The sequence below is a fragment of the Enhydra lutris genome, unplaced genomic scaffold (genome assembly GCF_002288905.1).
Source record: "Enhydra lutris kenyoni isolate GAN:26980312 unplaced genomic scaffold, ASM228890v2 scaffoldscaffold103, whole genome shotgun sequence".
Classification (NCBI taxonomy): Eukaryota; Metazoa; Chordata; class Mammalia; order Carnivora; family Mustelidae; genus Enhydra; species Enhydra lutris.
Window position 1 is genome coordinate 27,379 of NW_019154187.1, and position 72,089 is coordinate 99,467.

At 42.2% G+C, this 72,089-nt stretch overlaps 2 pseudogenes; one reads left to right on the plus strand and one right to left on the minus strand.

Annotated features, from left to right (window-relative positions):
• The first annotated feature begins 1,416 nt into the window (after nt 1–1,416).
• LOC111139379 lies at nt 1,417–13,242 on the plus strand (annotated as a pseudogene).
• Nucleotides 13,243–15,543: 2,301 nt separating this feature from the next.
• Nucleotides 15,544–36,791, minus strand: LOC111139364 (annotated as a pseudogene).
• Between the last annotated feature and the right edge of the window lie 35,298 nt (nt 36,792–72,089).

The window sequence follows — 72,089 nt, forward strand, 5'->3', positions numbered from 1 at the left end:
AGTTGAGCCTCTGGCTTCAACCCAGGTCATGGTTCCGGGGTTCCTGGATGGAGCCGCACCGGGCTCCCTGCTCAGCCGACAGTCTGCTTCTCCCTCTGTCCCTCCCCCCTGCCCCTGTGCTCTTGCTCGCTCACTCTCTCTCTTTAAAATAAAGCAGTAAGAGTGGACCCATTCTCTGGTGGCTTGTCAGAAAGGAGGGGCACCGGGGTAGGGGCCTGGCGGCTGCAGGGCAAGACTCAGTGCCTCCGGGAGATATGACCCCCCTTCCCTGGGAATCCCAAAGGCGAGGGCTTCCAGCTGGAGCCGTCCTGAGCCCATCCCTCGCCAGGGCCCAGTTTTGGCCTCAAGAAGGTGACCAAGGTGACCCAGGCCCAAAAAACTGAGGCTTCCCCTCCACAGGCTCCTGGGGAAAGAGCGCCAACCACTGGCTGTGCGGGTTCCTGCTCTTTGCTGTTCTCCGGGGCTTCTACAGGTAACCGGGGTGGGAGGGGGTGGGCTGGGAACCCTATGGCAGGTGGGGATTTATGATGGCGTATTTGACTGTAGTTCACGAAACCAGCTGGGGTTGGCCCACAGCAATGACCCCGGAGAAGGCATGACCAGCACCGTCACTCTCCTTTTGCAGAGAAGGAAGCTGAGGGGGCGTGGTGGGGTCCCAGCCTTGGGTCCCTCCACTCGGCGGGGCACAGGCTAACAGCGGGCACCCTGCTTGGCTCCCCGATGACTTATGGGCGTGTATAGGAGCCAGGGGTGTGGAAGGCCTCAACGACCGAGCTGGAGAGCCTGTTAGAAATGCCAGTTACATCAACGTATGGAACTCCCATCACTCTTGAAGTACATCTGTGGACAACACAGAAGACCTTTTTTTCTTAAAACTGCATTTTATTCGTGTAAAAGAAACAGTGAATTTTATGTTTTAAAACAAACTTAGTAACTGGCATCCCCTTAAAAAAACAGGATCTGGTGGATCCTTCTTCTGTTCACTGCCCTTACCCCTCAAGGTGACACTGTCCCCACCTTCGCCTTTGCGGTGGATGCTGAACGTTGGCACGTGGAGTTCAGACCATAAGCAGGCGCTTGTGTTTAGGTTCAGCTTTAGAGCTGGGCTTGCATCTCGTCTCAGGGCCGACAGTTCAGCCAGGCCATGATTTGGGAGCAGGGCTCCTGAGCTATGGGACAATCAACACCTTCGCTTGGGCCGGTGTTTACTGAGCCTAGTGCTCTGGGGGGTTGGGCGGCACCATGTCACTGTCAGTGGGACAGCTCCCCGAGCTGAACAGTGTCAGGTCTGGCAGGGTGAGTGCACAGAGCGAGTGGTCTCCTGGGGTGGGGAGACAGCCCTTGACCTGCCAGAGCTGGAGACTTGCTGGGGCTTCCTAGAGCGAGTCAGGCCTAAGCCACAAGGGCAGCCACTACATGTGGAACAGAGACGGGGCTTGTGACATTCCAGGTGGTCTCTGCCTGCTACGTGGGGGCTGCCAAGCTGCAGGTGGACCTCCTGAGCTGCAGTGCTGTCCTCCCGGAGGGTCTGGCCCCCACTTGGGGCTTGCCTGTGCGGTGCTGGGGTCATAGGGCTGAGCTGGCTCCATGGCCTGTCCCGCAGGTGAGCTGGGCCCCCCTGTAGCTTCGTGCAGCAGGAGAACTGCCCCTCAGAAAGCAGCCTGTCCCACAGTCTGATTCGGAGCGTGTGTCCTCACACTGAGCGAACCTGTTCTTCCTATAACATAAGGACCCCAGGGAGTGCCGAGAGACCTACGCCCAGGTCGTGCCTTCAAGAATTTGGAGCCCTGTGTCCCCATGCCCTGCAGCTTCCCTCTGTGACCAAGCTCTGAACCCTTCACCCCTCTGGCCTTGCTGCTGTTCACAATGAATGTGACAGCCAGGAGCCCAGAGCGGTGGCCTGATGGCTCTGGGTCCAGAGCCTGGGGCCGGGGGTCTTGGGTCTCACGTTGGGGTTCTGGGGTCTCATGTCGGTGTCTGGGGGCAAGGGGTCTGGGGTTGGGGCCCTGGGGTTGCGGTCTGGGGTCGGGGTTGGCTGTTAGGGGTCTGGTGTTGGGGGTAGGGGTCAAGGGTATGGCCTCTATTCTTGATCTAGATGCAGGGGTTCATTTGACTTAGTCATCCAGCTCCCTCTTCCTCTGCATTGTTCCGTGTTAACATCTCATTTTATCTTCTTTTCTCCTCATTTTGACATACCCTGGATTGCCTTTTTAATTTTTTTTAAGACTGGTAAAGGTTTTAGAACCCAAAAGATTCATCTGATTATTTTCTTCTTGATATAATTTTCTTTTAGAGCAGATTTTTCCCCCTTGGACTTTGCCTCTTCATGTGCTCCTTCATAAGTTTTCTGTAGGTGTAGAATTTTTACATTTTGTTAAATGTAAAAACGTAAAAATCCCATCCTGATGTGAATAAGCCCATACTTTTGGGCACTTTTCAAGAGCTCACAATAAGAGCTCTTTCTTCAAATGAAGACTTACATTTTAAAAGATGACCTCAATACGAAATGAGTGATTTAAAAATCTTTTGATGCCTTTTTTCTTTTTTTTTAATTCATGCAAACCAGGATAAATCCTAGGACAGAATTCTTCGATGGGAAAATTACCATCTAATTTGGCAACAGGAAGAAAGTCCCACACTGACAGAGCCTCAGACAGAGCCAGGTCTCCTTTCTGACACCCCAGGTGTCTGCCCCCAGGCTCCTGGGGTGGTTGTGACCTCTTCTGTCTGTTCTGTGCCCATTAGAGCCCCACCTTCCTCTGCAGTGCCTGCAGGAGAGCGGTGTCACCAGGAGACATAGTTCCTACAGGGGGTCCGGCCAGGGAGGGGGTGTGATGGGAATTCTGTTTTGCCTGCTTTGAGTTCGAGGAGACTGCGGACCTCCAGCAAGCGGTCTGCGTGGACAGAGAGGATGTGAGGTATATCCGCACCGGTGGGTGCCGCTGTCTGAGAGCTGATGAGGTCACGAGGTGGGCAAGGTCGCGGGGGATATAGTCCCCATGTTCTCCCCATGGGTCCTCCTCTGCTGCCATCATCAGCTCAGCCACCTCTGTGCAGTCACCCTTGTGTTGCTCATATGTTCTCTCCCTCCAGACCTGTGGGGCTCCAGCCTGGGTACCTGCCCCGAGGCGGTTCAGGTCCTGACCCTGCCCCCCCCAGGCGGCCATGTGGAGGGGCTGAGGTTAGGCCCTCACACCCTAACCCAAATCCCACCCACAGTGCAGGGGGAGGCCACTTCACAGGGACACACAGAAGCTTCTTGGAGGAGGAACCAGCTGTGCTTGGATGGGGGAAGCCAGGGCAGGGGAGGGGAGGGCAGGAGAGCGAGTCACGCCAAGACTGGGGTTCGAGCACTACATGGCACATCCCCGCTGTCCCCAGGTTTCCTCCCTGCTCTGTCGCTCAGCTGGCAAGCCATGGAGATTGTGACCTGCCCTTCAGCTTCTGCTCTCTATGTGACAGCGTTGTTAGAAAACAGAGGAGGCGGGGCTCTCAGTTCAGAGTGCCTGCAGACCACCAGGGGGGCTTGTTCACAAGAGAGGTTTCTACCCACACCCCTCCTCACTGCTCAGGGCTGTGCCAGGGTCTGGAGTCGCACCTAGGTGAATCTGATGCTGGGGTCCCCATCCATGCTATATGTTACTATGGTGATAAGATGGGGTTATAATGGCCCGGTTGCCTGGCAGAGGTGGGGTGGGGGTCAGCAGGGCTCTGCTTGGGCCCCACGTCTATTCCCTCAGGAGCCAGAGGCCGAAAGGCTCAGAGTATGTGTGTCCAAGTCTCAGCCTGTCTGTGCCCCAGCCCAGCGAAGACTCAACTTCTCGCTCTTGTTTGTCCCCAGCAATGTTTTCAGCCTGATTCCCGGATGGGGGCAGAGAAGAGCATCTCAAAGGCAATGGCAGAGTCTTTGGAGTCAGGGTGGTTCCTTCTAGAAAGATCTAGAACCAAAGTAGAAATACACATATGTATTAAACTTGAAGTAATTATAGCCAAAGAGATCCTCGGTTCCCAGGGTGACTCCGAGCTCCTCCCTCTACCGTGTTTTCTCAAAACTTGACAAAGGACAAGGCAGAGCTCTGACATCTGTTGGAGTGGATGCGGTCCCAGAGTTAACACACGACCCAGCAGGCTGCACGGGGATCCGGGAAGGACGGCATGCATGCTGGTTCCGGCCTCCCTTCAACTGCTTCAGTGGGGATGGGGCACCCTCTGACCCCACAAGGGCCCAGGCAAGGGAGGCCCTGCTGTCCTCTCAGAGCTAATTTCTTCTGGCTGGTCACCAGCAGGTGAGGTGAGCTCTCCCAGCCAACACCACTATTGAGCTGGCAGGGCTGGGCCCGAGAGCCAAGTCCAGACCCCAGCTCTCCTCCCTCTGTGTGGCTGGTTGGATGGACAGGTGACTCTTGGGGCCAAGCTGCTATGACTGCTCTCTGCAGCAGTGGCAAGGTCCCCCACCTGCAGGGCCAAGGGAGAACCCGCCACTGAGGTGATGATAGCTTTCTGTCCCTCCTCTCCACTCACTGAGACAGGCCTTCCTTGGCCTTCCAGATGGAGGATGGCTTCCCCACGCCTTCTCCGGGAGCCTGCCTCCCCGCCACCCTTCACAGGGGCTGGCTGGGGTCAGCAGGGATGGGGGCAGGGACGTACTCCTCCCCTTTGGCTGTGGTGACCCCCCTTGAGGAACTTTGTTAGCGGTTACTACTATTCATGAAGTAAGTGACTCAGAGGACACCTTTACTCTCTGCAGCCAGGATGACCACCCTGAGGTCCCACAGCCAAAGTTTGAGGCAAAGCCGTCCAGGTGAGGTGTGGGGAACTGGGCTCCCAAGATTGGGAGGACCTTGGGGGTGTTGCCAAGCTCCTGGGGATTCCAGGGCCTCCCCGGGCACCCCGGCTTCTGCCCTCTGGTCTCTGTACCTCCTCCCTGCAGGGAGGGGCTCTCCCCAGGCTGCTGTCCCCCTCTGGTGGTAAGGTCCCTTCAGTGGAGCTGTGCCCCAGCTCCCAGACATGGCTAGTGTGTCCAGGGTCCCTCTGTCCTGTGGCGGACTCCTGCTCTACTCGTCTGGCCACAGGGCCTAAGCTTTGCCTCACACGGGGAGCTTTCCTCCGCAGGGGACACACATGGGGGCCCCTGCAGGAGTCCTGTTTGTCTGGCTCGCCAGCGTTTCTCCCAGGACCTGGCCCTGGGCCCTGCACACTGTTTTCTTCCCTCAGCGAAAGTGACTGTCACATGGACACCTGCAGAGTCCCTGAGGTACCCAGGTAGGGGGGACACTTCTTTCCGTTGTTTTTGTGCCTCTTTCCAAGCAAGGGAACAGGTGCCTCTCTCCTCCCCTTCCTCATCCCTCTCCCCCTCCCAAGGCTGGTTCACAGGGAAGGAAGGGCAAGGGAGCCTTGGAAAGGAGGAGAATAAGGGTCAAAGAAAAACAGGGGAAGACGTTTGATGATGGGAGTCACGGGAGTCTCTTCTTGACCTCAGGCTTGTGGCCACCCCAGCTCAGGTGTGACACCTGTGGGGGACTCAACTCGGGAAAACTGGACGGTGTGGTCATCGGGGTCTGGGGGTCAATGGAGGCTGCCGGTGGGTGGGTGGGGGGTAAGGCGGTGAGGTAGATGCCAGCACAGTGTAGGGGTGGATGGGGTGGGGGTGGGCCAGCCCTCATCCTCCCAGTCCACAGAATAGAGCAGGACCCAGGACTTCAGTCACAATGAGGTGGACCCATGTGAGAACTGAGAGCGCACAGGGAGAGAAGAAGGAGATGTGGGGGTCTAGAACCTCAGCAGTCCTCACAGACCATGAGGGGTGACCCCTTCCTTTGCTGGGGATTTAGCCTCATCAGTGTATCACTGGGAAGCCTGCAGCATCATTATGGCTGGGTGGGCAGGCCCCATGGAGGTCTGGGAGTGAACAAGGGCAGAGGGAGGAGGGGAGGAATGGGGGAGGGAGCCAGGGAGGAAGGGAGGAGGAAGGGGGTAGGAGGAAGAAGGATAGATTGGAAAGAAGGGAGGCAGGCATAAAGGGGGGAGGGAAGGAGGGAGACAGGACTGTGGGAGGCAGGTGAGGGCCTATGTCTGGATGCCGGCTCCCGGCAGAGCTGGCCAGCTGGACGGGGAAGACGGCACCTTGCAGCTGTGGGCACAGACTAATGGGCTCCATGCAGTGTCTAGATGTGCCTGTCACTTGTCCCTGATGCACATCTCCTCCGAAGGCTGGCTTATTCCAAGGTCCTCAATCCCACGTAAGTGAGTGAGTCCCTGCCATGGCCCGGGCCTTGGTTCCCTGTCACCGACGCCTCGGGCTCGCCCTCCCCTGGCTCCTCTCTGGGGCTGCAGCCTCTCCTTGCCTTTTCTTCCCCTCCTCGCACCGTCTCATGGGGGCTGGGTTCATTGATCCTGGGTCTGGGGCCAGGGAAGGCACCTCTCATCTTGGTCCCAGGCACCATGCATGTCCTCTTATTTCTTCATGGGGACAGGGGACAGGGGTTCTGGGTGGGCTGGGCCCTGAGGTCTTTCCGAGCCTGCTGGTGTCACAGGGACCACAGTTCCAGGCCGGTCCCCACAACCAGGCCTCCGGAGCCAGCGCCCACGCCCCCTACTTGCTCTGCCCAAGACAGCGCGGCAGCCCGTTGCTGGGGCCTCAGACAGGAAAGTCACCCAGAGGCCTCCCTGGTCAGCCCTCACCATACAAGCAGGGAAACTGAGGATCAGAGAGGTGAAGGTACGTGCCCAAGGCCCCACAGCTGGGAAGGGGCAGGTTGGGATCCAGCCCAGGCCATGGTTCCTCCCCGCCAGGAGAGTTGAAGATGCACGCTGCCCTTCTGGAAGCAGCACCCTCCACTCCCGGACTCTCTGGAGCCACAAGCCCCATGAGGCCATGAGTACTTGACAAGTGACCGCTCTGGAGAGAGACAGGCTGTTGTCCGGGGAAACACGCTGGGTTTGAAGCACTCGGCACCCCCAGATTTAAAATTTCCTCCAGAATTAAACTCTGCCATCTGCTGGGAAAGGGGCTTAGTTCTCGCCTCACTGAGATGGAGTTCCTCCCCAGAAATGGGGCTGGCAGCCTCCCAGCAGGAGTGTCATGTGGGACCCGGCCCCTGGCTGGTGCACAGGAAACACTCCAAGTGAGGGCAGTGAGGGGTGGGAGTGTCACAGGTCAGGGCTGCAGGTTGGGGTCCTGTTGCTTCTCACTCTGCTGCTCCCACATGGTGAAGCTCTGGACAAACCCTTCCCTTCTGCCACGCACGTGTCCACACCCAGCTCTAACCTGTGTGGCTCTTTTCCCCCAGGAGGGTGGACATGCTGGTCATGACCCCCTGGTTTGCTCCCATCATCTGGGATGGGGTCTTCCACTCTACCGTGCTGGACGCGCAGTTCGGAAACACCACCATGGGGCTGACCGTGTTTGCCGTCAAAAAGTGAGTAAGGTCTGGGCAACTGTGCTGAAGAGGGACGCGTGCCCCGGGGAACCCATGAAGCCCTCCTGCGGGGCCAGGGGTACATGTCACTAGGTTCGCTCTTCTCCAGGATGAGGTGCTCTTGGGGGGCGGGGAGGCAGGGGTGGCTTGGGATGCAGGTGTACTCGGTGGGACTTGCGGGGGCCCCTAGGCACATCCCTGCTGGAATTAGCGGCCCCACACCATAGATTCACCTGCCTCAGAGATCAGGGCATGGGGCTTTGAGGGCTGGGCAGGGAGCCGAGACCCTCCAGGCCCTCCGCAGCTGCTCTGTCGCCCTGACCCGATCCCAGCTCGTGTCTCACGAAGCACACCTTCACCTTCACATGCTGCTGGTCAGGCGCCTTTGCCCTCTGATGCTGGCGGACCATCCTCGTTCCTTTGGCAGGTAGCCCGCTTTCCTGCCTGGGTGCCCTGCCTAGCTCGGGCTACTTCACAGAGGCCCACGTGACAAACAACACCGAGGCACGAGACTTCTAACGATCGGCCAAGATGCAGGAAATGTCCCAGGAATGTGTTATGTCCGGCCACTGACATCCCCCCCGAAGTTCTTTCCTCTCTCCCCCTCGTTCTCCCTAGTGCCATTGGCATATAACGGACACGTCACTTTGTGTACGTGTAGAGGGAACGACACGGTGATTTGATGGGCGTGGGTACAGCACGTTAGCTGCCATCACTGCTGCGTGTCTTGTTTCCAGAACGTACCCATCTTCCATCAAGAAGATTCTACAGTGCAGCCCCTCCACCACTTCCCAGTACTGCTGTCCTGCCTCTGGTTAGCCGCTCGTCTGTTCTCTGTTGTCGTAGGTCAGGTTTTCTGAGGTTCCACGTGCGGGTGAGATCATACCATGTTCCTCTGTCTCTGCCTGACCCACGTCATAGAGCCTAGTGGCCTCAGGTTTCAAGCGTGTTGCTGCAAACGGCAGGGCTGCTTTCTTTATCCTGGTGGAGTGACGCATGTCTCACACCTTGTGTGTCCAGTCAGCTGCTGATGGACGCTTCAGTCCATCAGCAGGCTCTCGTAAACAACGCTGCTGCACACATGGGAGAGATGTTGTCGCTTTGAGATATGGCTTTAATCTTCTGTCCCATGCTTGGGAGTGGGGTTACTGAAGTCCCCAATCAGTATGGTATCGCTGCTTATTTCTCTTCAAGTTTTGTGAGTATTTGCTTTATGGGTTTGGGCGTGCCGATGTTGGGTGCATAAGTGTTTACAGTTGTCATTTCTTCTTCAGGAATTGAGCACTTTATCATCATATAATAACATTCTTTGTCTTGTTTGATCATTTTTAGTTCAAATCCCACTTTGATGTCAGTATAGCTATCCCCCCGTTTGGGGGCCACTGTTTGCTTGAAACATCTTTTACTTTTTCATTGCTCTTGCTCTGTGTCTCTAAAGCTAGAGTGAGTCTCTCCCAGGCAGAATATCATTGGATCTTTTGGGAAAAAAAAGTGTATCCATTTACCACTCAGTGTCTCTCGATCGCAGAATCCTTTTACATTAAAAAACGTTTAAAGTAATTATCGAGAGGGAAGGACTTACTTTCGCTGGCTTGCTCACTGTTTTCTATCTGTGGACCTTTGTTGCTCACCTCTATTTAGCTTTGATGCCTTTATCATAATCTTTTGTGTGTCTGTGACCGGCTTTGCCACTGTGGTTGTCGGGTTACATAAAATATCTTCTCCCAATAACCAGTTGAAAACAACCTGTTGTCAATAGCCTCCATAAACTCTATTTTTCATCCTCTCTCCCTCGCATGTTCTGTGATTGATGCTACAATTTGTGCATTTTTAAATATTGTGCTTTCATGAACAAATTATTGTGGTTATGATTCGTTTTTATGTTTGTTTTTTAACTTTCGAGCTAGAGTTGCAAGTGACGTACGCACTGCCGTGACACTAGTGAGTCTGAATTTGACTGAAGCTTACCATTACCAGTGAGTTGTCTACATGCATCAGTGTGCTCATAGGAGGTCATTGGGAACCTGTTTCTTTCTGCTGGAAGAGTGGGATGCCCTGAGACATTTCTTGTAAGGCATGTCTGGGGCTGACGGACCCCCTCAGCTTTTGTTTGGGAAAGGCTTTATCTCTCTGTTTCTGAAAAGCGGCTTTGCTGGGGTAGGGTTCATTCAATATTTTTACTTTTGTTTTTGTTTTTTGGAGAAGGAGAGAGCATAGGAGTGGGAAGGAGGGGCAGAGGGAGAGAATCTTAAGCAGGCTCCTGACGAGGGGCTTGATCCCACAACCCTGAGATCACGACCTGAGTTGAATTCAAGAGTCAGACACTTAACCGACTGAGCCACCCAGGTGCCCCAGTATTCTGAATACATCCTCTCACTCTCCCCTGGCCTGCAACGTTTTGTTGAGAAATCTTCCCATAGTCTTAAGAGAGGGATTACTTTCTATGTGATGACTTGTTTTTCTCTTGCTACTTTGAAATTTTTCTCCTTGTCTTTGACTTTTTTAAGTTTATTCACTTTTTTAGTAATGGCTATACCTGATGTGGGGCTCAAACTCACGACCCCAAGATCAAGAGTCTCACGGTCTTCTGACTGAGCCAGCCAGGCGCCGTCCTTGTCTTTGACTTTTGGCAATTTAATTCTAAAGTATCTCTCTGTAATTCTTTTCAGGTTCAGATTATTTGGGGTCCTTTGAGCCTCAAGAATCTGGATGTCCCTGGTTCATTTGGGAAGTTTTCAGCCATTATTGCTTTAAATGTATTTTCTGTCCCTTTCTCATTCTTCTCCTTTTGGGATTCCCATATCGCATACACTATTTCTTTTCATGATTTCCCATAAATCCGTAAGCTCCACTTTTAACATTTTATTATGCTGGCATGACCGCTAATCTGCCCACCTGTCATCCTTCTGTCCATATATCAGTTCTTACTGCTTTTGATATACACGAAGGTAAATCTGGGACATCAGCAGTGATCATCAACTAGAATTCAAGATGCGTTTATGGCTTTCCTTCTTTCCAGGTAAAATGTATATACAAACTTTTGCTGAGTTTTGGCAAATGCACATAGTTGTGTAACCAGAATCCTTTTCTACTCATACGACATTCACCCCCCATAAAGTTCCTCGTGCCCCTTGCAAGACAATGTGTCCCCCTCCTTCCTCCCCCACATCAGTGTCTTGACTCTTTTCCCACTCTTTAAGATGATTTTTGCCTACTGGAATTGTAAAGTACATACTGTTTTGTGTTGTCTTTTCTCACTCAGAATCATCACTTGGGGATTTACTGTGATTTTGCATGAATCAGCAGCTCTGTTTTGTTGCTCAGCATTCCATCATGTGGGCGTACTGTAGTTGGGTAACACGTTTTCCTTTTGCCGGACACCCCGTTTCCAGGTTTTGGATATTAGGAGTAAATATGGATGGTTGGACTGATCTTTTGTGGATGTACATTATATTTTTCCTTGATTGAACGTCCAGGAGTGGAATTTCTCAGTCCTAGGTCAAAATCACGTATAGTTTTGTAAAACATTCCTGATAATTTCGCATATTGGTCGTAGAATTTTACATCCCCATCTGCCATCTAGGGAGGTTCTGACCACTCCACATGCGCCACAGAATTTTGTGATGTGAGTCACTTATAAACCTTTATACGTGGGTCTTTTTCTGACATATGAGTGGATCTCTGGAGGGGAGTCCTGGAAGTGAAATTGGGGGGAGAATGGACACATTTAAAGCTTTGGTATATTGGTGGCTCTCAGTCAGTAGGGCGTCCACCTCTCGATTTTGGCTTGGGTCATGATCTAGGGTTGTGGGATCAAGCCCCGTGTCGGGCTCTGTGCTCGGCGGGGAGTCTGCTCCTCCCCACCCCCAAGAACCCTTTCTCAATAAATAAATAAATAAATTTTAAAGTGCTGATATATTTTCTTGTATGCCCTCTGAAAGGATTATAAAATTTGGTATTTTCATTAGTGGCATACGAGAGTGCCTGCCTTCCCTTGCCCTCAACCACACACTGAAGTAGTCACTTTCTCATCTGTTACAAAGGTCTTTCCTGAACAACTTACTATGTGTGGGCTATAGGGATAAGGCAGTTACCCAAACAGGTGAAGGCCCTGTTTTCATGGAGCTGTAGTCTAGTGGGAAAATACAGAAGAACAAGTAAAACACAAATACAAAATATGTTCCATGGTCATTTGAACTCTAAAATAGGTAAGGCTGTGTCAGGGGATGGAGAGGGATTTGTTTTCACATTTCTTTGTGGATTTATTTGCTCCTTTTTATTGAGTTCTGATTTCCACCTAGAAAAATGTACAGGTCAAGTGCACAGCCCGCTGCGTTTTTCCGTTGGCTTACACCTGTGCTGCTGCCAGCAGGAGCAGCTATGGGGCACGGATGGTTCTGGGCACCAGTCAGAGGGTGGAAGGTGCCGTAGGGGTGAGCACTGCAGGACAGCCAGAGGGAACAGGAAGTGCCAGGGCTCAGAGAAGCACGTCTGGCATGTGTCAGGAGCATCAAAGAGACACCTGCCCTGATAGCAAGAGGGAGGTGAGTGGGGAAGAAGCTGAGGTCAGAGGCAGATCTTTTATGGTCTGGTAGACCACTGTAGGATCTTGATTCACATTTTCTTTTTTAAGGAGAAGAAACCATTGGTGGGTCATGAGTCGGGAGAGACTGGTCCTTAGATGTTACCCATCCTTTGAATTTGTGCCAAACTCATGGATTAAGAAAATACCTTACGGTTGAGGCTATATGCTCAATAGGAAGGGACCTCAATACTTCCTCTTACTCTATAGCTGATACACGATTCACATGGGTCTGTGGGGCTGCCCACCTTCACAAGCATTTTCCTCTTGGAAGACTGAAGCTCTGTGCCCATTACACACTCACTCCCTATGTCTCTGCTCCCAGCCTCTGGCACCAGCCTTCTGCTGCCTGTTTCTATGAATCTGCCCATTCTAGATGCCCGTGCAAGTGCTATCAGGCAGCACCTGACTGGTGCCATTGGCTGATTTCACTGAGCAGGGTGTCCTCAAGGTGCAGCTGTGGTATCATAAGCTGCTCTCATTCGTCTGTTCTTCAGCGGCTGTTTGAGTCTGTGTAATACCCACCGTTTCTATGGTGCTGTTGTTGGTCTTAGATATGTGGTCTTCCTGGAGCTGTTCCTGCAGACGGCAGAGAGGCACTTCATGGTGGGACACAGGGTCACCTACTATGTCTTCACCAACCAGCCAGCCGATGTGCCCAGCATGCCCCTCACAGAAGGGAGGCAGCTGGTGGTCCTCGAGGTCCGAAACTATGCGGGCTGGCAGGAGGTGTCCATGTACCGCATGGAGATGATCAGCAGCTTCTCGTAGCAGTGCTTCCTCTGCAAGGTGGACTACCTGGTGTGCGTGGATGTGAACATGAAGTTCAGCGACCAGATGGGCATGGAGATCCTGTCCCACCTCTTCAGCACCCTGCACCCTGGCTTCTTCAGGGTGTCCCACGAGTCCTTCACCTACAAGCGCCAGCCGCAGTCCCAGGCCTACATTCCCAGAGACGAGGGTGACTTTTACTATGCAGGAGGCTTTTTTGGGGGGTCGGTGTTTGAGGTTCTCCGGCTGACCTCAGCTTGTCACCAGGCAATGATGGTCAATCAGGCCAATGGGATTGAGGCTGTGTGGCATGACGAGAGCCATCTGAACAGGTATCTTCTCTACCACAAGTCCACCAAGGTGCTGTCTCTGGAGTTCTTGTGGGATGAATGGATGCTGCAGAGGCCGCCTTTCCTCTAGAAACTGCGCTATGCTATGTTGCCCAAAAATCACGCAGAAATCTGGCACTAAGGAGCCCAGGGCCCTGGGACATCTTCCGACAAGGCTGCAGCCTTAGCAGGGCTTCCCCTGAGGAAGGGACAGTCCAAAGATTTGGTGCTGTGGGTGAGTGCCTGGGCCTCAGAGCCCTCTTCTGGGAGAGGTTCCTGCCACTCATTCTCAGTATAAACTGGGCTTGTCCTTCCTGGTGCCTACAGGGTCACCCTTCCCAGGAGGGCTTCTTTGATGGTCTCTTCCTCCTACTAATGAAATGCACTGCTCCTCACTCTGCATCTCTAGGAGGCACATTGTGTCTTCTTTTGGCTGGAGCCCTGCCCTTCTGCTCCCATTTCCCATTGGTCTTGATCCTTACAATGTGAGCTCCTGAGGGCAGAGGCTAAGATTTCTTCTTTGTACAGGTCCATACCTACTACAGTGCCTGATGCCCAGAGACTCTCAAAACATGACCCCTAAAAACCTGTCGGACCCTGTTCCCAGATAATGGGAGAGGCCCAGCCTGAAAGTACTTTTCTGAGTTTGGTTTGTGTTTATTGGTAGCTTGTGGCTTTGGGTTGTCTTTTTCTTACGGATTTGTGGGAGTTTGTTATTGTTTTAGGTGTTAGTACTTTTCTCAGACACATGCTAAAAATCTCTTCTTCTGGTTTTTAATGTTGCTACTTCAACTCTTTTAACATAGGTAAATTCAGAGGCTGAGAGGGAGACTGCTGCTTCCTCTCCCCCAGCGCCTGGCCAATGCTGGTAACCACAGTTGCTTCCCCTGTGCTGGGTGAACCCCCGCCCCCACATCTGCCCCCATCTTTGAAGACCATCCTCCCTGTGTGTCCAACCTCCCTTCTGGGCAGGTGAGAGTTCACAGAACACAACACACAAGATCCTTCTGCTGCAGGAACTCTTTGCCTTTATTGCCCACAGTTCTTGGTCCCGCAGCTTCTGAGAATGAACAGGTAGATCAGATGAAGAGTGGTGGACAGCAAAGCAATGTTGATTGAGCAAGAGTGTCAACCTCCCAGAGAGGGTGGGGGGCCCTGAGAGGGTTGCCCCTGGAGTTTCTAACTCTAGGCGGTTTTATGAGCTCTTTTACAAAACTATCTTAAGCCATCAGGTCTTGCTGAGTCCTGCCAATCTGGGCTTTCGTCACGTTATCTGTCCCCTATTAGGTGAATGTCAATGTGTTGATGGTCTTTTTTTTGTGACATCTGGGGGCTTTTGTCTTAAGTGCCACTTACCTGTGATAGGGACAAATGCCTTGCGATTAATTGCCTTATTTTAGGATGTTTTGCCGAAGTCATTTCTGCAAAGGTATAAAGCAGAATATTAGGTCCTGTTAAAGCTGTAAAATAGGATGTTAGTGCTGCTTGATCTTAGCCATCCTGACTCCATATTTTCTTGTTGGGGACTCTGGCCTGACTACCTACCTGTCCAGCTCACTCCAAACACTTCCTTCAAAAATTGCTTGATGAAGAAAGTAGCTCTTGAGATTGAAAACAAACAATCGGAGCTTCCCCATTTCCTTCATTTTGGTTCAGTTTCTCTCTCCCTCTTCTTGTCCGCTGTTCTCATGGCTCAGAGTACGCTGCCCTGCACATCCCTTGGCCTCTGGTCCACACAGTTTGCACTTCTTGGTCTTCTGTGAAATGATGAGTCAGGACTAGCTCTCCCCAGGCCATGTCCAACCAGAGTCACCCACAGACAGGGCCCCAGGGTCTCCATGGCTGTCCCAGGGTGTCCCTGTTGCCTTTCTTACTTGAAGTGGAATGCCACTGGGGACTCAACACAGGAAACTGTGCCTGTGGTTGCTGCCTGGTATCCTCTCTTGTTATGTTGAGAATGTTTACCTCTAGTCTTGCTTAATGAAGACTACTTTTGTTTGTTTGTTTGTTTGTTTGTTTTTTCCCCATTAATCAGGAGTGGATTTTGAGTTGGGTCAAGTCTTTTTGTGGTCTACTGTGAGACTCATATAATTTCTCTCTTACTGTTACTGTAAGTAAGTTGTAAATGCAAAGTTCTTATTTCTGGGCTTCGTTTCCCTCACAGATCTGGAACTGACCCTATTTGGTGATGGTGCATTATTCTGCCATATTGGTTTCTTATTCCATCCGTAGTCACCAGGAAGACCCATCTATGGCGATGGTTTTGGGTATTCTCTGGAGACTTTGCTATCGTGGTCCAGATGGTCTGGGAGACTGAATTCAGAACCTTATTTTCTATGCTCTGGGATATCTGCATCATCTGAAGGTTTGTTTTTGCTCAAAAAGCCCATGGAACCTACTGTCATCGATGGGAGTAACACCTGGCAGGCTCTTCTTGTTCATTCTATGGTACCTGAATTCCTTCTAGAGTCACATTCAGGTTTTCTACTTCTTGAGTCAAGTTTGACCATTTACACTCTCTTGGAGAATTGTCTATCTTACATTGATTTTCAAATTTGCTGGCAAAAAGAACATGATTTAAGCTTTACAGTAACTTTCTATCTCTATAATATAAAATCTTACTATATTAATTCTAATGCAGTTTCTTTGTGCTTTCTTTCCACCTTCCTGATCTTTTTACTTGAGCTTCAAGTATTATCTGCTTTATTTTATTTGTTGAAAGAAGCCTCTAGCCTGTTGTTCATTTGTTTGTCCACACTGTTACTCCTTTCTAAATAGTCTGCTTTATTTCCTCTTTAACTCAGAATTATTTAAAAGAAATCTTAAAACTTCCAATAGTTGGTTGTGATTCCTGTTTCCATCTTTTAGTTGTGTGTTTCTGGATGTATAGTTTCACAGCAAGAATACAGCAAGTGCATAATTTTGACTCTGGGGAGTGTGTTGAACTTCTTTTATGGCTTACTGATGGATCATTCAAAACATTGTTATGGGCAGTTGCAAAGAATATAGGCAAAATGGTATGAACACTATGGGGAATGGCAATTTCTTGGAAAGTTCATATACACCTACCTTGAAAACCCTTGGTTGTACTCCCTGGTATTTGCTGAAGAAACCTGAAAACACATGTCCACACAAAGATTTGTACAGGAACAGTTCTACCAGCATTCTTGATAAAGCCCCAAACTGGAAACAATTTGGATGTCCACCAAGAGAAGGGCAGGTAAGCAAAGTGGAACATTCACTCAGTGGAGAACTCCTCAGGTCAGGGAAGAAATGGGCTATACATGCATGAGGAATTCTGATGAGTCTCCAGGACATCACGCTGAGCCAGAGACTAGACCCAGGAGCGCATAGGTGATTGGATTCCATGGGCCCTAGCCAAGCAGGGGCAATATCCCTCTGTGGTGACAGATCCCAGACAGGGGCTGCCACGGAGTGAGGTGGCGGTTACTCGTCTGGACAAGGGGCACCAGGGGACTTTATGGAGGGTATGGACTTTTTCATCCAGTTATAGGTAGGTGAGGGTGTATTGCAATTGGCGAACATATATCGTGTGTTTATTGATGTAGATGAGATGACAGTTAAGAGGACCAGGACTCTCCCTGTGTGTCAGTAACAGCATACTCAGTAGTTGGATTGGATTAGTGTCTGAGGACTGTTATAACCAAGCACCAGAGCCAAGTGGCTGAAAACAATGGAAATTTGCTCTCTCCAGTCCTGGAGGCTGGAAGTCTGGGATGCCTGTGTTGGCAGGACCTCCATCCTTCTGAGATTCAGGGTAAAATAAGCCACCCTGTGTCTCCCTGCATCCAGTGATGGCCGCCCACCCTCTGCCTTCCTTGGCTCGCAGCTTCTCTGCTCCCTCTCTGTGGCTGCCATCCTCTGTGCTTCTCTTCTCTGCTTGTGAGCCCATCAGTCATCTTGGGTTATGAGTGACTTTACTCCAGTATGACTTCACTATAATTTGTGTCTTGACTGTACCCACAAAGCCCCTATTCCACATCAACTTGGGTTCACAGGTACCAGGGGTTAGGACATCAACCTATATTTTGTGGGGGACATCATTCGACCTGTAACATGGGTTCAAGCAGCCTTTCTGTTCCAATGCTCCATGCCTACTGACTTTTTGTTTTAATAGGTTTTATTTCTTCAGAGCCGTCTGAAGCACACAGAAAAGCTGAGCACACAGTACACTTTCCCTGGGTGTACCCTTCCCTCCAGCATAACTTCCCCTAGTGCTGACCTCCTCTCTTTCGTGTGGGATATTTGCCATATTCAACATGTGAAACACTCTTGGTACACTCATGTTAAATAAAGTCTGTGCTTTACATGAGGGGTCCCTCTTTGTGTGGTACATCCATGGATTTGGGACCATAGGGAAAGACGTGCACCTGCCAGACAGCATCAGACAGAGGAATTTCACTGTCCCCCAGAATCCCCAGTGCTCTGCCTGTTCATCCCTTCTCCTGAGCCAGGGAGTTGTTGAGCACTGAGCTCTTCAAGTCTCCAGAGCTATGCGTTTTCCAGAAAACCACATAGTTGAGATCATATGGGAGGCAGCCTTTTTTTTTTTTTTTAAGGATTTTATTTATGTATCAGAGAGGGGAGGGGCAGCGGGAGAAAGAATCTCAAGCAGATGCCCCATGGTGTACAGAGCCCGTTGTGGAGATCCATCTCAGGACCCCAAGATCATGACCAGAGTGGAAATCAAGAGTCAGATGCTAAACCGACTGAGTCACCCAGGTGCTCCACACACCTGCTTTTCTTGATGGACCTTCTCCTATAATATTTTGGCTCCTTGTTAATGTTTTTCAAGCTGCCATGTAGTTATTTTTCTTTAAAAAGCATGTCACACAATCTATGCCTCTTTAACTTTTGCCAGGGCAATTGAAGCTCTTCACACTTGGGATCATCTGTACACTTTGCGCTTATTCTTGCATCCTAGATCCTGATTTCTCTTCACGTCAACTGTTGAGCTTTCTAGTCCGATCAAACTAATTATTCTGCTGTGACCATTTGTGTGCTCACCTGCACTCACCATGACTTTCTTTTCCCCTGCTTCCCTATTGGAAGCACTGGACACCATCTCTTCTGTTCCTGCTTTTTCTCATTGTGTATTCCTCGTGCAATGAGACTTGTGAGTCTTTGTTTCCAGGTCTGGGGTCACCCTTTGGTGGCATGTGGGTATTGTAGCATCTCGTCTGCTTGCCGCAGTAGCCTTCAGATGACCAGCAACCCTGTCCCACTGTGTCTGAGTCGTGTTGGTGTTCCAGTTTCCCGCATGAGCCACAGCTGGTGGGCTGCTGGTTTGTATTTTCCCTTCTTGCCTTACAGCTGGGGAAGGGGGGCTGCTGGGGACACAGCACAGACCAGCTGAGGCTGCGTGAGTGTGTCCCTACAGTATTGGAGAACTTTAGGGATGTGTCACCAGAGAATGTCAGTTGGACCAAAGCCAGGGGGAATGTAGTCATCAGCCTGGAGACAGGGAGGGGGTGAGGGCAGATGTAGGAACCTGAGAACGAGAAAGAGGAGCATCAGGCCCAGGACCCTGGGCTTCCAGAGGGTACTGCTCCCTGATGGAGCAAAGGGGACGTGACATTCTGGTAGGAAAGAATCTGGCTGAACTGAGTAGAGCTGGGTGTAAGGAATCAGAGTTCCGGGACTGAGCAAGGCAGGAGGGCAGGTGAGTCCTCCCTCCCTCAGGTGTGCCTCCCCTCCCTGAGACTCAGCTTCCTCACCTGTAGCAGGAGAATCCCTGGAGCTCCTACCACATTGCTCTGCAGACTGGAAGGAAGCCTCTGGAACAGTGCCCTGGAGAGAAGTGGGCTATGGTGGTTATCCTGCCTGCCCTCAGAATGTCCCTTCCTGTACCACCCCCAAGGGAACACCATGTTATGGGCCAACCTTCCTAGGAACAGCTGATTAGACACCTAGGGATACTCAGCCAGCATCCATAGGCCATGAAGGGGCCCTAGGACCTGGGAGATGGGGAACCCCACGTTGGGTGGGATCCCCGGGGGCTTCCAGGGGAAATGAGGGCTAGTGCTCTGCAGGCAGTGGACGTCATGGCCCTGCCCAGGCCTGGTTCTGCCCTGAAGGTGAGCAGGCAGAGCGGGGAACTGGGCTCTGGTGTTTGACCATGAACCAGGCTTGCTGCTCACAGACAGGGCCAGGGGCAGGGTTGAGCCCAGGGGCAGGCCGGGGGAGGGATCGAGCCCTGGGGAAGGGGCCACGCTGGGACCCTCCTGGAAGGTGCCGGTTTGGGAAAGCAGGCCTCTCCACCTGGTGGGGTCGTCCCAGACCAGAGGTTTCCTCTCCAGGCCCTGGTTTGTGCTCCCCTCGCTTCATCAGGCCCTGGGGAGTCGGGCCCACCTCAGCTGCCCCCGTCTGCCCCGGGAAGCTGAGGCGAAGGTTGTGGAGAGGCAGGTGCCCTGGAGGCACCAAAAGGATGCAAGGAGATCGCCAGGGACGCAGGGCCAAGGCTAAGCCTCTGCAGATGCTGGCCAGTGACTAGTGGTCCGTCTGGTCCCAAGGGGTACCGGTCTGGAAGTCAAGCAGGGAGCCTGAGGGCAGGTAGGGGCACCCCCCAGCCTCCCCCCATGATGGGAGGTTGGGAGCTTCCAGGGACCAGGTGGGCCAGGTGGGGCAGGCGCCCCTGGGGTCGTCGGTCTGGGTCCGGGTGCCTCGGAGGTCTGGGTCCTATGCAGGGCCCTCTGCACCCTCCGTGGCCTATCCCTGCACTAGGGTGTTCAGGCTGCGCTAGTGGCCAGGCGGCCAGGGCAGGGTGAGAGGCCAGCCAGGGGGCACGGTGGGGGCTGCCCCCCGCAGTGCTCTGACTTCCAGGACTGGGTGTGTCTCTGTCCTGGGCCAACAGGTGTTTGGGGGTGAGGGGGAGAATAGTGGAGAGCAGGGGCACCCCTGAGGTTAGGGGAGGAGGACGTGGCCCTGGAGCATGTCTGGGATTAGCTGTCATGATGTGTGGTTCTCAGGCTCTCTGTCCCCCCCCAATACTCTTGATTCTGACTCCTTCATGTTTACTGTAAGCCAGAGCTCTGCCCTGGCCCCTGACCCTCAGGAAAGCTGGGTGGTGAGTGGGCCTCTCATTTACCAGTGGAAAACTGGTTGAGGGAGCTCTGGGTCACGCTCTGGGATCACAAGGCTGGAAGGACTCCCCCAGTGGAGTCTGGGGTCCAGGTCCTTTCAGTGGTAGCTCCTGCCTCCTGTTTCCACCCTCAGCCTCCTTTATGGCCATTTGTCCCCTTTCTCCTTGAAAAATGCATTCACAGCATCGATAGAACAAACCACACATGAAGTGTGCAGCCTAGTAAGTCGAGACCCACATAGACTCCTGGGGTGGGGGTTCCAGTCAGGTGAGAACTCACGCATCTCCCCACCGAGGTCCCTCTTGCCCCAGGTAGTTACTGTGGAAAACAAAGCAAAATAAATACAGGAAAAAAAAATACCAAACTTCCTTACAACTTACAGCCCATTGACAAGTCCTTGGGACAGGCAGAGTGACCTTCCTCTGGGACCTGAGCTACCCCAGTGTTCAGATTCGCTAGAAGCAGAAGGCAGCCTTAGTTTGACATGAGCCTGACTCCCAGGATCCTGTGAAAGTCCCCCTGGAAACTCCCTTTAACTCCATGCCCCCGGCGATATGTGTTAGCAGTCATCCCCCAAGCATATGACCTGCTGATATATGTCTGAAACGTCACACAACTTGGGTTTTACTGGACCGGAGGAGGTGAGCTGTTCCTAACGGCAGATCATCTCTCCTGGTCCTGGAAACCTTGCTTCCAAATTCCTTAGAGACTTACCCTAGTCCTAAGGCACCCCCAATTTAAAACTATAGAATCAGTCGCTCCTCGTGACCCCAGTGCAGCTCTTTCTGTCCTTGGTTCCTATCCCTGAGCTTTAATAAAACTACCCTTTTTGAGCCTAGGACATTTCAAGAAGTCTTTCCAGACCGTTCACACCAGAACCCCATTTCACAGTGTATTGTGCTGTCTTGGTTGACCTCCTGCTATAGGAACCAGAGTTCTATCTGCTCTGGAACTCCTGAGGACCAAGGGCTCTGCCATTGGTCTCCAAAGCCCTGTGGTTCCTGCCACATCTGACCCATGACTGACCCCATGCAGAACTGAAGACTGAGTTCAGGTCTTTTGAAAAACCTGGCGAACAATCCCCATTCTCAGATTTCCTACATCCTTTATCTGTTCATTTCCCCATTCCACCATTATTTTTAAAGACTTGATAAGTACAAGAAGACCTGGGACTGAAAAGGACAGCTGCCACAGTGAGCCAGGTGAGAAGGTGACCTTGGAGACATGAATGGAGAGCCCCTCAGTGTGTGAAAATGGGGACAGGTGTGCCATGATAGGACCTGGCTTGGGGGAAGGCACCCCCACTATCAGCTGGGCATGTTAGGGGAGAGAGGGACTTGGAGGGCCTTGGAGAGGACAGTCAAGGCAGCAGGTGGTCAGCTGGGTGTGGGGTGACCAGGCTGCTTTATGGATGGCTCCTGCAAGGTCCTTGGCTCCTTTGTCCTCAGACCCTGCACCCAGGAGCACAGAGAGAGCCATGTCCCAGAGTTCTGGAAAATGGTGCGGCTCTGGATCAGGCTCTCCTCTCCTTGTGGGAGTCTCACAGGAGCAGACGGGTCGCTCAGGATTACAAGCCTAACCTCCACTCCGTCTGGACTGAGCCTGACTGTGAATAACCTAGGGTTACTCTTCCTGGAGTTCAGAGGCCAGTGTTCTATTGATGGGATTTACTGTTTCTTTTTAAAAATTATTTATTTGAGGGGGAAGGGCAGAAAGAGGGGATAGACAATCTTCAAGCAGACTCCTGTTGAGCCTATGACCTGAGCTGAAACCAAGTGTTGGACGCTTAACCTACTGAGTTATCCAGGAGCCCCATGATGACACTTATTCTTAATAGCTTTATTAGGGTGTCATTTGCATACCATAACTTGCACATCTTTTAATTGCACTGTTCAATTATTTCTAGGCAGTTTACAGAGCTGTGTTCTAGATCTTGGAACATTCCCAAGAATCCTCTGTGCCCACCTGCAGTCCCTCCCAGTTCCAACCCACCCCAGGCAACCACTTCCTGTCCTTGTAGCTTTCCCTTTTCCGGACTTTTCATATCAATGGAGTCTTAAAACACGTGATCTCTTGCACCTGCCTCCTTTCTCTGTGAGTGCATCTTTTCAAGGTTCAGCCATGTTGGAAAGAATTACCCTAGCTTATTTTTCTTGCTGAGTCATTCCACTATATGGGCATACCATGGTCTCCTTATCTGTGCTTCAACGGGTGGACATTTTGGCTGTTTCCACTGTGTGGTTTTGTGAACAACACTGCAGTGAACATTGCGTACAAGTGTTTGTGTGGGCATATGTTTTCATTTCTCTTTGGTGGACACCTAGCAGTGGGTGTCTGGATCCTATGGTAAATATATGTTCCACGTGTTCAGAAACTTCCCAACTCTCTTCCAGCCTGGCTTTGCCATTTGATGCCCCACCTGCAGCATAGGAGGGCTTCTGTTTCTCCACATCCTGACCAGCACTAGCTGTTCTAGCCATATTTGTAGATGGAAAGTGGTGTCTTCCCAAGATTTTGCTTGGCTTCCCCTAATGAGTAATGACACTGAGCACCTTTCCATGTGCTTATGACCCATGTGAATGTCTTTGGTGAAAGGTCAGTAAGAAATGCTTGCCTTTTCAGAATGCTTGCAGGATTTGTCTTCTTTTTTGAATTTTTTTTTTTAATTTTACCTTCTCTAATTTTGGTGTGTGTCCAGGTTCTTCTTTTTTTTTATTTATTTATTTGACAGAGAGAGAGAGAGAAAGATCACAAGTAGGCAGAGAGGCAGACAGAGAGAGGAGGAAGCAGGCTCACTGCTGAGCAGAGAGCCCAATGCAGGGCTCAATCCCAGGACCCTGAGATCATGACCTGAGCCGAAGGCAGAGGCTTAAGCCACTGAGCCACCCAGGTGCCCCTTCTTTTTTGAATTTTAAGAATTCCTTAATTTGGTATACCTTGTCCTCATAAGAGATATGATTTGCAAATATCTTTTCCTCATTTATCGCTTGTCTTTGAATGTTCATCATGAGGTTTCTGACTCAAAAGCTTTAATTCTGATGAACGCTACGTATTCTCTGTGCTTTAGGTGTCATGTGTAAGAAATCTCTGCTTGCCCCAATGCCAGAAAAGTAGTCCTGTGTTTTCTTCTAAATGCTTTCTGGGGGCACTTGGTTGGCTCATGAGGTTAAGTGTCTGCCTTCAGGTCAGGTCATGATCTCGGGGTCCTGTGATGGAGCCCCAGGTCAGGCTCCCTGCTCAGTGGGGAGTCTAATTCTCCCTCTCTCTCTGTCCCTCCTCCCACCTGTGCTCCCCCCGACCCAAATGAAGAAATAAAAAAGTAAAGAAATAGAAATTGTCATGCCATTGGGTGGTCTCATTGGTTTGCATTCTTGTCTCAGCCTTCTGTACCTGCTGCTTGTCTCATGATCCCCTCCATCATGGACAGGGAAGTAGGATTTTGGAAACTCCAAGTGTAGCCATTGAGTGGATGGTTCCCCCTTCAGTTGTGCCTGTGTTTGCCCGTGTGCTCTGGGGCCAGGCTGCTGGGTAAGTGCCTGTTTGTGATGGTTGTATCTTCAGTGCCGTCCTGTAGTGCCCATTTCAGCGTGGTCATTCAGACTGCAAGGAAAGGGGGTGCTCGGGGGAAAGAGGAACTAGGGAGACCTGCCGAACTCCGGGATCCATGGGGAATCCCAGGCCATGTGCTGGGAGTGAGCACCTGCCTGACCTCTCCCTGTGAGTGGGAGAGAAGCCAGTCGTGGATCAGGTGTCCAGATGCGGGCAGAAGGCTCCAGCCACCAGCCAGCAGGAGGCACCCTCGATGGGAGCTGATGTGCCTCCCAAGTGAGGGAAGTAGGCAGGCTGGGAGGAGCAAAGTGGAATGATCCGGGTACCTCTGCTGTTTTGCAGGAAAAGCAAAATTCTCCTCCCTTTGCACCATGACCTTCCTCCTGATAATGCTCCTCTTGGTCCTCTTTGGGTAAGAAACATGTCTGGACCTTACAAGCAGCAACAGCAGAGCTGTCCCCCACCCCAGTGCCCCTACAGTCATGACAGGCCTGATGAGCTGTCCCTCCACACCCACCCTCCTACTGAGCGCCCCCCCACCTTGTGAGTGAGCTGTCTTTCCCACTTTATAGATGGGGAGCCCTGTGCTGGGGAGTGGGGGAAGTCCAGCGGGGGAGCCGTGGTCTTAGCTTCCAAATAGAGAAGGTTCTAGAACTATGGAGTAAAGGCCCATGGCTGGAGGATGGGGACATGGCCAGGATTTGCTCCCTGGGACACCCTTGGCTGCACTCTCCACACACAGGGACCCACTCTCCCACTCTGGCCTCCGCGGGAGGTCACACGGCAGCGCCATCTGCAGTGATGGCCCTCCTGCTGCCCCCGTGGGTATGATGTGTCAACCCTGCTCTGGGGGTAATTACTCCTGGTCCTGCCCAGACCCCAGCAGAAGTGCCAGGAGCTCTGGGCTCCCCATGTGGGCCCCAGCTCCTACTTCTCATAAGGATGGGTGGACAGCCATTCCAGGTTACCCCTCCTGAGCAGTGGCTTTTGGTGGCTCTTTTCACAGCCTTGGCTTCCTGAGCCTCAGAAGCGTGATTCTAGGGATCAGATGAGCAGGGGCCAGGTAAGTGGGGTGAAGGCAGGGTCATAGCCCTGGGTACTGGCTGTGTGCTTGGGGGCAGGGGAGGTGCTGCACGGGCTCACACAGCACCTGGGCAATGTGTCACTGATCCGGGCCTCACCTCTTCCCCTCTGGACTGCCCAGACCAGCCAGTCTGCTTCCATGGCCTTGACAGGCTCACCTGGGTGGAAATGACACCACCTATTTGGTTATAGCCTGGACCTTTCTTCTGACCTCCCACCTTCTGGCTCTGGGCTCACCTGTATGTCCCACAGTGACCCCCAGCTCCTGGCCAGCTGCTACTCTCAAGTCCCTGATTTAGTGAAAGGCCTCACTTCCCCCCAGGCCCAGCATGACTCCTGGCAATCATCCCTGCATCCTCCCCCTCTCCCCACACTGCTGGGAACAAGTCTGCCCCCGCTGCATCTAGGTACCTCTCTGTTCCCACAGAGTACCTCTGTGTGCTCTCTGCATGCACAGAAACTGGCATGTTTCAAAGACCTGTAACAAACAATCCTAAAATTTATATGGAACCAGAAGAGACCCCAAATTGCTAAGGAAATGTTGAAAAAGAAACACAAAACAGGAGCCATCATGTTGCCTGATTTTAAGGATTACTGCAAAGCTGTGATCAACAACACAGCAATTGTACTGCCACAAAAACAGACGCATAGACCAGGAGAACAGAGTAGGGAGCCCAGATATGGACCAGCAACTCTATGGTCAACTAATCTTTCACAAAGCAGGAAAAAAATAATCCAGTGGGAAACAAGACAGTCTCTCCAATAAATGGAGCTGGGGAAATTGGACAGCTATGTGTAGAAGAATGAAACTCGACCATTCTCTTACACCATACACAAAGATAAACTCAAAATGAGTAAAAGACCTCAACATGAGGCAGAATCGATCAAAATCCTTGAGAAGAACATAGACAGTAACCTCTTCAACGTTGGCCACTTCTTTCAAGACATGTCTCCAAAGGCAAAGGAAACGGAAGCAAGAATGGGACTACATCAAGATCAAAAGATTCTACACAGCAAAGGAAAGGGTCAACAAAATAAAGAGGCAGCCCACAGAATGGGAGAAAATATTCACGAATGACACTACAGACAAAGGCTGATATCCAAGGTCTAGAATGAACACCTCAAACTCCACACCCAAAAAACAGATAATCACGCCAAAGAAATGGGCAGAAACCATGAACAGACACTTCTCCAAAGAAGACATAAATGGCTAACAGACACATGAAAAAATGCTCATCATCATTAGCCATCCGGGAGATTCAAATCAAAACTACATTGAAATACCACCTTACACCCATTAGAATGGCCATAATTAACAAGATAGTAAACACCATGTGTTGGAGAGGATTTGGAGAAAGGGGAACTGAACTCTCTTACACTGTTGGTGAGAATGCAAGTTAGTGCAGTCACTTTGGAAAACAGGGTGTGGATTTCTGAGGAAATTAAAAATAGAGCTACCCTGTGACCCTGCAATTGCACTACTGGGTATTTACCCCAAAGATACAGATGTAGTGAAAAGAAGGGCCATCTGTACCCCAATGTTCATAGCAGCAATGGCCACAGCCAACCAACTGGGGAAAGAGTCTAGATGCCCTTCAACACACGAATGGATAAAGAAAATGTGGTCCATATATACAATGTAGTATGATGCCTCCATTAGCAAGTATGGATACCCAACTTTTGTATCAATGTGGATGGGACTGGAGGAGATTATGCTGAATGAAACAAGTCTAACAGAGAAAGTCAATTATCATGTGATTTTACTTACTTGTGGAGCATAAAGAATAACACGGAGGACCTTGGGAATTGGAGAGAAGTGAGTTGGGGGAAATCGGAGGGGAAGACATATCATGAAAGCCTGTGGACTCTGAGAAACAAACTTAGGGTTTTTTAGGGGATGTGGATAAAGGGTTGGGTGAGTATTAAGGAGGGCACTCATTGCATGGAGCACTGAGTGTGGTGCATAAACAGTGAAACTTTGAACACTGAAAGTAAAACACAATAAAATAAAAATAAATACCTTTTATGTGAATGACTGCACATTTCAATGAAATAGTCAAGTTGGTGAGTATCATAAGGTGACCAATGGTATATTAAGAATAATGGGCTTTTGAACTCTGATGGTTACTAGGCATCTTATATTTCTAATTCTACTGAATCTGACAAGCTCTAAGTAGCAATGTTGATGTTGTCCAGACAAATAAGGATGGCTATTATTAGGATAGGAACAACTGGTGGCATGAAGAACAAAGAACAATCTCTTCCTGAAGGTCATCAAAATTTCACAGAACCACCACAGTTCTAGAAATATCTGGCTACTGTAGGTGGAAACTCAATCTCACAAGACCCTAGTTAAGATGGGCACTGGCTTTAATTCAGGAATGCTCTACTTTTAAGGGCGCTAAGTTAATTTGTTTCAATATGATTCAGTTTTTGTGTTTTATGTTTCTATGTTACAGGTATACATATTTGTGTGTGTTTGTGTGTGTGTGTGTTATTTTTATGGATATATATGTTAATTTTTCCTAGGATAATTACATTATATTGCTTTTTAGCTGATCAATAGTAGGATTGGTTATTGATGCAAAGAAATTTTTTTAACCTACTTTTTCCAAGCATACACACTGAGGACAATTTGCAACAAATGGAAAATGAACCCCATTATGCACATCAGTGTTATTGAAGGGAGTTTTAAAAGCATGCTATGCTTGCTACACCAATTGTCCATTGTAGCTAAAGTCTTGCCATTTGTCACCACTTAACATATTTTTAAAGTTTTATTTTAATTCCAGTTAGAGAATATACAGCACAATGTTAGTTGTAGGTATAGAATGTGGTGATTTAACACTTCCATACAACACCCAGTACTCATCACAAGTGTACTCGTTAGTCCCCATCCCTTAGGTAACCCATTCCCACCACCCTCCCTTAGGTGATCATCTGCTCCTTCTTTAGAGTTATGGGTGAGTTTATTGGTTTGTCTCTCTTTCTTTTTTCCCCCTTTGCTCCTTTCTTTTCTGAATTCACATATAAGTGAAAACTTGATATTTTTCTTTCTCTGACTATTTTGCTTGGTGTAATACTCTCTAACTTCATTCACGTCACTGCAAATCACAAGAAATCATTCTGTTTTGATGGCTTAGTAATATTTTATATATATACCTATATATCTGCTGTCTAATATGTATCACATATCTATATTTCTATACTTATCTATAGATGTAACATGAATTATATATACATATCTATAGATATAACATGAATTATGTATCTATAGCTATCTATATCTATCTGTAGATCTATAGATCTCTCTATATCTATATAGATATAGAGAGATCTATAGATCTATATATATATAGGGCCATATATATGTGTCTATATACATCTATAGATCTATAGATCTAACTATATCTATCCTTATCTATCTATATCTATCTATCTATCTATCTTTATCTATCTATCTATATATCTATCTATATATATCTATAGATTTTGTTTATATATATGTAGAAATATATACACATGTATAGATATAATATATATATCTATCTATAAATATGTGTAGGTTTTATAATGGTATATATACCATATCTTCTTTAATCATTCATCTGTCAATGGACAACTGGACTCCTTCCATACATTTGGTACTGTGGTCTAATTTACTCTATTACTTAGGTACCCAAACTATTGAGAATATAAGTGGCTTTTAGACTTCAACTTACATTTAATCAATTATTTGTAACAAAAAACAAAGACTGAAAAAAGGAAAATTACCACAAAAATAGCGTGATTGGTTATATAATTAATTATATATTATATAATATAATTATAAATAATATAAAATAATATAATTATTTTGTCAAATATGTATTATTTATTTTTCTGGATTAATGTAGTCTTCATCTTAAATCCTGGAATGTCATTGTTCTAAAAGAGGATACAAGGTGAAAGTAATGGACTTCTAAGTAGCAGGACTAGTGAGAACTTTGTTACCTTCTTTTTTACAGAGCAGATGCTCTGAATTACTCTTCTCAGTGTCCCCATCTCCTTGTTTTTGGGCTGTAAATGATCGGATTGAACTCTGGGGTCAGACTGCAAGGACCTTGTCCTCTGTGGGAGATCAAAAGGATCTCGGGCTTATGTAAGTGTGAACAAAGGGTGCATAGTAGAAAGTCACCACAGAGAGATGGGTGTTTCAGGCTTCCTTCTTCCCTTCTAAAGACTGGATGTGGCAGATGACATGGAGGACCAGGCCATAGGAACATGCAATGCCAGTGAAAGGAAACACAAAGAAGAAAGTGATGCTCACAAACACTGTGTATTCATAGACCCGGATGCCCATGCAGGCCAGAGTCAACATGGCTGGAATATCACAAAAGAAATGGTTGATGGCTTTGGATCTATAATAAGGGATAGAAGTCATAGGCAGTGTGGGCACGGGAGTTGATTGAGCTCATGATCCAAGATCCTCTTATGATCACCACTCTCTTTTGCTCATACAAATAGCATAGTGGAGAAGAAAACAAATAGCTGCATAATGATCATAGGCCACAGAGGTCAATAATAATTCTTATGCATCAGATAAATTAATAAACTCTGAATTGCACACCCAATGAAAGAAATAGACTCGTTTCCAGAGAGATAATCAGAAACTATCTTGGAGACAATACCAGAGATGGAGTTTAGGTCCATGACGGAGCAGACTAAGCAAAAAATACGTGGGTGTGTGGAGATGGGTGTCCAGGAGGATGAGGATGATCATGGACAGGTTACCAAACAGAGCCATTAGGAAAAGGAGAAAACTGAGAATGAAGAAAACTAGCCCAATTCCTGATGGTGGGAATAACCCCAATAAGAAGAAATTCGTTGGTGTCTGTCCTTTTTTTCCATGGGACGTTAATTTTGTTTTCCCTAAAGGGAGACACTTATTAAGTACAGAAAAACAACCTCTTATTAACTCATTTAATTCCACTGTGATTTATTCAGGACACATGGCAGCTCTTAAAAAAATAACATATTTTGAAACAAATTTTCTCTTAGTTAAAATCTTGATGACCTATAAATGTCTATTCCCAAAATATTTCATGGAAATGTATAAATTTGTAAGGATAGCATATTTCTGTAACTTTATTAAGATAGGCATATTTCATTTTCCTGCGTAAGTTTAGTTATTATCAACATCAGGCTTTGTACTTGCTAAGTATGCATTGTAAGGCAATGTAAATGCATAAATTATAGACCCATACTTGAATATGTTTTATGGCACTTAGGCAGTGATTTTTTTTCTTTCATAATTAAGCCTTAAAATTTCTAAAACTAGAGTAGTCTTTCAGGTCACGCTATAGAACTTTTGGTTTATTCATTTGTTTGTTTTGAACCCAAGACTTAGTATCTGCTTCTTTCCCCCCAAGAAATCAACAGGGAATAGTTATTGACAAGTATAAATTATATGAAGGAGATTTTGTCCTCCTCACTCAATATTCAAATGCTTTAAAGAAACTCTGTTCCTGATAATTTTCTCTAAAATTTTATTGCAGCTCCTTGACTCTGCTTATTTTCTCTGAAAAGATCTGTATTGTTCTGCTTCTCAATAATTATAGAACCATATGCATGATTTTATGCTACCTTTTTTAGTTGTTTGACCTCCTGCTTTTGTGTACTTCAATCTCTCCGTTTTTTTATACCCTTGCATTTAGATCCTATGTGTATCACCCTCTCATAAAACTCAACTAACAGCATAACAAAGAAGTAAAACTGCATAAGATTCAATAAAGTGGGAAATAGAGGAGAGAGTGGAATCAGAGATGGAAAGGTTAAGAACACTTTGGGTGAAGACATTCTAAGGAACAGACATATAAAAGGAGTAGGAGAAATGCCATTTTGAGAGTATTCTAAGTTTGGAAGGAGTGGAGGGAATCTTCTCCAGAAGGAATACCATCAGTGAATAAAGCCCAGCATGTTACACCTACAAAGGATTGTACTGCTTCAGCCTCTCATACTTTTCGAGGACCAAAGCCATCAGAATATTGAGGATGTCTTTATAGGAAAGATAGACACAAACACATACATGCACACTGAATTAAGAATGATTTCCATAAATGCCTGATGATGTGTATTTAGGGGGGTCATGTATTGCACGGAGCACTGGGAGCGGTGCATAAATAATGAATCTTGGGACATTGAAAAAATTAAATTAAATTTTAAAAAAAAGACAAATACATGAAACTCTCACAAAAAAAAAAAAAAAAAACTCATGCCTTCACAGAAACATGAGAATTTATTAAATCCAAAGTAAAAATGTCATGTGTTCTATAAAATGAAGGGCCAAATAACAATAAAAAAATCTGGAAAATAAATGATAATAGTTAATATAATAAATTTAATCAAAGTTTCAAAAGATAAATTGATGAAAATCGATCAGAAAGCAAAATTTGCAACACGAAATTTGACACTTAGGACAGATAAAAGAATGAGAGGAATAATAAAAGATGACCCAACATATACTTATGGGCATTTCTGTAAATGTGTATGACATCAATTTCTTTTGGACAGATTATTTATTTATTTTTAAGTTAATCTCATAAAAAGAACTTTTTCTACACCAGTATATGAATGACAATATTGAATGATGATGTAAAGACCACAGAAAAATAAAATAAATAATCTATTAAAGGGTATTTTCTTGAAAATAGTGAATACTGTCTTGAAAACAATTTCTTGATAATCCTCAAAATGATGTAGGCTGATATCCTAAACTCTCCTTGATAGAAATTATGGTTATATGAGAAGCAATCTATGCAGTCATACATACAAAATCTCATGTTTCAAATACTGTTGTATATTTTATATGTGGACACTAAATTTTAGGAGATGGAAAAAAGTTCTAAATGCATATCCTCAGCCATAATGTGGTATGTAACTATGCTGACAGAATGGGGAGGGGAGGGGAAAACGTTGATGATGTAGGAAGGAGATGATTCTTCATCTGCAGTGGCCTGAGTTATAAATCATGGCATGGTATTTCGGATTTAGGAATCAAGCATTAGAGATGAGTGTATTATTTAAAAAAAAAAACTGAGGAAGGGGGCACCTGGGTGGCTCAGTGTGTTAAAGCCTCTGCCTTTGGCTCAGGTCAGGAGCTTAGGGTCCTGGGATCAAGCTCCGCATCGGGTTCTCTGCTCAGCAGGGAGCCTGCTTCCTCCCTCTCTCTGCCTGCCTCTCTGCCTACTTGTGATCTCTGTCAAATAAATAAAAAAAAAACTTTAAAAAAAACTGAGGAAGTACTGGTAAAAATTGTAAATGGCTTTGAAGTATCTGCCTCAGGTGTCAAGAGGCATAGGTTATGGGACCACCATTTTATCCTATGGTCTGTTGATGCAATGTACATGCATTCTTGAAATAATATACTAAAGTTATAAAAAAGTTATTTCACTTAGTAATTTACATGTACTCAAATTATTGCAGATGTGCATCTCCTAATCTACTAGGAAATACCTACATCAGGGTTCTGGGTCTATGTGAAGCAGTTGATTTTCAATTATTGGGTGGTCACTGTCAACTTGCAGAGAAAACACTGGGAAAGCTGGTTGTGTTTATAGTTAAAGGGGTACTGCATCACAGAAGCCACTTTAGATATTGAATATCTGGTTCCAAACTCTAATGTGAAGAATTATATTTTCATGTAAAAATAATTAGATTATTTCACCATTATTTTAATTTTACCCAATGGCATTATGAAAGCCAGTCTATTTACTTTGCAAAAGATTGGCATCTGCTTCAATCATTTAAACTTCACTCGAACTTTTGGATCTGGCATCAGCATTACTGTCAATAGGGAGTGGAGTAAAAGGGAAAGAGATGGTTTCTTAGTCAGTTGGAGAACGAAGGCTTGAACCTGAAGAAGGTCCATACATGGCAGAGAGGATAGGACTATACACTTCTATTGATCATCTCCCCAGGGTGGAACCTACCATTTGTGAGATTGGTGCCAGGAATTTATTTTATTTATTCCTGACCAAAGTCTCTTGAGTTTGATACAACCATCAATACGACTACAGAGAGTTGCTGATGATAAATCAAGTTTCAGAAATTTAAAGGAATTCATTGGGTTTCCTGTCTTAACACAGATGGAAAATAGATGCAGATATTTACATATTAAATTTGTATTTTAAAAGAATCCTATCTTAACACTAAATATTTTAGGCAACAATTATGAAATAAAAATGGTCATTTTTAACTGCTCAAAAATAGAAAATAAAAGAAAAGTATTAAACCTATTAATTAAAAATGTACCAGAGATGAAACAGAGTCAAGAATTTATACAAGTTATTTATGCCTCAATAAATTAGTTTAGTTCTTCTATATTGTCATTTCAAGATATTTCTTGTTTCCTATCTATTTCAGTCTTAATCTTATTTTCTCTTGTTCCCTGCAATAATACAACTTTAATCAATAGTGTAGAGAATACACACATCACTTCCAGATCCTCTCAATGAACTCTGATCCATGTCCTGCCCTAATACCAAAGTTGCCCTATGTGGTTTACTTACAAAGATCAACCTCCTCTTTATTTTATCCCCTGTAAATTGCTTTGTAAATGTATATTTCTCATAATGAGAAAAGTCCTCTAAATAATGTAACATACATAATTTGCATATTACCATTTTGAATTTAGCTTAATATCATTTAATAAGCATTATCAATTTTACAGATATTCTTTTTCCTAGGTTTCCAATGTTCCTATTCAATTGCAAATAAGACTTGAAAAACCTCTCACTTTATTGATTCACATATTTACAGAATAAAGTGATTTTTCAAATATAGGATCATTATCATAAAGATTAAGTGTGGATTCCATGTGATGAGAAGTAATTTAGTTAAAACTATATATGATCCATTGGCAAATCTAGAAATGTGTTCTTTAGATACCAGACAATGTAGAATTTTCTTCTGAAGCAAACGAATCTCAAAAAAATATCATTCAGATCACTAAATAAGTCTGGTCACAATCAATTTTGTATAATTATTGCATAGTAGCAACAAGAATGCACATTTAACAAAGAAATTTCTATCATTTTCCCTAAAATTTTATAAGAAATTTCAGACTAACCTTTAATAAGCATCTGAATGTAAAAAACAAAAATCACGAATTTTCATATAAATTTGGGTTGCTTCTTCTCTTTTCAAGAACTCTGTCATACTTTCATGTGAACTTTCCCAAAATAAACTTCTCTACCCACCTATAGGGGAAGAGTTCTCTAAAAGACCTATCAGACCTTTTTCCACTGGACTGCCATGAACCTACTGGCTGCTCAAAGCATATCTTGGTTCTTTGAAAAATGTGTTCATACTTGTATCTGCATGCCCATAGATAATAATTATTTTGCACTGCTATCCATTATCTCGATTTTATGGTATTATGAAATGACTTCCCTAGAATATATCAGGTTGCCAAGTGGACAATCCTCTGGAGTCCAGCCAAGCATGGTTCCCTATAGTATCTCTACAATGAATCATACATGAACTTTTTCATGCCTTCTAATGTTTCCACAACAGTTTCTATTAAAAAGGACAAACAGTACAGAGTTCAGAATGCTTTCATGACTTAGGAATTAAGGCTCATTTAAAATTGTTAACCAATGTGTATTTTGTATTTGTTTAGATGGTTATAAAGCTTGTGATCCTAAGGATTTTATTGTACACAGAGATCTAAAATGTATAGTATTCGTATGTGCCTATATCTGTGTGTTTCTGCATATATATCTTCATGAAACATCACATCAGAGAATCAGTACTGATAAACAGGTAATTAGGTAGAGAGATATATGGAGAGATATCTGATTTATCAGTTTATACTTTGTCTTTAGATTCAGACAGAAGAGAAGTTTATTTTGTTTTACTGTAAAACATGCTGCAGATTTTTGGAGCCAATGTTAGATCTAAAGCTAGCTGTCACTAGAAATGTAAACTTGGATTAATGAATTCAACTCATTGAGCCTTTCACTCATCAGGAGAGCAGATCAGAATCATGAGATATCCTCTCACACTTCTTGGAATGGTTGTTATCAATAATTGAACAAAATGATGTCTGTTGAAGAGAATGCAGAGAAAAAACACTTGAGCACTATTGATGGGAATATAAATGAGTACAGTCATTATGGAAAATAGTATAGAAGTTTTTCAAACAGTTAAAACTAAAACTATCATAAGTTCCAACAATCCCACTTCTGGATACCTGCGCAAAGGAAATAAAATGATATGAAATCAAATTTGAAGCTATAATTTACTTTTGTAATCATTATTGCAGTGTGACTCACAACAGATAAAATGTGGAAATTAATTTTACATATTCATTGACAAATGAATGGAAAAATGAAATAAAAGTAACATGGATGAACCTGGAGGACATTGAGAGAAGTGAAATAAGCCAGACATAGATAGACAAACACTTTATAATTACAATTGTAAGTGAAATCTAATAGTCAATCTTTAGAAGAGTGGAATGGCAATTGTCAGTGACTAAAGGCAGGGACAATTGGGAATTTGTGGGTCAAATACTAAGTTTCCAGTATACATGTTGAGTAAGTTATAGTTACAGCAATTTATATATAGTTAACAACATGGTATATTGGAAATTTCCTGTTACTGGAGATCTCCCCGGTTGGTAGTATTCTTACACACACACACACATACCACATACAGAAGCTAAGTGAATTGGTGGATATGCACTTTGTAGTGATTGTTGGAAAGTGTAATTCTTAAATGAAATGGTGTACCTTATATATATAAAATTTTCGTCAATTATACCTAAATAAATCTGGAGAAAAAGCAAAAAAATTATGACAAGACTAAATGGGTTAGTTTATACTGGATGTGTCAAATCTGAGTGGCATGAGTGACCCATGCACAGTAGCTGTGATTTTTTGCCATCTTCACCATTTTTATCCATACACTTGTCATCCTTGGATTTCTCAGGGACTTTGTTCCCAAAAAGTTTCAATACACTCATTGGTTTTAACTGAGTATCCAACTTTGCTCTATTAATATTGCTGTCACTATTACTGCACTGGAAAATTAGTGACAGGCAAAGAAATATAATGAAATTATATTTCATTTTCTTGTTTTTACTTATTTTTTAAATTAACTTTCTTTTTAAAAAAAAGATTGTATTTGTTTCACAGAAAGCACAAGCAAAGGGAGCAGGAGAGGGGTAAGCAGGCACCACACCAACCAGGGAACCAGATGTAGGGCTCACTATCAGGACCCTGGGATCATGAGCTGAGCCTAAGGCAGAAGATTCACCAAATTAGCCACCCAGGGGCCCCAAAGACATTTTTTAAAAATACTATAGCTAAATACAGAAAGTAGTACAACTAGGTAAATTTTCTGTTAAGAAATAATCCTATCACTTTGGGTCCACCCATCTCCTTCATATATAGGCATGTCCATAGATTGACAAAGAAAGTTTATATTTTAGAACAAAGATGTAAAGTATGCAAAAAAAAAACATTAATAATGATTCAAAATTTAAAAACAAAAGAGAACCACAGCAGAGAAAGGTGTTTAAGGTCTCCTGGACCTGTTGGAATGGGGTAAGAGAGTGATTTAGGATGGGATCTGTGGGGAAGGAGAAGGAAGCAAATTTGTCGCTTAAAAAAAAAGGAAAAAAAAAAGAAAAAAAAGACATCCTTGAAATCAATCCCTGATTGTAGACAAGTTCTCCAAAACCAGTATCTGGTACCCCTGCAATAAACTTGGAGAAAAGTTCTTGGATTATCTCAACAATTGTGCCCTTTTCCTTACTACCTCCACCAGGGGGCTTCTGGACTGCACTCGGCTGGGCCTCCTGTGTGGGGATTGTGCAGGCTGACCAGGCTGACCTGACTCTCCCCCCTTTTGGGGCTGGGCCTCCTGTGGGTCGCCTCAGCAGCCCCTCTTTCTGCACAGCCCACTCCATGCCCAGCACCAACGCCAGCTCCCACAGGCCAGGCCCACCTCTGAAGCAGATGGAGCAGCGCCCCTGGAGGTCAGGTCCACACCGCGCTCTCCTGGACCACCTGCCACCTGCTCCCAGAGGCAGTGCCCATCTCTGTGGAGGCTGGAGCGGTGCCCCTGGAGGTCCGGTCCTCAGAGGCTCTGGCCTCGCCAATGGCTTCCCCCCGCTTTTCCACAATCTCCCTCCTCTGCCTGAAGGAGAAGCTGCTCCCCTGGAAAGACTTCTGGAAAGAAAAGCACTTCTTCCAATTTCTAAGGGTCTTACTGCTGAGTGAGCATGCATCCATTCCACAGCCTTCTGGGGAGACTTTGAGGAGGTGGCTCAGGTGGCCTCCCCATCAGCGGCACAGCCTAGCCCGTCTTGCTGGCCTCACCCTGGGGCATCACAATGCCTTCTTGTGATGTCACCACCATTCCCTGGTGAATCACCCAGGCATTCACAAATTGGCCTCATTCAGGTGGCCAGTCACCAGGTACCTCAGCTGGCCAATGACCAAGGGCTTTTTCAGTGACCCTTCTGAAATCATCGAATGGAAAACAGGTTAACTTTCTTTCAGGATGAAAAATTCATCTTTGGGATGTATTTATAGTGAAGTTCATGGTGAGGCTGAAAGACTCAACCAGTATAAAGCTAAATGTGTCACTCAGCGTCACCATTTCCTGAAATGCTATTGCCAGTATTAATGAAGACATGGACCATTAAACCCCATGAACTGTCACATTTCATGGGTAAGTTCATAATATGACATTCAAGTAAACACTACTTTCCACTCCTCCACTAAAGCTTAAATACAAATGTAGAAATGGTAGCTGTTATGTTTGCTATGTCTTCCCAAAATAAACTTAAACCAAGAAAGGATGATGCTGTGTCCCAAGTCATTACCTTTTGCCAAAACGATATTCAGCTCTCATAGACGGGGGAGAACAAAATCCAGCCTGTCAGCAGGTTCACTGTCTTCATTCTAGCTTCCAACTGAAAGAAGTGGGAGGAGGACTTAAGTTTGTCTCCTCCTTCAAATACAAGTAAATATTTATCAGATCATTCAGAACACGCAATAAATGAATCAGAGATCTGAGAAAACAAATGCTGCAGGTCTACAAGTAGAAAAGGGCCCACCATTCGGAAGGGAGGTGGTGTTCAGATTTGAATCTGGTGTTCTATAGCTTAGGGGTGGGAGCCTGCCTGAGGAAGCTATCACAAAGTCTTATTAGCAGCAGATCAGAAAATGGTAACATTTAGAAGTCTGCTACTTTGGGGGTGTACCTGGCTTAAAAATGCTCAGGGAAGCCAGGTGGAATCCTGAGTGTGACAAGATTGGTCTCAGGATCCCTGGTGTGACATGAAAATGGGTGGTGCCTGAGTCTGACAGAGTTCCCAGACTTCAGAAAGTTAAAAAAACAAAACAAACAAAGGAAAAACTGCCTTACAACCGAGCTTTAAGAGCAGGAAACCTGCCTGAGAACAGAGTGTCTAGATGTCTAGATGCCAGTTTTCTGCTCTGTGTTGACAAACTGCTTGCTACTGTATGGTTGTAGGATTGTTTTCCAGGGATAGGGAGGCAAAAGGCAGAAGCATAGGAGATCTGCTATGAGAGGAACCACACATTTTCATGCTGAACATTTGGACATCGGTGGTGAGAGTGGACAAACCTGATGTGTTCCCGGATGTAGGGGAAAAATCAGTCTTTCTCTGTTGAGGATTATATCTATTGTGGGTCTTTCCTATATATGGTCTTTATGATGTTGAGTTATATTCCCTCTCTTTCTACATGGTAGAGAGTTTTTTCTAAGAAGATGCAGTATTTTGTGAAATGCTTTTTCTGCATCTATGGAGAATGTCATATGGTTCTTGTCCTTTGTTTTTTATTTTATTTTTTGTCCTTTTTTTAATGCAGTCTATCCCATTGATTGACTTGCTGAGGTTGAGTCACTTTTCAGCACAGGAATAAATCCCTCATGGTCATATTGAATAATCCTTTAAATGTACCATTGGATCCTGTTGGCTAGTATCTTGGTGAGACTATATGCATCCTTGTTCATCAGAGATACTGGTCTGTAATTCTCCTTTTTAGGGGGCGTCCTTCTGTGGTTTTGGCCTCAAGGCAATGCTGATCTCATAGAAGGAGTTTGCTGTTTTCCTTTTTTCTATTTTTTTTATACTTTCAGAAATATGGGCATTAATTCTTATTTTATTACTTGGCAGAATTCCACTGGGAAGCCATTTGTCTCTGGATACTTTTTGGGAAATTTTTGGTAACTAATTCAGTTTTTTTCCCCTTTTTTGCTGGTTTTCGGTCTGTTTAGGTTTTCTTTTTCTTCCTCATTGAATTTTGGTAGATTATGTTTCAAGGACTGTATCCATTTCTTTCAGCTTGCCCAGCTTTTTGGCATGTAATTGCTCATAATATTTCCATATGATTGTTTGCATTTATTGGGTGTTCACTGTGTTTTCTCCTCTCTTGTTTATGCTTTTATTTATTTGGGTCCTTCCTCTTTTATTTTTGGTAAACCTGATTAGAGGTTTAACAATCTTATTAATTCTTTCAAAGAACCAGTTCCTAGTTAACATTTCTCTGTTCTTTTCTTTAATTTCTGTTTCTTTGCTTTCTGCTCTAATCTTTTTTTTTTAGATTTTATTTATTTATTTGACAGAGATCACAAGTAGGCAGAGAGGCAGGCAGAGACAGAGGAAGGGAGGCAGACTCCCTGCTGAGCAGAGAGCCCGATGTAGGACTCAATCCCAGGACCCTGGGATCTTGACCTGAGCTAAAGGAAGAGGCTTTAATCCACTGAGCCATCCAGGTGCCCCTCTGCTCTAATCTTTATTATTTCTTATCTCCCACTGGATTTAGGGTTTATGTCCTTTTTATCTCCAGTATCTTTAGGTATAAGATTAGGTTGTGCATTTGATACTTTTCTTGTCTCTTGAGGGGGGTGCCTGTATTGCTATGTACTTACCTCTTAGAACTGCTATTGCTGCTTCCCAGTGGTTCACAACTGTTGTGTATTCAGTTTCATTTGCTTCCATGAATTTTTAAAGTTCTTCTTTAATTTTCTGGTTGACCCAGTCATTCTGAAATAGGATTCCTTTTAACCTCTATGCATTTGTGGTCCTTCTATGTTTTCATATGTTAGATTCCAAGTTTCATAGCATTGTGGTCTGAAAATATGTATGGCATGATCTCAATCTTTTTCAAAAAGTTGAGGTCTGATTTATGATCCAGTATGTAATCCGTTTTGGAAAACTTTCCATGTGCGCAGAAGAAGAATGCGATTTCTGAATGCTTTAGGATGAAATGCTCTGACTATATCTGTTAAGTCCAGCTGGTCCAGTGTGTCAAAGCCCTTGTTTCCTTGGTTACCTTCTGCTTAGACAATTTGTCCATTGCTATGATTAGGGCGTTAAAGCCCACTACTATTATTGCAGTATTTTCAATGAAATCCTTTAAGTTTATTCTTAATTTATGCATTTGACTACTCCTATGTTATGGGCATAAATATTTATATTTGTTAGATCTTCCTGTTATATAGACCCCTTTATAATGATATACTGTCCTTCTTCATCTCTTATTGTAATCTTTGGCCTAAAATCTATTTTCTCTGGTAAAAGGATGGTTACTCTGACTTTCTTTTGATGTCCATTAGTATGATAAATCATTCTCTACACCTTCACCTGAAATCTGGAGGTGTCTTTCTGTCTGAAATGAAACTTCTGTAGGCAGTATACTGATGAGTCCTTTTATATTTTTTAATCAATTATGTTATCCTTTGTCTTTTGATTAGAGCATTTTATACATTTACATTTAGAAAATTATTAAAATATAAATTTAGTGCCATTTTATTACATGTAAGGTTGCTGTACCTGTGGATTATATCTGTTCCTTTATGGCTTTTGTTACATTTGGGATCTCTTTTTGCTCTATGTGTCCCTTTAATATTACTTACAGGGCTGGGTTAGTGTTCATGAATTCCTTTATTTATTTATTTATTTATTTGCTCTGAATGACAGCCTAGCTTGATATAGTACTCTTCGCTACATATTTTTCCAACTTAGCACATTGAATATGCCAGGCTTTTCTGGCCTGCCAGGTCTCTGTGGACAGGCTTGTTGCCAGCCTTATGTGCCTACATGTGTAGGTAAGTACATCTTGTCTCAGAGTGATTTTAGGATGTTCTCTTTATCTTTGAAATTTCACTTTGAATTTTCACTCTAGTATGTCATGGTGTTGACTTATTTCTGTTGATTTGTGGGGGAGTTCTTTGTGCCTCTTGTACCTGAATACCTCTTTCCTTTTTTGGTTTAGGTAAGTTCTCAACTATAGTTTGTTCATCTAAACCTTATGCTTCTTTGATAATCTTCTTCTGAGACTCCTACAATACAGATACTCTTTCAGTAATGGAATGCTGAATTCCCTAAGTCTACCTTCATTATCTAAGAGCTGTCTATCTCTCCTCTGATCAGCTTCATTATTTTCCATAACCTTGTCTTCTATATCACTAAATTCCTCTTCTATTTCATTCATCCTCACTTATATGGTCTCCACTTGGGACTGAACCTCAGTGATAACATTTTCAATTTCAGCATGTCTACATTGTAGTCCTTGTATGTCTATAGTGGTGGATTTTCTAGTGCCATCTATGTATTTGTTTTTCAAACATAGCTAGTATCTTCATAATCTTTGCTTTAAATTCTAGTTCAGACTTCTTAGTTGTAACTGTATGATTAAATCTGTGGCTATGAGAACCACTTCCTTACTCTTGTGATAAATTTCTCCATCTCATCATTTTTTTTTTCAAGATGAGAAAAGAAAAAAGAAGAAGAAAATTCAAGAAAAACAACAACCAAAACAAGAAACTACATCTTTGTGTCATCATCTGCTTGTTTAGAGAAACTAGATCCCAGCATGTTAAAAAAATAAGAATTAAAATATGATAAAAGCAAAAAAAATACATAAAACATATATAAAAATTAAAATTCCAAAAAATTGTTCTGATTTTATGCTCCACTACTTCTAGTACTTTGTAATAGCATCTCCAGGAGGACTTCTTCCGATCCCCTGTATCATTAGCTGTATCACACCAGATTCAAGTCTCTGCACCTACCTTCCAAAAGGAGGTCACTTTCCTACCTGTAGCCCTGCAGCATTTCTTTTCTCAGATCTCTAGTTGATTTATGATCTTTCAGAATTATTTGATAAGTACCTAACTCAATTCAAGAAAGGAGAAAAACTTAGAATCCCTACTCCTTGGCCATCCTGACTCCTATTTATCCTTTTCTTGAAGAGAAAGTGTGTTCACTTTGGTTTCTAGTGAAGAAATTTTGAGAATTTGTGTTCTTAACTGAATCTCAGAATGCAATTGCTATCGTACAACATTGCTCTATAATCACCTGGTATAAATGATTCTATAAGGTGGGGCACCTGGGTGGCTCAGGGGGGTTAAGCTGCTGCCTTCAGCTTAGGTCAGGATCTCGGGGTCCTGGGATCAAGTCCCACATCGGGCTCTCTGCTCAGCAGGGAGCCTGCTTTCCTCTCTCTCTCCCTGATTCTCTGCTTACTTGTAATCTCTGTCAAATAAATAAAAATAAAATCTTTAAAAAATAAAAAATAAATGATTCTATAAGGCAAAAAATGTGTACTTGATTAAATAGCTTTAACTTGTTTACCAAGTGTTTAATCTATTATATTACATATATCTTCAAAGCAGAACCAAATAACAAATAGTTGCCAGAAATTCATATCTGTACCCACAGAACACTTGGGATCTACTCTTTCTCGGGGCCCTAGATAAGTATCAGGATAATAATATTTGCTTACCACCACAACATTATCCAAAATTTCAGCAACACAGTCAGTTACTTGTAAAACAACATATCTGTGTATAGAATTATTTAATAATTATATGTGATTCATTTTAAAGATATAAAGTATGTATCACAAGCCATATCTGTCCAAAAATAATAACACTGCTCCCTCCAAAAATAATAAAACTTATTCAATAAAATAACAGATAAAATTTTTAATATATCAGTCTATGGCATACATACATGGACACCTCTAATTAATGTCTACTTTCTGTAAATGACTATCATGTACTGAAAAAGAAAGTACTCCTACAGGATATACAATAGTGTTTGTTTTGTCTTGATTGTTGCTAAGGTGGATGCCTTTTACATATCTGTGTTGTCTGATTGTTGTGCCAAGACTTCCAGTAGTATGTTAACCAACAGCTGTGGGTTGCATCCCTGTGTTGCACTTGACCTTAGAGGAAGAGCCCTCAGTGTTTCCTTTTGAGGATGATATTAGTTCTGGGGTTGACATATATGGACTTTATTCAGGTTTATTCCCTCTAAACTTACTTTATTGAGGATTTTTACCATAACTGGATGCTGTCCTTTTCCCAAATATATTGTTTTCATCTAATGAAAGGATCATACAGTTCTTTTTTTTAATATTTTATTTATTTATTTGACACAGAGCAAAAACAAGTAGGCAGAGAGTCAGGCAGAGAGAGGAGGAAGCAGGCTCCCTGCTGAGCAGAGAGCCTGATGCGGGACTCGATCCCAGGACCCTGAGATCAGATCATATAGTTCTTATCATTTCTTTTATTATGTGGTGTATCAAATTGATTTATGAATACTAAACAATCATTACAACACAGGAATAAATCCCACTTAAAAATGGTAAATGTTTAAAGGATTTTATTTATTTATTTGATAGAAAGACAGTGAGAGAGATCATGAGTAGCTGAAGAGGCAGATAGAGAGGGAGAGGCAGACTTCCCTGTTAAGCAGCGAGCCTGATGCAGGGCTTAATCCAAAGTCCCTGGGACCACGGCCTCAGCTGAAGGAGGGTGCTTAACTAATTGAGCCACCCAGGTACCCCAGGTAATTTTTTTAATGTATTGTGGGATTTGGTTTGCTAGTATTATATTGAGAATTTTGCATCTCTAGTCAGGGAAATTGGTGTGCAGTTCATTTTTTTAGTGAAGTATTTATCCAGTTCTGTTATCAGAGTAATGGTGGCCTCATAGAATAAATGTTGAGGATTTTTTGTTTTTAACTTTTCTTTGTTTTAGAATAGCTTAAGAGTAAACAGAATTTAATATTACTTTTTTAAAAAAGATTTTATTTATTTATTTGACAGAGAGATCACAAGCAGGCAGAGAGGCAGGCAGAGAGAGAGGAGGAAGCAGGCTCCCCTAGAGAGCAGAGAGCCCTATGCGGGGCTCAATCCCAGGACTCTGAGATCATGACCTGAGCCGAAGGCAGCGGCTTAACCCACTGAGCCACCCAGGCGCCCCCAGAATTTAATATTCTTTAAATGTTTTGTGGAATTCACCTATGAAGTTATCTGGTTCGGCACAACCATTTGTTGAGAATTTTAGATTACTGACTCAATTTCCTTGCTCGTTTTTACACAGTTCAAGTTTTCAATTTCTTCCAGTTATAGTTTTCATAGTTTATCATTTATAGGCATTGATCAAAGTTGTCTAACTTCTTGACATATAGTTTTCAAGTATTTCATTATTTTTTTTTTACATTTCAATTTGTTGGGTGTTATTTCTCCTCTCTCATTTGTGATATCATATACTTCGGTCTTTTCTATGTTTGAAAGACTGGGTAAAAACTAATCATATAGCTGAATGACCTGTACTCTGAAAACTAAATACTGAATAAAGAAATTGAAAATGACAAAAAGAAATGCAAAGGTATTTCATGCTCATGGATTGGAAGAACAAATATTAAAATATCTATATTTCTTAAAATGATCTACAGAGTTGATGCAATCCCTATCAAAATACTAACATCACAGAAATGGAAGAAGCAATCACAAAATTTGTACAGAATTATAAAAGACCCCTAATAGCCTAAGCATTTTTGACACTGGAAAAGCTAAATGTATAACAATAACAGACATCAAGTTATATTGCATAGCTGTCATAAACAAAACAGTATGGTTCTGGCACAAAGATAGACACATAGATGAATGGAATAGATTGAAAACCCAGAAATTATTTCATAATTATATGGTCATTTACGCTTGGAAAAAGACCAAAACAGGAAAGAATATTCAAGGGGAAAAATATCTCTCCAACAAATGGTGCCAGGAAAGCTGTTCAGCTACATGTTAAAGAATATGTACCCCTCATTTACGTCATACACAACCATAAATTCAAAGGGATTAAAGTCTTATATGTGAGACCTGAAACTATAAAAATCCTAGAAGAGGGGTAATTGGGTGGCACAGTAATTTAACTGTCTCATTCTTGGTTTCACTACCACAGCAGCAGAAGCACCTGCTGAAGGCAGCTAAATTGGAGGCCAGCTTTAGGGTGAGTTTCAACATAAACTCTGAGCCCCTGTGTGGCCAGGCAACTGCTTTTCTGAGACAAACATCACCAACCATAGCATAGCAAGACCCTTCCCCAGCGTATCAGTGTGGGTCTACTCCATACCAGGTCCCTATTTTCAAGTATTTTTTTTAAATCCCAGCCAAATATCTGATATAAAGCAGAGGGTTACGACACCACCAGCCAGGCAGATGGCTCATGCACAGAGAAAGTGAAAGCTGGATTCTCATGGAAGTATAGGACAAAGGAAGCGAGATTGTTTGCTCTTTATGAGGGCTTTCTGAAAAGTGCTGGGATCTTCCCACTCCAGGGACAAAAGAATGGAGTAATGCCATTTTTCGTCCTGCCCATCAACAAAGAATTCAGTGAGCAGTACAGCAGCCACTTACACCAACCCCAGCCCCACTGTGGCCTTCAGGTGCATTGACTTACTAGTGCAATTCAGCCTAAGAATCCAGTGCAACGGGCCCCTCTCTCAGACACAAGAACACCACCCCACCACCACCACTGACCAAGTCTACTGATCTTGACTGTTGCAAAGCTTCAAGTCTAGTGGAAATAGGATTATTTTCAGAAAGAGACCTGATGAAAACACTACACACGGTCAAGATCCATACATTCCCCACTGCATGGAAGGAGAATTTTTTTTGAGGGGGGATTACGTTTTCCATTCAGATTTAATTAACTAACCTACAGTGTATTATTAGTTTCAGAGATAGAGCTCTGTGATTCATCAGTTGCAAATAACATCCAGTGCTCATTCCATCAAGTAGCCTACTTAATGCCCATCACCCTGTTACCCCAGTCCCATACTTCCCTCCACTTCAGCAACCCTTAATTTGTTTCCTTTGATTAAGAGTCTCTTATGGTTTGTCTCTCTCTCTGATTTCTTCTTGTTTTATTTTTCCTCGGTTTGTTTCTTTCACTAACCAGAATCATGTATTGTTCTTATGTGCCTGATGGAGATGTTCTCATCCAAGCATTCTGCTTTTACCCATTCTATATTCCACAGAATTAGTGTCACTGTATGGACTGCTCCATTCTGCTGTCATAATTATGCCCACTTTTGTACACAAACTGAATTTGAGGAGAAGAGTGTCAGTTTGAGTCCTTGGTAATCGAAGAGAAACATGTGTTGACTTGGCATCATGGGTGGGTGACAGAGATGTGGCTGGTTTTGTTTTTAACTTTGTTTTTCTGTGAAAATCTATATCTCCATCTATTCTCAATGAAAGCCTTGCTGGATAGAGTATACTTGGCTGTATATATTTTTTTTTCCCTTTTGGCAGTTGAAATTTATCATGCCACTCCAGAAAAGAGAAATTCTATAGAGGACTGACCTGAGGGAAAGAACTGCTGAAAAACAACAGGAGAATGGGCCCTCTTAAACATTTTCTGAAGTTCCATTCCCTGGCATATATAGGACCTATTCTTATATAGTCATTATTCTCAGGAGTAGGAGATTTAGCAGTCTTTCATAACACACAAATGAACACACACAACAAAATCACACAAGATATGGGGGGTAAAAAAGGAAAGTTGTAGAATATAGCTTAAAAGGGAGAAAGAAGAAGAAGAAGAAGAAGAAGGAGGAGGAGGAGGAGGAGGAGGAGGAGGAGGAGGAGAAAGAATCATGGTTAGGTACATAATTAAAACAGAAATCAGTAATATGCATGAGCCAGAATTTAAAACAACAATTTTTTTAAAGATTTGATTTATTTATTTGACAGAGAGAGATAGATCACAAATATGCAGAGAGGCAGGCAGAGAGAGTGGGGGAGGCAGGCTCCCCGCTGAGAGAGAGCCCTATAAGGGGCTTGATCACAGGTCCCCAAGATCATGACCTAAGCTGAAGGCAGAGGCTTTACCCACTGAGCCACCCAGTGCCCCTAAATCAACAATTTTAAGGATACTAGCTGGGCTTTAAAAAATGCTAATAAGACCTAAACAATGCCTTACTGACGAGATCAATGAAGTAAGTACAAGTCATGCTAAAGTGAAAAAGAATTTTATAATTAAGACACAAAACCAAAAAAAAAAAAAAAAGACACAAAACCAACTGGATGTAATGACACTGAGGATGGATGAAACAAGAATGAATCATTGACATGAAGATAACATTATGGAAAATAAGGAAGTTGAAAAGAAGAGGGAAAGTAAAGTATTGGCTCACCAATGTGGACTTAGGAATCTCAGGCAATTCATAAAACACAATAACACCAATTTCATAGGAATCCAAGAATATGAAGAAAGGGACAGAAGGTTTATTTGATCAAATTGTAGCTGGAAACGTTCTCAATCTGGGGAAGACATAAACATCAAAATTCAAGTGGCACAAATAAGGAAGGAATCCTGAAAGTAGCAAGTGAAAACAAACAAACAAAAATTCTACAAGGACAACCAAACCAGGTCAATAGCAGAGATGTCCACAGAAATATGATAGGCCAGAAGAAAGTGATATGATATATTTAAAATTCAGAATGGGAACACTATTCAGACAAGAATACTTTATCCAGCAAAGCTGTCATGTAGAATAAGACAGACAAAAAAAGTCCCAGAAAACAAAATTAAAGAAGTTCTTGACTACTCCAGCCTTGTAAAAGATAATATGGGGGACTCTTTGAGAGGGGAAGACCAAGAACACCAAAGACTAGAAAAGCAACAGAGAAAATCTCCAGAAACACTAAATTAGAGGCAATGCGATGGCACTAATTTCTTTTATTTTTAAATTTTATTATTTGAGAGAGAGCAGGAACAAGGGGAGGGGAGGGAGAAAGGAAGAAGCAGACTCTGTGCTGAGCAGAGAGCCCAACATGGGGCTCAAATCAGGACCCTGAAATCATGACCTGAACTAAAGTCAGACACTTAACTGACTAAGCCACCCAGGGTCCCCACAATGGCATGAAATTCTTATATATCAAATGTTCCTCTGAATGTAAATGGAATAAATGTTACAATCAAAAGGCACTGGTATCAGAATGGATTTAAAAAAAAAAAGATCTACATACTTCTTATAAGAGACTCATTTTAGATGTAAAGATATCACCAGATTGAAAGTGACTGGATAGAGAAAATCTACCATGATAATGAATGTGAAAAGAAAATCAGAGTAACCATATTTATATCAGAATAACTAGATTTTAAACCAAGGATTGTAATGAAAGATGAATGAGGACACTATTTCCTAATTAAGGAGTCTCTCCAACAAGAAGACCTGACAACTGTAAATATTTTTGGTACAAACATGTAAACAGCCAGATATATGAGCCATAAGTCACATAAAGAAACTGATTGAAAACAACATGATAAGAGTGAGTGTCTTAGAAGAGTGAGGGGTGAGGTGACTGGATGATGGACAGTGTGGAGGGTATATGCTATGGAGAGTGCTGTGAATCATGTAAACCTGACGAATCAAAGACCTATACCCCTGAAACAAATAATACATTATAGTTAATAAAAATATAAATTAAATAAAAACCCCTCAACAACGTTGTTATAGAAAGAATATAAACCAACATGATAAAAGGCATATGTAAAGACCCACGGTCAATATAATCTTCAAAGCAGAAAAACTGCTTCACCATTACAGTTAGGAATTAGACACTGTCATAAATGTTATTTAACATAGTAATGGAAGTCCCAGACTTAGCAGTCAGGTAACAAAAAGAAAAGAAAAAGTACAAAATAAAACATCCAATGTGACAAGGACCAACTCCAAACTTCAGCATATGCAGATGACATGATACTCTATGGAGAAAACATAAAAGACTCCACCATCAAATTACTGGACTGATATGTGTATTCAGCAGTGCTGCAGGATATAAAATCAGCATACAGACATCTGTTGCATCTCCAATAATGAAGCAGCAGAAAGGGAAATCAAGGAGTCAGTCTCATTCACAATTGAAACAAACACAAGATACCCAAGAATAAACCTAATGAAAGAGGTAAAGGTCTGTACATTGAAAACTATAGAACATGTAAAGAAATTGTAGAATACACAAAGAAATGGAAAAACACTCCATGCTAATGGATGGTAAGAATAAATATTGTTAAAATGTCTATACTACCAAAACCAATCTACCCATTTAATGCAGTCCCTATAAAAAACCACCAGCACTTTGAGCAGAACTAGATCCTAAACTTTTTAAAGAACTACAAAAGACTCTGATAGCCAAAATAATTCTCAAATTCCATAAAGAATGTATCAAACTCAGCATGCCAAAATTTAATATTCCATTTAAGAAATGGGCAGAAGTTATGAACAGACATTCATTTGTTTGTTTGTTTTTCTCAAGGAAGATATACAGAAGACTAACAGACAGAGGAAAATATTCTCAATATCATTCAACATCATGTAAATGCAAATAAACACCAGGATAAGATACCACCTTACAACTATCAGCATGCTAAAATTAACAAAACAGAAAATGACAAATTTCAGTGATGATATGGAGCTACAAGAAGCCTCTGTCATGTTTTGTGGTTATGCAAACTTGTACAGTCAAGAGTATGGAGAGTTACAGAAAAGAGTAAGGAGGTTTGACAGCAGTTAAAAATTGAATTACCCAATGACACAGCAATCACAGTGCTAAGTATTTACCTGAAGGACAGAAAAATACTGATTCATAGGGGTACATACAGCTCAATGTTTATAGTAGCATTATCAACAGTAGTGAAATTATAGAAAAAGACATATGTGTGTGTAATATAAAATATAAACACACACACACATATATATATTACACACCCACCCAAAAGAAGGAAATCTTGCCATTTCCCATGACATTGACACAGCAAGTGTTTGTTATGATAATGAAATTCTGTAATCACAGAAAAGCAAGTACCGTATGATGTCACTCATATGTGGAATTTAAAAACAAAACAGATAAAAATAGGGATATTAAACACCACCAACAACAACAAAAAGGAAGCAAGCCATAAGGAACTCCCAAATGTAGAAAAACCTCAAAAATGAGGTTTGATGGCGGAAGTTGGAGGGGTATGTGTTATGTGGGTAATGGGTGTTAAGGAATATATGTGCTGCGATGAGCTCTGGGTGATATGTGTAAGTGATAAATCATTAAATTCTACACCTGAAATCAATTTCACCATATATATTACCTAACTAGAATTTAAATAAATATTTGGAATAATAATAAAAATATCCACAGAATGAACATGTATAGACATATTCCAATTATCATCAGCACACATATTTCATGCTTATATGGACTATACACCAAAATAGATCACATTCTGAGCTGCAAAACACACCTTTACAAAAGTTAATAGAAGTCATATAATTTCTGTTCTCAGAATATAGTGCAATGCAACTAGAAATGGAGTATTGGGTGTGGTGCATAAACAGTGAATTCACTGAAAAGATATTTAAAAAAATAAATAAAAAGGTAAAAAAAGAGAAATCAATGTTGAAACTTAAACATTTCAACATGTAAGGATTAAACAACACACATTTAAATAACATAGGCAAACACATAAATCTCAAGAAAATTATATTTTTTTAAAGTTTACTTACTTATAATCTCCACAACCAGATGAGGGATTGAACTCATGACCCCAATGTCAAAAGCCACATGCTCTACTAAGTGAGCCACCCAGTTTCCCCTCAACTGTTGAAATACATAAAAAAGAAAAAATACTTAGTGAATTTTATTGAATGTGGAGACATACAACTTATGTGTAAGTTGTATGTGGAAATGTATTATGTTGAATGCATATATTAAGAAAATCCTAATATCAATAATTTACATTCATTTCTCAGGAATTATAAATACTAGATCAATAAATACAATGCAACAAAAAAATTAATGACAATGTAACAAAAAAGAAAAAGAAATGATAGGAATAATAAAAACTAGAGCAAAATCAGTTAAATCAATAGAGAAAAATCAAGAAAAAGAAACAAATTCAAAATTAGGTGATTTGATTAAAAAATGCACTTGTTTGGTGATGAGCACTAGGTGATGTATAAAAGTGTTGAAAAAAGTGTTGAAAAGTTGAAAAGTATTGAATCACTATATTATACACCTGCAACTAATATTATGCTGTATCTTAACTAAGTAGAATTTAAATTATAAAAGGATTAATGAAATTGATAAAACTCTAATCAGGCTAATGAAATAATAAGAGAGGGAAAAGACACAATTGATTAATATCAGAAATGAAAGAGGGGACAGGAATACTGATCCCACTGAAATTAAAAGAATAGGAAAGGAATACTATGAATAACTCAAAGGTGACAAGTTTGATAACTTAGTGGAAATCAAGAAATTTTTGAGACACAGTTTGTTAAAACTCATTAAGAAGAAATAGACAGAATGAATAGGACTTTACCTATTGAATAAATTGAACAATCATTAATAACCTTCCAAAACAGAAACTACAGGCCCAGGTGGGTTCACTGGTGAATTTAATTAAACGTTGAAAGAACAGATTAAATTCATTACCTACAATTACTTTCGGGGCATAAAAGCAATAGGAATACTTCTGATTCCTTCTATGGTATCATCATTACCCTATTATAATTACAACAATGATGTAAAAAAGACATCAGTTTCTCTTACGAACATAGTTACAAACATCCTCAAAAATGCTACAAATTGATTACAATAATGTATAAAAGAATTATATATCACAATTAAGTAGATATATTGCAATTATGTGAGATTGAACATTCTAAAATCACTTAATGCAGTTCATTATATCAAAAGAATAAATAAGAAAATAATCGCCTCCCATATTAATAAATACTTAAAGAGCATTGTACAATATATGATACCCACTCACAATTAAACCTCTTAATATACTAGGAATAGAGGTAACAGTTCATCGTGACAAAAAATATCCACAAGAAACCTACTGTGAAATATATAGTTAATAGTGGGAAGCTAGAAACTTTCACACTATGATCCGGAACAATACAAGTATGTTCCCTCTCATTAGTCCTTTTCAACATTGTGCAGAAAGTATTAGGAAATTCAATTAGAAAAGCAAAAGAAATGGAATGTATATAAATTAAAAAGGAAAAATTAAAAACACTTTTGTTCATACATGATCTATTGGGTAGAAAATCCAAGAGTAGACAAAAACTCTCATGAAATAATAAGAAATTTAGCAAATTTGCAAGGCAAAATTTTAATATACAAACTGCAACCTTGCCCTATGCCATATGGCATCAATGAGCAAGTGTAATATGAAATATTAAAAACAATATCATTTACCTTAGCACCAGGAAATAAAGAAGAATGAAAGAGAAGAAAAGAGGGAAAGAAAGAGAAAAAAATTGTTAGGTACAAATAAAATAAAATATGTATCATACCTCTAAGGAATATGCCACAAAATTCTGATGAATCCAGTTAGAACTAAATAAATGTTTCGATGATCCATTTTCATGGATAGGAAGATTAAAAGTTGTGAATGTATTGATTTTACTAATTTAGATTTATAGATTTAATGAAATCCAAATCAAAATTACATCAAGTTATTTTGTGGACATTGACAAATTGATTATAAACTTTATGTGAGAGGAAAAAATAAGCCTAGAATAGCCAATATTATATTGAAAAGGAAGAAAGTAGAAAGACGGATGATGTCCAAATTGAAGAATTTATACAAAGTTGGAGAAATCATGACTGGTAGTTTGGTGTGAGACTAGATGAAGATATCAACGGAAAAAAAAAAGACTAGAAGAAAACCAACATAAGTATAGTTAATTGAATTTTGTCAAAAAACAAGGACAACATGATGAAGCAAATACTGTCTTTTAAAAATGATGCTGGAACAACACTGCCCTGTTGCAAATAAAAAATCTAGAAAAACACAAACTGGAAAAGCATTGTAGAAATAACTGTAAAACTACAATGTTTGTAGACAATAACACAGGATAAACCTAGATGATGTCGAGTGTGAAAATGATCATTAGATACAATGCCAACACGTAACTTATTTTTTAAAAGAAATCGCTACGCCCAATATGGGGCTCAAACTTAAAACCCTGAAATCAAATGCCATGTACTTCACTGATTGAGATAGCATAGGTCACATGGCATAACTTATTAAAAAAAAAAAGCAGTATACTGCATTTATTAAAAATAAATAAAAAATAAAGTAAAATAAAAATAAAGATTTATTAAAAATAAATCTTGTGTTCTGTGAAAGAAAGAATTAAAAACAAACAGGAAACCCCAGATTCAGAGAATTTTGAAAGAATAACTTCCGGAAACATATATGTGATAATATTTTTTATAAATATAGAGAACTCTTGAAATCAACAATGGAGAAAATAACTTGATTAAGAAAACAGAGGAATCCCAAAGACCCCACTAAAGAAGATAGATGGCAAATAAGAATAGCATACAATGTTTCACATTACATGTCATCAGTTCTATGCAAATTAAAACATAAATAAGATATTACTACATATCTATTGAATGGTCAAAGTCCAGGCAACAACAAGACTAAATGCTGATGATGATGTGGCACAACAAAAGTGATCATTCTTTACTGGCAGGATTGCAAAATGACACAACCACTTTGGAAGATAGTTTGACAGTTTCTTAATAAAAGAAACTTATCTTAACCATGCAATCCAGCAGTCCACAACACATGAAAATATATGCACATAAAAACTACACTTCAGGATGCGTGGGTGGCTCAGATGTTGGGTATCTGACTTTGGATCCAGTAATGATCCCAGAATCCTGGAATCCAATCCAGCATTGGGCTTCTTGCACAATGGAGAACCTGCTTCTCCCTCCACCTGCTACTCTCCCTGCTTGTGCTCTCCCTCTCTCTGACAAATAAAATATTTTTTAAAAAATCATTACATAGATGTTTATCATAGATTTATTTATTATTGCAAAATCTTGGAACCTAAAAAGACATTAGCTTATCAGCCCATGTTAAGGCATGGAGGAACTTCATATGCATATTTTTAAGTCAAGGAAGCCAATCTGAAAACACCATATACTGTCTAATTCCAACTACAACATATTCTGGAATGAGCAGAACTATGAAGACACTGAAAGTTCAGTAGCTGTCAGGATCATGTGTTGGGGAGAAATAAATTGGCAGAGCACAGAGGAGTTTGAAGGCAGTAAAACTATTTTCATGGCACTACAATAATGGACATAAGTCTGCAAAAAATGAGAAAGAAGGCAATTTTTTTTATTTCCAATGCCTATTTTTTGGCCAATAACAACAACTTCAACAACAACAAAATCACAAGGATCACAAAGAAGTAGGAAAACCTAGTCCTTATGTTGAAACAACATATATTGATAGAAACTGTCCTTTAGGAAACACAAAGATGAGAATTGCTAGATCAAAAAAAAAAATAACTTGAATATGATCAAATGAGTAAATAAAAACACAGACAAATAACTAAAGGAATTTTGTTTCATAAATCAGGTAAATAAAATGAGAATATCACCAAAGAGATATGAATTCTAAAACAAAACAAAACAAATCAACAACAACAACAAAAAAAGCAATCAGAAATTCTAAAGTTGAAAACTACAAAACCTACAGTGAAAAAGTTACTAGGGAGATACAATGGTACATTTGAACAGTCAGAAAAAAAAAAAAACCATTAACGAAAATGAAGGCAGGCCCATATTTGTAGATTCTGAGGAGAAAAAAGTTAAAAAAGCAAAAGAGCAAAAAGACAAAAAGACAAGGGAAATGTGAAGATAGCCAATGGTATAACTGGGTCATCAAGAAGTAGAACAATATATGTGTTACAGGAATCCCAGAAGGACATTAAAGTGAAAGAGGCAGAGAGACCGTCTAAATGAAAAAACTGGCTAAATTTCAAAAATGATGATAGATATGATTATACAATCCAAGAAACTTAACAAAATCCAAGTTGGATACCCTCAGAAAGATCCACAAAAAGACACAAAGTATCAAAATATGAAATAAGATATTGCAAGCAGCAAGAAAAATGCAACTTGTCATGTAAAAGAGAACATCAGTAAAATTATCTTCTGAGTTCTCAGCAGAAATTGAGAACTGAGCACAGGGAAAAATATATTCAAAGTGATGGCAGAATAAAAACTGTTAACTGAAAATATTGTAACTGTAAAGTTATCCTTCAAAAAAAAGAAAAGAAAAGAAAGAAACCAAGACATGTGTAAAATCAGTGTAAGGTTTTTATTACCAGGCCTTTCTTACAGGAAGTGTGAAAGGAACACTTTATTTCAGGTTGAAATAAAATGATATGATATGGATTTGTAAACTTAATTTAAATTTCCTAAAGAGATTAGAAGACATATGTATGAGAATAATATTAGTCTGTACAGGAAAAATGAAGAATTACTTTGAGGGAAGAAATTAATACCTAAAGTGAGGAGAAATTAGGTCTACCAGTAGAGTTTATAGATGTGATTAAATTTAAGAAACAAACCAGATGCATATAGGGGAAGGTAAGAAAGAGAGAGATGGAAGCAAAGCATAAAAGATTCTTAACTATAGTTAATAAACTGAGGGTTGATGGAGAAGTGAGTTGGGGTTGGGCTCAATGAGTGACAGGAATTAAGAAGGGCACTTGTGATCAGCATTAGCTGTTATATATAAGAGATGAATCAGTAAATTTACTATTGAAACTAAAATTGCCCAATATGTTAACTAACTAGAATTCAAATAAGTATTTGAAACAAATAAAATTTAAGTATCAATTAAAATTCAAATTTTAAATCTGTAGTATGTTATATGTAATCCCCATTATAACTTTAAAGAAAATCTCTTTTTTTAATTCTTATGTTGTTATTATCATGTTCAATTAGCCAACATTTGGTACCTCATTAGTCTTTGATGTAGTGTTCCAAGATTCATCAGTTGAATATATCACCCTGTGCTCATCACATCACGCACCCTCTTTAAGGCCCATCACCCAATTACCCCATCTCTACTATGTACTTTATAAACCACTACTTCTGAAACAAATAATACACTATATCTTAATTAAACTTAATTTAAATTAAAAATACAATTTATTGGGGCACCTGGGTGGCTCAGTGGGTTAAAGCCTCTGCCTTCAGCTCAGGTCATGATTCCAGGGTCCTGGGATCGAGCCCCACATCGAGCTCTCTGCTCAGCAGGGAGCCTGCTTCCTCCTCTCTTTCTGCCTACTTGTAATCTCTGCCCGTCAAATAAATAAATAAAATCTTTTAAAAAAATACAATATAATATAAATATAATGATTACCAATATGGTATATATTTTGTTCACTATTTTAAGATTTTATTTATTTGGCAGAGAGACCCCGAGAGAGGGACACAAGAAGAGGGAGTGGGATAGGGAGAAGCAGGCTTCCCGCTGAGCAGGGAGTATTATGAGGGGCTCAATGCCAGGACTATGAGATCTTGACCTGAGCTGAAGGCAGATGCTTAGTGACTGAGCCACCCAGGTGCTGCTATTTTGTTCATTCTCTATGCCTTATTTAATAAGACCATCTGTACTTCAAGGTCACAAACACATTTCCCTTTTATATAAGAAGGAAAAGAAAGGGAATTTGGCCATGCCACTACAAAATAAAATCAACTGCACACACACACAAAATACTGGGGAAATTAAGAAACAAATTATACGACATACAGAAAACAAATGGCAAAATAGCAAAATATATTCCATATTTATCAGAAATTACCCTAAATGTAAGTGGATTAAATATCCTAGTTACACCATACATTGTCAGAATGGAATAGATATAGATGATATAGATATAGATATAGATAGATATACACACACTATAAGACATTCAATGTACGTTGATGAAGTTTCAATACTGTGAAAAATAAAAGGATATGAATAAAAGATAACCCATGCAAAGGATAGTCAGAAAATATGAAGTTGTAGTAATATGAGAGAAAGTGGACTACAAGTCAAAAATTACTCATAAGAGTTGAGTATTCAACTTTTCTGATAAAGACGTAGGAGTCCATTATATATATGGACCATATCTTCTTTATCCATGCATCTGTTGAAGGGCATCTTGGATCTTTCCACGGTCTCGTGATTGTGACCATTGCTGTTATGAACATCTTATTTTATTTTTATGTATTTTTAAGTTAACATTTTTTAAAAAGATCATATTTATGTATTTGTCAGAAAGCACAAGCAAAGGGAGCAGGAGAGGGGTAAGCAGGCACCCCACCAGCCAGGGAGCCAGATGCAAAGCTATCAGGACCCTGGGATCATGAGCTGAGCCTAAGGCAGAAATTTAACCAATTTAGCCACCCAGGAGTCCCAAAGACATTTTATTTTTAAATACTATAGTTAAATACAGAAAGCAGTACAACTAGGTAAAATTTGTGTTAAGAAATAATCCTATCACTTTGGGCCCACCCAACTCCTTCATATATGGGCATGTCCATAGATTGACAAAGTTTATATTTTTGAATAAAGATGCAAAGTATGCAAAAAAACATTAATACTGATGAAAAATATAAAAACAAAAGAGAACCACAGCAGAGGAAGGTGTTTAAGCTCTTCTGGACCTGTTGGAATGGGGTAACAGTGATTTAGGATGGGATCTGTGGGGAAGGAAGGGGAACCAAATTTGTTGCTTAAAAAGGAAAAAAAAAAAAAGAGACATCTTTGAAATCAATCCCTGGATCCCTGGTTGTAGACAAGTTCTCCAAAACCAGTATCTGGCACCCCTGCAACAAACTTGGAGAAAATTCTTGGATATTCTCAACAATTGGGCCCTTTTCCTTGCCACCTCCGCCAGGGGGCTTCCGGACTGCACTTGGCTGGGCCCCCTGTGTGGGGGCTGTGCAGGCTGACCAGGCTGACCTGGAGCTGGGCCTCCTGTGGGTCGCCCCGGCAACCCCTCTTCCCAGGCCACCCCCTCCTCCCGTGCGGCCCCCTCCCCGCCCAGCCCAACGCCAGCTCCCTCGAGGCAGCGCCCATATCTGCAGAGGCTGGAGTGCAGCCCCTGGACACCGGGTCATCCCTGCATTCAGGGGAGGCTCCAGTCTCGCCCGCGGCCTCCCACCGCTCTCCCACAGCCTCAGCCTCCCGGCTCTTGCTGAAGGGAGAAGCCATTCACCCGGAAAGACTTCCAGAAGGAAAAGCGCTTTTTCCTGTTTCTCCTGGTCTCGCTGCTGGGCCAGCACATGGCCGGTTTCCGTCCGCGGCCTTCTGGGGAGATAGGGAGGAGGCCTCCAAGGCGGTCTCCCCATCAGAGGTCATGGCCTAGCCCCCTGAGCGCCTCTGTCTCTGCGGGCCTCCAGGCCTCAGGGGCGGCAGCAGCAGCTCTTCCTTCTGGGCCCCAGCGGGTGGAGCGGTTTAATGCCCAGCTCCAGGCAGCTGCAGGCTCCTCTGGTCCCTGCCGGGGCACTGCCCTTGGCCTGCAGCTCTTCATTGGAGCCAGGCTGGGAGGCCTCCGAAGAGGGGGTGCCTTTACCTCCTGGTGATGGGACCTGTGGGAAAAGCAAGGGGTGCTTGACAGCACCAAGAATAATGCACCACTAGAAATGACAGGGGAGGCTTAGTCTATTTATTTTATTTTATTTTATTTTTTTAAAGAAAAGTTACTATGATGTATTTTGTGAGGGAGATTTACAACTGTACTGGTCTTGATTAGGAAGGAAAGAGGGGGGAAATGCATATCACCAAACCCACATTTTTAAAAAGATCATGATCTTAGGAGTTAATTTAACTTGTAAGGTTTTATAGGCGAGATAAACACGACACCAGGAGAAGTGGGTGCAAGGCAAGATTTATTAAAGGCACTCTCTGGCGAAGTTTCAGGGCTCAGGAGAAGGGGAGCCAGGAAAGTTGCGCTGGGAGGAGGTGGGCACCCTTGGGCGAGGTTCTGCGACTCTGGAAAGCAGAGTGGTGGAAGTCAGGCTGGGTGGGAGTTGGCGGGGGTCTTTTATCTGTCTCCTGCATAGGTATCGGGAGATACCTGGGAGACGTGACGTGGGCATACATCCTTTTGGCGGGAGAGTCAAGGATTAAGCGGGGGGGTAGGCTGGAAGATGGCAAGATCCCATGGCGGTCATTTCCATTGCTCTTCCTGCACTCCTGGAGCCCGCCAGCCCAACATAACTTAGAGGAAATTTTCACTTACCTCCTATTAGCTGTACCAGTCAGGGATAATCTGTCTGTTTTGAAATCAATTATTTTTGTAATAATCTCTTGGTTCAGACAAATTCTCATATTTGCAGTTTCATTTGATTTATTTTATTTACTACATATTTTGTCAAAGAGAATTACTAGTATTTTAAAGTGATCATATTTACATGAATGTACTATCATTTAGTGTAGACCTTAGTTTGATTTACCATAAATTAAGAAAATAAGTACATTGATGCTTGTAGATATCACCATTGATTAAAATACCACTTGCAGCATATTTACTACAATTTTATAAGAGATTAGAAGGTAAAACACGAATTCCTTCAAGAATTCTATCATGATTTGTTTTAAATTTAGAGAACTTCGTGTTTGTTTTTTTTTTTAAAGCACACAGGTATGTGTGTGTATTACAATTACACAGTAATTGACTTACTTTTTAACATTTCATTATGTATCTTATATGAAAGTATGAAACATATAAAATATATATATATCCTTAAATTGACTTTGACAAATAAGAGTTTCCTTTGAACTTCCGTAGTTAATTAAATACTAGAATGTACCAATGGTTAATTCTAATACTTCATTAGCAGAGTTTTTTATTAATACTAATTAAAGTCATCTTAAGGATTTGGAGAAACATATCAACCTTAAACAATAAATACAACAAAAAATACCATAAGACATATACTGTTTATAATCTTGCATATTAACAAACGTACTGGTTTGGAGAGCTGACATTGGTCCTCCCACCATCCTATGAAGTCATTTTTCTGAATAGGCTTCTTTGAATAATTTTCTACAGTGCATACACTTTTCTCTCATCCCTGACCTTTTTAGATAACTGTATAAAAACCTAACAGCCATCGTGAGTTCAAGACATCTTTGTGGATTAAGGAGAATACCTGTTGTTTTATGTGTGTACTCACTTGAGAATGTCCACAGAGACATGAATAAGGTGAAAATATCAATAGCTCAGCATGTCCCTAGGACAAAGTTTAGAAATGAGTTCTGATACTTTGCATAGCTGTTTTAATAGTTGAGTTAAAGGTTAATTCATTGGGTAAACAGATATGTTTATTCAGACTTTTTGAATATTATGTCTCTCGTGTATAAGTTGTTTCTATATTTTGGACATTAATCCCTTAATGGATATATCATTTGCAAATATCTTCTCCCAATCAGAAGTTCTATTGATTGGTCCCAGTGCTGTGCAGATGATTTTTATCTTGAGAAAGAGTAGTTCATTTTTGCCTTTGTTTCTCTTGCCATTAGAAACACGTGTTGCAAGAAGTTGCTGTGGCTGAGGTTGAAGAGGTTGCTGCCTGGGTTCTCCTCTAGGATTTTGAAGGATTCCTGTCTCACATTGAGGTATTTAATCCATTTTGAATTTATCATTGTAGATGGTGTAAGAGAAGGTCCAGTGTCATCCTTCTGTATGTGACTGTCCAATTTTCCCAGCACCACTTATTGAAGACACTGTCCTTTTTTCCATTGCATATTGTTTCCTGCTTTGTCAAAGATTAGTTGACCATCGACATGAGGGTCAGTTTATTGGGTCTCTGTTTTGTTGCATTGAGCGATGGGTGTGTTTTTGTGCCAGTACCATGCTGTCTTGATAATCACAACTTTGTAAACTAGCTTGAAGTCAGGCATTGTGATGTACCCAGCTTTGGTTTTCTTGTGCAACAATGCCCTGGCTATTTGGGATCCTTTATGGGTATATGCAAATTTTAGGATTGTTTGTTTTAGGGCTGTGAATAATTTTAAGGGTATTTTGGTAGGGATTGCATTGAATGTGTAGATTGCTCTGGACAGCATATGCATTTTTACAATGTTAATTCTTCCAATCCAGGAGCATTGAATGACTTTCCATCTCTTTGCATCTTCCTCAATGTCCTTCCTCAGTGTTCTGTAGTTTATACTGTAGAGATCATTTACCTCTTTGATTAAGTTTATTCCTAGGTATCTTATGGGTTTGGGTGCTATGGTTAAGGGGATTAACACCTGAATTTCTCTTTCTACATTCACATTATTAGAGTATAGAAAAGCAAGAGAATTTTGTGCTTTGGTTTTGGAATCCTGCACATTGCTGAATTCCTGTATGAGTTCAAACAATTTAGGGGTGGAGTCTTCTGTGTTTTCATATAAAGTATATTGTCATATGCAAAGAGATATGATTTGACTACTTCTATGACAACTTGAATGCCTTTTACATGTTATTGTCCAAATGCTGAGGCTAGGACTTCTAATGCTATGTTCAATAAAGTGGTAAGAGTGGGCTTCCCTGTCATGTTCCTGACCTTAAGGGAAGAGCTGCCAGTTTTTCCCATTGAGAACGATATTTGCTGTGGGCTCCTCATAGATGGCTTTTATAATATGAGATATGTTCCCTCTATCCCTATATTTTGAGGAGTTTTAATCATGAGAGGATGTTGTGTTTTGCCAAATGCTTTTCATGCATCAAATAAGAGGATGTTATGGTCCTTGTCTTTCTTTTGTTTATAGGACTAATCACATCACTTGATTTGTGAATATTGAACCTCCCTTACATCCCAGGAATAAACGTCACCTGGTGGTGGTGAATAACCCTTTTAATGTACCTTGGAATCCTACTGGCTTGTATCTTGTTGAATATTTTTGTATTAGGGCTCACTAGGGTTTTCATCTATAATGCTCCTTTTTCACAGGGTCTTTGTCTGCTTATGGATCAATGTAATGCTCAGCCTCAGAAAATGAGTGTGGAAGCTTTCCATTCATTTCCATTTTTTGGAAGCAGCTTCTGTAGAAGAGGTATGACTTATTCTTAAAATCTTTGGTAGAATTCCCATGGGAAGGTATCTGGTCCTGGACTCTTGTTTTTCTGGGGGAGGTTTTTGATTCCTGATTCAATTTCCTTGCTGGTTATTGGTCTCTTCAGATTGATTATTTCTTCCTGTTTCAGACTTGGTACATTACAAGTTTCCAGGAATGCATCTACTTCTTCCAGATGGCCTAATTTTTTTTTATTTATTTATTTGACAGACAGAGATCACAAGTAGGCAGAGAGGCAGACAGATAGAGAGAGAGGTGGAAGCAGGCTCCCTGCAGAGCACAAAGCCCGATGTGGGGCTCGATCCCAGGACACTGGGACCATGACCTGAGCCGAAGGCAGAGGCTTTAACCCACTGAGCCACCCAGGTGCCCCCAGATGGCCTAATTTTTTGGCACATAGTTGCTGATAATATGTTCTAACAATTCTCTGTTTCTTTTGCATTGGTCACGATCTCTCCCCTTTCCTTCCTGATTTTGTTAACTTAGGTCCTTTGTCTTTACTTTTGGCTACATCTGGCCAGAGGTTTATTGATCTCATTAATTTGTTCTGAGAACCAGCTTCTAGTGTGTTGGTAGGCTCTGCTATTCTACTAGTTTCTGTTTCATTGATTTCTGCTCTAATCTTTATTCCTCCTTCTCTCCTGCTGGGTTTCAGCTCTATTTGCTGTTCTTTTTTCCAGGTGTAAGGTTAGCATGTGCATTTGGATTTTTCTAATTTTTTGAGACAGCCTTGGATGGCTAAGCAATTCCCTCTAAAGACCAACTTTTCAGTATCACATAGATTCTGTACCAATGTGTTTTCATTTTCATTAGTTGCATTGAATTGTTTTAAGTTCTTTAATTTCCTGGTTGTCCCAATCATTTCTTGGTAGGATGCTCTTTGACCTCCAGATGTTTGAATTCCTTCCAAAATTCTTCTTCTGATTCAGTTCCACTTTCAAAGCATTATTGTCTGAAAAAATGCAGGGCAAAATCTCAGAAATTTGGTATTGTTTAAGACCTGATTGGTGACCCAGTATGTAATCCTTTTTTTTTTAAATTTTTGAGTATGTAATGTTAGTCACCCTATAGTACATCAGTATTATTTGAGGTAGAGTTCATAGACTCATGGTTTAAGTATAATAACCAGTGTTTCATTCAGTACATGCCTTCCTTAATAACCACCAGCACCCTCACCAATCTCCCCAACCCCTTCCCCTCTAAAACCCTCTGTTTCTCTTTCTTAGAGTTTACATACTCTTGTGGTTCATCTCTCCCTCTAATTCCCCCACCTTCACTTTTCCATTCCTTCCCCTAATGTGGTCTCTGTTATTCCTTATTTTCCCAAGTAAGTAAAACCATATGATAATTGACTTTCTCGGCTTGACACCTTATAATCATTATAATTTCCTACAATCCCTTCCATGTTGATGCAAAAGTGGGGTATTCCTCCTTTCTGATGGCTGAGTATTATTCCATTGTATATATGGACCACGTCTTCTTTATCCATTCGTCTGTTAATGGGCACCTTCACTCTTTCCACAGTTTGGCTTTTGTGGCCATCATGGCTATGAACACTTGGGTCCATATGACCCTTCATTTCAATACATCTGTAGCTTTGTTGTAAATAACCAGTAGTGCAATTGCAGGGTCGGAGGGTAGCTCTGTTTTTAATATTTGGAGGACTCTCCACACTGATTTCCAAGGTGAATGCATCAACTGGCATTCCCACCATCAGTGTAAGAGTGTTCCCCTTCCTCCACATCTTCTCCAGTACTTAGTGTTTCTTTTCTTATTATTGTCATTCTAACTGGTAAAATGTGGTTTTGATTTGAATCTCCCTGATGGCTAATGATGATGAACATGTTCTCATGTGTCTGTTACCCATTTCTTTGTCTTCTTTGGAGAAGTCTCTGTTCATGTCTTCTGCCCATTTTGTGACTTGATTATCTGCTTTCTCGGTGTGGAGTTTGAGAAGTTCTTTATAGATCTTTGATGGCAGCCTTTTGTCTGTAGTGTCATTTGGGAATATATACTCCCATTCCATATGTTGTCTCTTTGTTCTGTTGACAGTTTCCTTTGCAGTGTAGAAGCTTTTTGTCTTAATGACGACCCAAACATTCATTTTTCACTTTTCTTTCCCTGTCTATGGAGATGTGCCTTGAGAGAAGTTTCTGTGGCTGATGTCAAACTGCTTACTGCCTATGTTCTCCTCCAGGATTTTGATGGTTTCCTGTCTCACACTGAGGTCATTCATCAATTTACAGCTTATATTTGTGTATGATGAAATAGATTGGTGGAGTTTCATTCTTCTGAACATAGCTGCCCAGTTTTCCATCAGTATTAATTGAGGAGACAGTCTTTTTTCCACTGAGTATTTTTTTCCTGCTTTGTTAAATTTTAGTTGACTGTAGATTTAAGCATCCATATCTGGGCTCTCTATATTCTTCCTTTGGTATATGTGTCTGTTTTCATGCCAGTACCATGCTGTGTTAGTGATCACAGTCTGTTATACCTTGAAAGAAACCTAACCAAAGAAGTAAAGGATATATACTTGTGGAAGTAGATAACATTCAAGAAAGAAACTAAAGAAGACACACAAAATGGAAAAAACATTCATGCTCTTGGATCAGAAGAATAAACATTGATAAAATCTCTATGCTGCCCAGGGAAATCTATACTTTCACCCCCATCCTGATCAAAATACCATCAGCATTTTCCAAAGTGTTGAAACAAGCAATCCTAAAACGTGCATGGAACAAGAAAAGACCCTGAATCACCAAGATGTGGAAAAAGAAAACAAAGCTCAGGGCATTTCATTGCCTTATTTCAAGGTTTATGACAAAGCTCTGATCAACCAGTATGTAACCTATTTTGGAGAAAGTTAGGTTTTGTACTTGACAGCAATGGCATTCTCTGGTTTTAGGACTGAATGCTCTGTTTTTATCTTTGAAGTCCAGCTGTTCCAGTGTGTCCTTCAAAGCTCTTGTTTCTTTTTGAACAGTCTTCTACTTAGGTGATCTATTTTTGTGTGTGGAGTGTTGTGGTCTCTGCCTATTCATGTATTATTATGATTAGCATTCTTTATTTTGTTTTAAAGTCTATTACTTCCAGTATAAGTATTGCTGTCTCAGCCTTCTTTTAACTTCCATTTGTATGACAAATGTATTTCCATCCCTTCATTTTCAATTCACATGTATTTTTAGATCTGAGTGAATCTCCTGTAGGAAGCATGTAGATAGGTAGCTTTTGTATCCATTCCTTGTTACCTGTGTCTTTTGATTGGAGTATTTAGCTCATTTCCATTCAGGGTAATTATTAATAGGTATATACTTATTGCTATTTTGTTACTTGTTCTCTGGTTTTGTAGTTGTTCTCTGTTAATTTCTTCTCTTACTCTCTTCTCTCACAGTTTTCTGGCTTTCTTTAATGATACACTTGATTCCTTTCTCTTTATTTTTTGCATGACTATTATGGCTTTTTGATTTGTGGCTACCATTTAGTTTATATATATCTTAGGCATATGGCAGTCTATATGAAGTTGATAATTGCTTAAGTTTGAACCCTTACTTTACCCCTATACCTTCCCACATTTAAAAAAATATACATATTTTTTTGTTTGACTGAGAGAGGGAGAGAGATACAGAACAAGCAGGGGGAACAATAGAAGAAAAGGGAGAAGCAGACTCTCTAGTGAGCAAGAAGCCCAATGTGGGGCTTGATCCCAGGGGATCATGACCTGAGCCAAAGTCTAATGCTTAATCAACTGAGGCACCCAGGTGTCCCCCTTCCCTCACATTTTAATATATGGCATCATACTATATATCCTTTTCTTTTGTGAATCCCTTAACATATTTTTTATAGACATACTTAATTTTACTGCTTTTACGCTTTCTACTTTACTTACGCCTGCTTATGGTTTTCCCATTCTATTTAGAGTCCTCTTAACCTTTTTTATAAGGCTATTTAGTGGTGATAAATTCCTTTAATTCTTCTTTGTCTGGGAAATTTTATATCTCCTTCTACTCTGAATGATACACATTCTGGATAGAGTATTCTTCGTTGCAGGTTTTACTCATTCAACACTAGAATATTACCATGCCACTCTCTTCTGGCCTGCAAAATTTCTGCTAAGAAACAGCTGGTAGAGTAAAGAACCCAGATATGGACCCTCAACTCTATGGGCAAATAATCTTCAACAAAACAGGAAAAAATATACAGTGGAAAAAAGACAGTCTCTTCAATAAATGGTGCTGGGAAAACTGGACAGCTATATGTAGAAGAATGAAACTCGACCATTCTCTTACACCGTACACAAAGATAAACTCAAAATGGAAAAAAGACCTCAATGTGAGACAGGAATCCATCAGAATCCTAGAGGAAACATAGGCAGTAACCTCTTCGATATAAGCCACGGCAACTTCTTTCAAGATATGTCTCGAAAGGCAAAGGAAACAAAAGTGAAGATGAACTTTTGGGGCTTCATCAAGATCAAAAGTTTCTGCACAGCAAAGGAAACAGTCAACAAAACAAAGAGGCAACCCACGGAATGGGAGAAGATATTTGCAAATGAAGTACAGACAAAAGGTTGATATCCAGGATCTATGAAGAACTCCACAAACTCAACACACACAAAACAGATAATCATATCAAAAAATGGGCAGAAGATATGAACAGACACTTCTCCAATGAAGACATACAAATGGCTCTCAGACACATGAAAAAGTGTTCATCATCACTAGCCATCAGGGAGATTCAAATTAAAACTGCATTGAGATACCACGTTTCACCAGTTAGAATGGCCAAAATTAGCAAGACAGGAAACAACATGTGTTGGAGAGGATGTGGAGATAGGGGAACCCTCTTCCACTGTTGGTGGGAATGCAAGTTGGTGCAGCCACTTTGGAGAACAGTGTGGAGATTCCTCAAGAAGTTAAAAATAGAACTTCCCTATGACCCTGCAATTGCACTGCTGGGTATTTACCCCAAAGATACAGATGTAGTGAAAACAAGGGCCATCTGTACCCCAATGTTTATAGCAGCAATGGCCACGGTCGCCAAACTGTGGAAAGAACCAAGATGCCCTTCAACGGACGAATGGATAAGGAAGATGTGGTCCATTTACACTATGGAGCATTATGCCTCCATCAGAAAGGATGAATACCCAACTTTTGTATCAACATGGACGGGACTGGAAGAGATTATGCTGAGTGAAATAAGTCAAGCAGAGAGAGTCAATTTTCATATGTGTTCACTTATTTGTGGAGCCTAACAAATAGCATGGAGGACAAGGGGAGATGGAGAGGAGAAGGGAGCTGAGGGAAATTGGAAGGGGAGGTGAACCATGAGAGACTATGGACTCTGAAAAACAATCTTAGGGTTTTGATGGGGCAGGGGGTGGGAGGTTGGGGGAACCAGGTTGTGGGTGTTAGAGAGGGCATGGATTGCATGGAGCACTGGGTGTGGTGCAAAAACAATGAGTACTGTTACGCTGAAAAGAAATAAAAAATAATAATAATAAAAAAGAAAGAGCTGGTAGCCTTTTGGGGTTTCCCTTGTAGGTAACTGTTTTCTTTTCTCTTGCTCCTTTTTAAATTTTCTATCACTAGTTTTTGCCATTTCAATTACTATGAGTCTTGGTGTGGACCTCAAGTTTATTTTGCTGTGGACTCTCTGTGCCTACTGGATCTGGATTTCTGTTTCCTTCCCCACATTTGGAACTTTTTCAGCTATTTTTTAAAATTTATTTTCTCCCTCCCCTTTTCCCTCTTCTCTTTCTGGTATCCATATAATGTGAATGTTATTATTCTTGACTGTTTCACTGAGGTCCCTTAATATACATATATTTTTTTCTTTCTTCCCCCTTGTCTTCTGTTCAGCTTGACTGCTTTTTTTACTCTGTCATCAAGGTCATTAATCCATTCTTCTGCTATTGTCTACTATTTATTTCATCTAGTGTATTATTAATTGCAATTTTTAAGTTCCTCACCTCTGCTTGGTTCCTTTTTATGTTTTCTACCTCTTTGTTGAGGGTCTCCCTGAGGTCCTCCACTCTTTGCTTAGTCCAGTGAGTATTTTTATGACCATTACTTTAAATTCTGTCAGGTGTATTATTTCTTTCTGTTGCATTTAGTTCTTGTCCTGTTCTTGCATTTGGGGCATGTTCCCCTGTCTCCTCATTTTGTCTAATTCTGTGTTGTTTCTATGTGTCAGGAAAGTAGGCTATGTCTCCTGCTCTCAAAAGTAGTGGCCTTATGAAGAGGTCCCATGGTGTCCTGCAGTGTAATGCCCACTGTTCACCAGAATCTGGTGCCTCACACGGTCCCCATGTGTGTTGTGTTGGCCCCACTATTGTGGCTGAGCTGCATTTGCCTTCAATCCAGGCATCTGCAATGGTCTCCTCTGCCTACTGTGGGCCTAGATGGGACCATGTGTTATTAGTGGGCCAGTGTGTAGCCTCTTTGGGCTTGAAAGATAGGGCTGTTGTTTGCCTGAAATGCAGGATCACCAAGCAGCAGAGTGTTTTCCCTGTGTTGTTCCCTGAGAAGCTTTAGTCGGTGGTCAAGTCCTGCAATGAGACCTGATGTCTGCCCCTTCCCCATTGCTAGAGTTGCAGTTGGACTGTGTGTGTGTTTATCTTCCCCTCTCTCCAGAGAAGGAGTCATTTTGAAGTGGTGCTGGCCCCATTAGGGACTGCTTGTACACTGCTAGTTTGTGGCTCTGTTTTGGGTGGACTCTGGCCAAGGGCCTATTGAAGGGGCTAATCTGCAGGAGAATGCAAGGACAGGGTAGACAGGGTCAGCAAGGTTCATGCTGATCTACTATGGGAGGAGGCGGGCAGAAGCCCAAGAAAATGCTTACTTAGGCTGGCCAAGTTGAGAGGGGCAGATCTCCTGAAGCTCACTAGGGTGGGGTGTGTTGTTCCCGAGCTGGGTGGAAAGCTGGCTCCTGCAAGTGTCCCTGGACCTAGGCTGGGTGTATCTCTGCAGGTATCCCGGGATCTAGATTCCCCTGTCTCTGCAGGGGCTGCTTGTTATGCTGTCTCTTTAAGGGTGGGAACTCATTTTCCTCTTGTTCTCTAGCTCTCCCAGAGCCAAGCACCAACTGAATTTTAAAGTTCCAGTTCCACTGATTGTAAGAACTCAGGTAGCCAGACCCCTCCAGTTCTCAAAGCTAAATGTTATGGGGATTCGTCTTCCCCATGTGGGTACCCTACATCTGCGAGCTACATGTGGGGATCTGTACCACTCCCCTTTCTGTACCACCATGTCCTGCCCTTACATGAACAGTCCTATGGGTCTGTTTGGCTCCCAGCTCTGTCCCCACACCTCCTACCCTCGTTTACATGGCCTATTCTCTACATTTACCTGTGGAGAGTCTGTTCTTCCAGTCTTCCAGTCATTATCTAGGTTTTTTACACTAATGTGGCTGTAATCTACTTGTGTCCATGGGAGAAGGTGAGCTTAGGATCCTCCTACTCTGTCATCTCCCCCAGAAGTTCCTCAATGATGATTTACATTAATCAACTCAATAAATTTTATCCATTCTTGCATTTTGAGGTTAAGGTGACTTGCTTGTTGTATAGTGTTCTTTTAATATTTTCTTAAGTTTTTTGCATTGACTTTCATGAATTATATTTTCTTTATTCATGTAATCTTTGTTGTTGTTGTGAATCAGTGTTACAGTAGTTTAAAGCAGAGGACTGAAAGTCTTCTTTATCCTTCCCTGATGTAGAATAGTTTGAAAGAACAGTGGCATAATCTGTTTCTTAAAGGATTGATAGAATTCTCTTGTCAAATGATCTAAACTCACTGATTTGGGGAGCTGTCAACACTAACAATTTTTTGTATTTCCTCTAAAGTAATTGATTTTGAATTTTCACTTCTTATATAAGTTTTGGCAATTTATATATATATATTTTTTTTTTGGCAATTTATATTTTGAAGAAAATAATCTCTTCAGATTTTTAGAGTCGCATTAAGTTCAGGCTTAGGATTCCTAAAATTTCTCCCCTTATAGTTGCTTAGATTGTTTATTTGTGCTTTCTTGTTTGTTGAAATTAGACTAGATAATAGTAGGTGTCTGTATGTCTGTCTGTATGTACTGAAATTCTTGGACTTATCATTACTATCATTTTCACTTTTCTATTTGTTTTCAGTTTATGCTTACTAATTCTCCCATTATTCTTGGCTTTCTTTTTTTATCTATTTTCTATTATTTTTTTCTATAATATCTATGTTCAACCATTTGATAATCTATATGTAAAATCTGCATGTAATGAAAGATGGTCAACATGTAAAAATACATGTATTTTTTTAATTTTTCTGTTTATCATATACATATAGAACTATGCATTTTTCCTTGAGCTCTGCCTTAGATGTAACCCATAGTTTACTCTAGGCACCTTTTTAATTACTGCTGTTTTGTAGTTATAGCAAAGATTTAGTTTTTGGGGTGCCTGGGTGGCTCAGTGGGTTAAAGCCGCTGCCTTCGGCTCGGGTCATGATCCCAGGGTCCTGGGATCAAGCCTCATGTCGGGATCTCTGCTCAGCAGGGAGACTGCTTCCTCCTCTCTCTCTGCCTGCCTCTCTGCCTACTTGTGATCTCTGTCTGTCAAATAAATAAATAAATAAAATCTTTAAAAAAAAGATTTAGTTTTTATTTCTTCTTTGACTATGAATTGAATCTTTAAGTTTCCAAGTTGTAGAGACTTTGTTAGTTATTTTATGTTTTGGTTCATTATTAATTTCTTTGTTCATTTTGATCAAGGCATTTTGTCTTGTTATTTCTACTTTTGGGAATTACTTGAGGTTATCTTTGTGGCCTGGTATTTTGGTATGTGTATATTTCTTTCAATATTTTCCAAGATTTGTATTTTTGTTATAATGTACCTTTATAGAATATACTTACACCTTTCTTTTTTCAGTATGCCTACTGCCTCTGTCAGTTTTTCCTGAGACATGTCTTTTGATTCTGCAGATTAAAATCTTTTATTTATGGAATGTTTTCTTAGTATATCTATCTATATATATGTATTTGAGGGGCACCTGGGTGGCTCAGAGGGTTAAGTCTCTGCCTTCAGCTCAGGTCATGGTCGCAGGGTCCTGGGATTGAGCTCTGCATGGGGCTCTCCGCTCAGTGGGGAGCCTGCTTCTCCCTCTCTCTCTGCCTGCTGCTCTGCCTACTTGTGATCTCTCTCTGTCAAATAAATAAATAAAATCTTAAAAATAAATAAATAAGAGAGAGACAAGATGGCGTGGAAGTAGGAGGAGGCCCCTTTTCAACCTGTACCCTAAAGTGAGCTGATTACCTACCAAAGAACTCCAGTCACCCATGAAAACAGCCTGAGACCAGAATTATACACATCTGGATCTCTACAGGGGCAGAAGATGCCAGTGGGCAGGTAAAGTGGAGAGGGAACTTTGGACTGATATTGGAAGATAAACAAAAGGGGGAGGGAGCCACCAGAGGCAACCGATTGGAACATAATAACCCAATCAGAGAGTGCCCTGCGTCTGGGGACCAGCATTAACTTGGAGTCTGGTTGAAAGCACTCAAAGAGAGCAAAGGATTGCAGGGGGAAATTGAGGGAATCGGGGTGGCTAGGGACAGGGGCTTCAGTCCCAGGACCCAGGACAGCCTCCCCTGGCGCTGAGCCAGAAAGAGTGCGGCTGAGAAACCAGGTCTTGGTCCTAAGCCACCAGCGTGCCTGAGATCCAGTGGGGTCTGGCTCCTGTGAGGGGCTGGGAGCCTCACCAGAAGGCAGAGGATCCAGAGCCAGAGGGCAGGTGCTACAGAGCCTGAGACGCGCCAACCCCCCCCCCCGCTCTTAGACCCTCGCCATTCCACCAGAGACAGAGACACGCACGTGCGCGACCCACACACTCCCCTGAGAGAGGTATGGGCAAACCCGGTGCTCTTAGACCCAGAAAGACCAGGCACTCTCAGCCAGGGCCAGCGGGAAAAGCTCAGTGTGCAATCGCTGCTTGGAACTTCTCTGGCAGTC